The following is a 67,821-nucleotide window of genomic DNA, read 5'->3' on the forward strand; positions in this document are numbered from 1 at the left end:
AGTGTGATCATCGGTAAGTAAAAGAAATAGATGCTCCACAAAGAAAGGGAGTTTACATGGGTCCACAAGTCAAGATGCATGAGCTCGAGTGAGAGGCAGCTCCAAGCTCCCTAAGAAAATGATCGTTTGTTAGTTTTCATAAACACACCTTTGCGTGATTGTTGTATGATTGAAGATGTTCTTATTGGAATGAAGTTGGAGTTGGAAAATTGAGATTGACCCGTTGTTGCGGTTGTCAATGAAGCTGAAATCGAAAGATGTGTGTATATATTCTATCGATGTATCTTTGTAGTTTACTCGAGTTTGATAATGTTTGGTAGGTTGTAATTGTGTAGATGAAAGATAGAGAATGGATGGTGAGGATATTGGATCTTTAGATATGGTATAAGTTCGAGGGCATGTTAGTGGGTGTCATGTGTTTTAGTTATGGGTATTATGCGTCTTTTCGAAATATCTTTATATATATATGCTGTAAGAGAAATAGAATGAAATGAGAGTACTATTTGTGTTTCTTCGATTACTTGTTTTCTTTGTAGTTTTCTACGAGTTTGTTTCGGATCGATCGACTGAACTTTTACGGTTTATTCACATTAGAGAATCAGTATCAGTATCGAGCCTTCCAGTGGTGTTGGGTACTTGTGTGATCGATTTTGAGAAGGTCATGTGGGTTGTTGATGTGTTTGTGAGGGTGTGTGAGAGCAACGAGAGTATGGCAAAAGGCGACCTCATCATCAACTCCACAGAGGATAGTTTCGACATCTGTGCCTGTGTCGGAGGAGAAGGAGGCATGATCAGATGGAGGCGTTGAATGAAGATTTTTAGAGTCAAAGATTTGTGGAAGATTGTAGAAGAAGGGAGCTTTGAAGGAAGGGAGCTGAAGGCACATTTGGAAGCCAGATGATGCCAAAGCCACGTATTTTACGATTCACGGACGATTGATGAGCTCGATCTTTGCAGTAGAATTGTCCGAGGATTTACTCTCTCTTGTAAAGGAGGCTTGGGATCATATGCAAAGGGTGAATATCATGGAACTACCACGAATGAGTCGCTGTTCGAGAGGCAAGCGTTAAGACAAAAGTTTGAATTATTGCGAGATGAGAGAGGATAAGGAGCTAGTTGATGTTACAGAGTTATAGCTTTAGTACGTCAAATTAAAAGGCTCTAGGTTTGGAGTTGGAGGAATGAAGTGGTGTCAAGGTGATGAAGTTTGACATTGATGTATGATCATATCATACTTCTATTGAAGAAGCTAGAGATATAGATAAGATATCTTTGAATGATTGGTGGTAGCCTACAGACTTATAGATCGAGTTTAATGGATCTCTGGCGATCAAACTACGACAAGGTGTTATGTATCAAGGGTGAAGCATCAAGTAGTGGTGGTTCTCAAAGTCTTGATCCTCAAGAGAGTGGAAGCTTTTGTTTGTTGGAATTTCTAGAGGCGGAGGGTTTGTTGGGGTCGCGGCGAGAAATTTTTGATGTAGAGGAAGAGAAATTTGTATGGTTCTAGAGATGGTCGGATGATCGGAGACGTGGCGGTTTGATCCAGAACAACAATTTGGAAGAGGAGGTCAAAGACAATTTTATAGGGCTCCAACTGGGCAAAGGGGTGGAAGAAACTTTCAAGGTGTGCAGTGTTTTAATTGTGGGAAATATGGGCATACAAAGGCATATTGTTGGTACTTAAGTAGATCTCAAGATCAAAATACAGTTAATGAAGAAGATCAAGCATCCAATGAGAGTAGAATCTATTTAGTGGTACATTATGGTGAAAAGAAAAGATGAGCAAGATAATTTGGTAATTTTGAGTTGTTAGATAGTGGGTACTCGTCCTATGGCGGGGAAGAAAATCTTGTTTACACAACTTGAGTGAGTCTTTGAGTCCCATATAGTCAAATTGGGAGATGATCGAGGAAATGAAAGTATATGGAAGGTTCAATTGCGGTAACACTTCATAATGGAGCACAAAATTAATCCATGATGTGAATTGATGTGCCAAGACTCACATAATTTGTTAAGCTTGATGATCGGTTGGATATGAGTGGATATGTGATTAAATTTGGAAACAAGGGTGTGATGTACGGGGCGTGCAACAAGCGGTAGAGAAATTATTGAATGTGAGAAGAAACAATAATAATCTATATCCGTAGAATTTGCTAACAACTGAAGTTGCAAATGTAGTTGTGAAAAGAAGATGAGGTATCATTGCTTTTGGCATCATAGATTTGAGTCATCTCAATTTTCAAGGATTGCAAGCTCTCAAACAGCATGGCATGGTTATTGGGTTACCAAACTTAAAGCAGTTTAAGCACTGTAACGATTGTGTTTATGGGAAAATGACAAGAAAATCTTTTGACACAAAGAAGATCATGGAGAGCACAACATAAATTACATCTTGTTCATGCGGATGTATGTGGTCAATGCGAGAATGAGTCTTGTGGTGGAAGTAAATATTTTGTGGTGTTCATTGATGATTACTCACGCATGGTTTGGACTTACATGTTGAAGCATAAGCATGAAGTTTTTACATGTTTTCAGCAATTTCTAGGTTTGGTTGAAAGACAATCAAATTGCAAGTTGAGAATTCTTAGAGCAGATGAGGAGGAGGAATTTGTGTCAGAGAGTTTGATAAGTTTTTGCATCAATCTTTGGTATTAAACATGAGCTATGACTGCCATTCTCCTCAACAAAATGGGGTGGCGGAGAGAGAATAGAACATTAATTGAGGAGGCTGGGGTATGTTGGAGGCCAAAAATTTGCCTGACAGTATAGGTGGCCGATTACATGACGACTTATACATCAAAGACATTTCTCCTCACGAGGCAGTTCAACAAATGACACCTCATGAGTTTGGTTTTGAAATAAAACCAAAAGGTACATCATTTTAAAGGTTTTTGGGTGTGTAGCCTATACACGGATTGCTTCCGAAGTTGCAAAAAGCTAGATGATGAGAGCACGAGAAGACATCTTTATTGGCTATTGTTCGAATGCTAAAGCATATAAAATTTATATTCAGGACACGAACCAAAGTGGTTTATCAGCCGAGGATGTTCATTTTTGTTGAAGATGAAAGTTGGATTTGGGCGGTAAAAGGAAGATGCATCAACGAGAAGTGGTATTCAAAAAATCGGGAGGTCAAAATTCGGTTATAATTGAAGATTTAAATGCTGCGATCGAGGTTTACAGCAATGATACTATGCGAACGAGATCAGATGGGCGGTTCACAAAATATTCAAGCAAGAGATACAAGTGTAGAATGAATCTCCAATCCAAAGAGTGAAATCTCTAGAGACATATATGAAAGTTGGGTTTTGCTCACTGGGCGTATGCGATCCTACAACTTATAAAAGAGCGGAAAAATCAAAACAACGGCAAAAGGCTATGGCTATAGAAATTGATGCAGATTGGAGGAATGGAACATGGCAATTAAGCTGAACAACCACTGAGAAAAAGTGATTGGAGTTAAATGGATTTACAAAACAAAATACAAAAGCGAGATGGGACTCTTGATAAATACAAAAGCAAGGTTGGTGGCTAAAGGATAGCATTGAGGAATATGGAATTGATTATGAAGGCGTGTTTCTCTAGTCCTACGATTGGATCGTGATGAGAATGTTTTTAGCTATTCTTGCATATAGACAATGGCACGTTTTCAAGTTAGATGTAAAAATCGGCTTTTTCTGAGATGGCACTATTGAAGAAGAAGTCTATGTCTCGACGAAAGGGATTTGATTCGAGGCAAAGAGATGGTATATAAACTGATTAAAGCCTTGTATGGTTTTAAAAACAATCTCCAAGAGCTTGGTATGCAAAATTGGACTCATGGTTTTCGAGTCCGCGAATTTTTAGGAGAAGTCGAAAGCAGGAACATACTTTGTATAAAAGGTGTTAGCTAATGGTGGAATTCTATTGAGTGCGTGTGTATGGAGATGATCTAATTTATATGGGATCCTCTTTGAAGATGGTTGAACAATTTAAAATTTGGAGATGAAAAATATGTTTGGCATGAATGATTTGGGACTTATGAAATATTTCTTCAGGCTTTGAGATCAAACAAGATATGTATGGGATACATATGTCGCGGAAAAGTGTCTGAGCAGAAGAGGTATTGAGGCCTACAATATGCAAGGATGCAAGGTACTCTCTGTTCTTTTAAGTCCAGTACAAAAACAACAATTATTTACGCAGTCTCGAAGAAACAAATCCAACATATTATAGGTATTTAATTGGTAACTTTTTGTATTTAACTCACTCAAGACCTGACTTAATGTTTCCAGTATGCTTATTGTCAAGATTTATGTCTTGTCCTACAAAAATTCAATTTGCTGCTGCTAGAAATGTCCTCAGATATGTTGCAGGAACATTGGATTTTGGCATCAATAATATAGAGTCCAACTTTTTGCCTTAGAAGGTTTTACTGGAGTAGTGATTGGTGTGGTGATTTAAAGGATAGGAAAGAAAGTACGTCGAGGGATTTGTGTTTTAGTCTCACGGGTTACAGGAGCAATTTGTTGGACATCAAAGAAGCAAGATGTAGTGGCTTTATCCGAGTCTGGAGGAGAAATTTGAATATAGCCTATATGTGGAGCTTGTTGTCATGGTGTTTTGGATGAAGAACATGTTGGTTGATTTTTTGGTGTTCAAAGTGAAGAGGCTATACCTATATGGTGTGATAATAAGTCTTGTATTTCAATAGCAAAAATCCAACTCTTCATGGTAGATCTAAAACACATTGATGTAGAGAGTTTCATTACATCCGAGAAGTGGTTAACAACAAAGTGGTGAGTTTACATTATTGCAAGTCTCGATCGACAAGCTGATGTATTTACAAAGTGTGTAAGAGTGTACACAGTTCTATAAATTCGGGAGAATGTTTGGGTGTTTATAGTCTTCAATCAAGGGAGGAGCTTGTTGCATGATTGAAGATATTGCTTTGTTGGAATAGAAGTTGGAGTTGGAAAATTGGAGATTGATGTGTTGCGGTATCAATAAAGTGATGGCCGAAGATATGTGTATATATTACATTGATGTATCTTTGTAATTCTTTGGAGTTTGATAATGTTTGGTGAGTTGTAGTGTGAATGAAAGAGAGTGAGAGAAATGGATGGGTACGAGATGATTTGGATCTTTAGATATGGTATAAGTTCGAGGGCATGTTAGTGGAGTGTCATGTGTTTAGTTATGGGTATTATGGTCTTTTCATAAATATCTTTATATATATATGCCTGTAAGAAAGAAATAGAATGAAATGAGAGTACTATTTGTGTTTCTTCTGATTCTGTTTTCTTTGTGTTTTCTCTGAGTTTGTTTCGGATCGATCACTGAACTTTCTGGTTCATTCACATTAGAGAATCAACAGAGATCAAGCTTATTGATGTTGGGAAGCCCTTTAACCATATTTCGATGGTGCAACAACATCAATCCTCTTATATTTAAGTGGCCATAGCGCAAATGCCAATGAACAGAATCTATTAGCTGCTCGATTCCACCTATAACCAAACTGTGAGCTTCCATGTTCAAGACTTCCAAGGGAAACATTCTATTTTTGTTCATTTGCACACTTGCCAACTGCATCCCTGTGTTCTTGTCTTGAATAATGCAAGCTTCATTATCAAATAGAATGGAGTATCCATTTGATAGTAATTGGCCTACACTTAATAGGTTGTGCACAATATTGCTCTGCACATACTGCACATCATGTAGGATCTTGAGAGTGTTTAGAGTTGTCTTGATAGCCACAACCTCTCTTCCTTCGACTTGCACTTTTTTATTGTCACCAAGCCTCACCGTTTGCTTTTGTGTTTCATCCAACTCCTTGAACAAACTCTTCAAGCTTGTCATATGGTTTGAGAAACCACTATCGACAAGCCATATACTTTCTACTTCATCATTTGCACCATAGTTAGCGATAAAAAAATTACTTCATTCTCTTTCCCCACATTCGCGCTTTTTGTCTTTAAACCAGCAATTGGAATTCATGTGTCCATATTTTTTTATATATATGGCACTGAACATTGCTTCTATTAATTCGATGATTATTGAGAGATTGCCTTGACTCCATATTTTTTCCTCTTCCTCCGCTGCGATGCCTGTCTCTGAATGCACCTCTGCTATATCCTATGCTTGTATTCTTTTCCGCTTCCTTCGTAGTTGAAACTTCATCCTTCCCTTAAAATGCTTTCTCCTTGGATTTCTAGACGCACCTAATGATCCTGTTTGTGACTGCAAAAAGACCCACTCAGTTCATCAAGGGTGAGATCGGCAGGGTGCCTTGGACTTTGTGATCGTAGCTACTACGGATTGAATTTAGATGCCGCTCCGTGCACTTTGCGCACAGCTTCGCATGATTTTCCATCACCTCACGCTACGCATCTAGTTATGTATGACTAACACCCTTGATAGAAAATTATGCATGCACTACTTCGCGTTTGCTTTTCACTTTGTAAGGTCTCAAACTCCTTCCTCAATGTTTGGAGTTTCACAACCTTGGAATTATGTCTGGAGTATTATCCACGCCTCTTTGACATGGTAGCGCACTCAATCCGAGAGAAAAATTGTCTTGTGCGGCTCTCTGGATGAAGAAAAGTACCTTCGAATCACGCTTCCGGTTCTCCTTCAACCTACCTTCATCTTTATCTGATCGAGCATACCCTTGTTCAACTAGATCCCATAGTTCTCAGGATTTAAACAAGGTCATCATTTTTATGTTCTAATACTCATAGCATTCCACTTTAAAAATTGGCGAGATGGTCATGAACTACTCATGTTGTTGCCATTTATCGACATGGTTTCTCACAACCCATTTCGGATACCACAATGTTAGAGACAAGAATAGCAAAGGATTCTAAAAGTTTAAAAATTCTTATTATAACTTTGTATAATGACTATGCACCAAATATGGCTTTCATCACGGAAAAAGTCCACACAAAACAAGGGATGCTTACACACATTAATTATTACAAGGCAACAGTCTAACAACTTTAAACCAAGTTTCTAATAACATTAGACTAAGTCTCATAAGACCAACTTATTGACACAGACTCCGATATGAAAAAAAATACATGCTTATTCAAATAAACTCTTGTATGAAAACACATGATTTATGCATAAATGCAACATTATCAGCTTGATTTAAACCTCAATAGCTCCTAGCCTATGGGTGCCCAAGTGTTGAGATGTGATTGAAGGGTGGATTGTGGCAATTGAATGTAGCTTAGAGTGAATTGCTGGAGAGATATTAGCAGAGTTTGAGAGGTAATGAAGTGTTCTAATGACTGGAGGATAGTTTGGTCATTGTAGGTGTTTAAAAGTTTGTTAAAGCTGTTAGAAAATTCAGATTGGATGAATGGATGGCTGAGATGAGGTTTATCATAGTTTGTGGATTAAGTTATAGGCAAACTTGAATGGCTATGAGAAAGAAGATGAATGGCTGTGATTTGAAGATCTGAGATGATGGGTTAGTTTGAGGCAGAGAAAGGCTAAAGAAGCTCAGAGAACCAGATGCAGACACATTGGATGTGACACATTAAAGCTAGCCTAGTTATCTAGTTAGTTTCATTGCTTTTGTTTTTCAGAAAATATGAGAGTTCTTATGAATGTATGTTTTGTTCTTCATGGTGTTTTGTTTTTCTATGAATTTTCCCTCTCAATATATATGTTTTTTTGGCATGATGTCTTCTAATAAAATGTTTGTGGGTTCATTTGGGTCTTACAAGTGGTATCCGAGCTGTTGAAGAAGCTATCTGCAGTTTCAGTTTGGTTGTTCTGTTGTATAGTGTTGATATTTTCAAGCAGTGAGATGAGATGTGCTGTTTGGTGGTGCTGTGATGTTTTTAAAAAAATTGAAGGTTTGGTGATGTTCAAGTGTTTGTTAGTGAGGGAAGAAAATTGTTTTTTGTTGGTTTTAAGAAGTGAATACTGGTGAATTAAAGAAGTGAAGCAGTTGGAGTGCAAGTGTGTGTCTAATAGCTGCAAGTACTTCCTCAGCACCAGAGATAGCTACTTCTTCTTTACATGTGTTTAAAGGAGAAGGGTATGAACATTGGAGTCATCGGATGAAGACTTTTTTCAGGTCTCAAAATCTATGGAAGATTATTAAAGTGGGTGTAGACAAGGATGGATCTGAAGACAAGAAGATGGAGAATGAAAAAGATGATGCCAAGGCCTTGTTCTTAATTCAGCAAGCAGTAGATGAGATAATATTTCATAGAATTGTGAGATTTAATTCAGCCAAGGAAGCTTGGGATCATATTAAGAATGAAAATCAAGGGACTTCTAAAATGATAAGGTAGCAAACTTTGAGGCAAAAATTTGATTTGTTACAGATGAGGGAAGAAGAAACAATTTAGAATTATGTCACTAGAATTTTGGTGATTGTTAATCAAATTAGAGGCATGGGTACTGATCTAATAGATGTAGAAGTAGTTTCGAAGGTCATGAGGAGTTTGTCTTCCAGATTTGTACATGCAGTGACATCAATTGAGGAGGCAAGGGATGTGTCAAAGCTTACCTTAGATGATTTGAGTAGTTCATTACTAGCACATGAAGCCAGGTTTAATCAATTTACTGAGAAACAAGGTGATAAAGCATTTGTTATAAGAGGAGGAACAAGTGGTGGTAGGAATTTTGTGAGAGGAAGAGGTAGAAGCTATAGAGGAAGATTTTCAGGAGATGATGGTTCAAGAGGAAGTAGTGGTTAGAGATCATTTGCTCCAAGATAGCAGTATAGTGGTGATGGGCAGTCATGGCAAAGAGGCAGAGACTTTGCAAGACCATTTGGTAGATTTAGAAGAGGTCTAAGATCATTTGGTGGCCAAAGGTTTGGAAGAGGTGAGTTACAAAATGTACAATGTTTCAGGTGTAAGAAATTTGGACACTATCAATCACACTGTTGGTCTCAAGGAAACAATGTTGAGGAAGGATCTAGTTCTGCTAGCAATCAGACTACAAGTGGTAATGACAGTTTGTTTATGGTGTATAATGGAGAAGTTGGTGACAATTCTTCAGTTTGGTTGCTAGATAGTGGTATTTCAAATCATATGACAAGCAACAAGGCATTGTTTTCTCAGTTGGATGAAACTGTACAACAAAAAGTTAGACTTGGTGATGATTTAGAAGTGGAGGTTCTTGGTAAATGTTCTGTGGTTGTTCATGTTCATGGAGAAGTGAAATTAATTCATGGAGTTCAATTTGTTCCTTCATTGGCTTACAATTTACTTAGTGTGGGACATATAATTGAGAGTGGTTACAATGTTCATTTTAGCAAGGTTGGATGTCAGATCGTTAATGCAAGTACTGGGGTTTTATTGATGACTGTTCAGAAGAGGAATAATTTGTTTGCAGTGGAGTTTAGTAAGGATGAACAGACAAATTTGATCATGGGAAGAGAAGCAATGGCTGAGTTATGGCATAGTAGGTATGGACATTTGAATGTTCAGGATTTCCAATGTTTGTTTCAGTCTAACATGGTTCTGGGATTACCTGAAATCAAAAGCTTAATACATTGTGAAGATTGTGTTTACAATGAATTATCAAGATCACCATTTCAAGTAGGTAGATCATGGAAGGCAAATAAAAAGATTTCACTAATTCATGCGAGATGTGTGTGGACCTATGTAGGTAATCAAATGGTGAGGCAGAATTTTTGTTGTTTTGTTGATGATTATTATAGAATGAGTTGGTGTACATTTTAAAAATACAAGCATGAGGTCATTGATTGTTTTTAAGGTTCCTAGCATTTGTTGAGAGACAATCCGTGATAAACTAAAAATAGTTTAGGACATGATAGAGGGGGAGAGTATACCTCTAGAGAATTTAATGTGTTCTGTACACATATGAGTATCAAACATGAGTATACTGCTCCTTATTGCCCTCATCAAAATGGTGTTGCTGAGAGGAAGAATAGAACATTGGTAGAGAAAGCTAAATGTTTGTTGAGTGCAAGCAAATTACCAAAATCTTTTTGGGCAGAAGCAGTGCTAACAGCTACTTATCTAATATATCTCCAACTCAAGTAATGTGCAATCATAATCCATATGAGATTTAGTTTGAGAGGAAGCCAAGAATAAGTCATTTGAGAGATGTTTGGATGTAGCTCATGCTGCGGTGTACTTGCACAAAATTTGGAAATGGGACGGAGCGGTGAGAGGTATCTTTGTAGAGCTAGTGTCAAGATGCTAAAGCCTATAGAATTATGGTACCTAATTTTGAGAAGATTATAGTGAGTAGAGATGTTAAGTTTGTTGAGATTGAATTTTGGTAGTGGGACAGCATGAGAGTTTTCAGTTCAAAAGGTTGCAGTTTGTAGGAAATTAAATCAAATGCTTCCTTTCGGGTACCGTGGACATCAGATTTTATACAAACTGAAGTTGAGAATGGTGGGAGCGCGGTTCATCAAACAATTCTCACTGAAGACGAGTGAACAAGCGGTGAAAAGGGATAAGTGTAGCTGAATCTTCAGTTTAGAGGTTAGAACTTTGAAAGACACATATGAGAGTTGTAGCTTTGCCCTTAGCGTGACGGATCCAGGTTGTTATGAAAGAAGTGAAAAATTCAGCACATTTGGAAAAAGCTATGATCGAAGAAATTAGGGTCTATTGAAAAGAATTAAACATGGAAATTGTGTTCCTTACCATCGAGAAGAAAGGTGATTGGGGTGAAAATGGGTTTATAAAAGACCAAAGATAAACCTAATGGAGAAGTGGAGAAATACAAAGGCTAGGCTTGTTTGTGAAAGACTATACTCAAGAATTTGGAATTGATTATGAAGAAATATTCTCTCCGATGGTAAGGATTGATCATCGCCGAATGTTTTAAGCTCTGGCGACACATAGAAGATGGCCATTATTCCAACGATCGTAAAAAGTCTACTTTCTTAAATGGCAAAATTGAAGAAGAAGTGTATGTTTACTCAACCAAAAGCTTTGAGTGTTCAAGCGATGAAGAATGGTGTACATAAATTAAAAGAGAAGGCTTTGTGTGGTTGAAACAAGCTCCAAGGGCTAGGTATGGAAAGTCGGATAATTGGTTTTCGGTCAGATAGTTTTCGGAGAGTTATTTCAATTCACTTTGTACAAGAGCTCGAAAGGAATGAAGGTATGTTGTTAGTTGTGTATGTATGGATGATGTTTGATATGGTGTCTTCATTGCAAATAGTCAGTCAATTCAGAGAGAAGATGAAGAAAGAATTTGAAATGAATGATTTAGTTTGATGTATTATTTTCTGGGTTTTGAAATAAAACAAACTACAATGGGAATTCATGTATCTCAAAAGAAATATACTGAAGATGCATTAAAGCAATTTAAATGCAAGGATGTGAATCAATTTCATACCTATGAATTAAGGCACCAAGTTGCAATTGAATGAAGAATCCGAATGCAAATGCAACAGTCGACTGGAAAGCTTGTTGGTAAATAATTATATCTATCTCACTGGAAGCTTTGATATGAGTGTTTTTCGATGAATATGTTGTCTCGATATGACCAATCCTACAAAGATACGTTCGGGCAAAGAAAAACAAGTGTTGGTATTTAGCAGAACCAAAAGATTTGAATCAAGTATAAGCTGATTATAATGAATTGAAGTTAGAAAAGAGTTCTGAGCGATGATTGGGTGTGGAGATGTGCAAGATAGGAAAAGTACTTCAAGATTTGTTTTCAATTTGGGCTCAGGTGCAGTTTGTTGGTCATCAAAGAAGTAAGCTACTGTGGCATTGTCAACCACTGAAGCTGAATATAATGCCTTGTGCGCAGCTGGTAGTCATGGCATTTGGATGAAGAAAGTTCTACTTGATTGTGGAGTGAAGTGTGAAGAACCAATTCAATAATGGTGTGATAATAAGTCCTATATAGCAATAGCAAAAAAACTCACTGTACATGGCAGGACCAAGAATGTGGATGTAAAACTACACTATATTCGAGATTTGATGACAAACAAGGAAGTTCAAGTCAGCTATTGTAGTACAAATACACAAATGGCCGACATTTTTACAAAATGTCTGAATGTTCAGAAATACTTGCAATTTCGAGATAGTTTGGGTGTTAACAAGCTTCAATCAAGTGGAGAGATTGTTGAGATGCAATTGAAGGGTGGATTATGACAAATGAATGTAGCTTAGAGTGGATTGCTGGAGAGGTATGGAGTGTTCTGCAGAGTTTGAGAGGTTATGAAGTGTTTTGATGAATGGAGGGTAGTTTGGTCATTGTAGGTGTTTAAAAGTTCGTTAAAGTTGTTGGAGAATTCAGATTGGATGAATGGACGGTTGAGATGAGGTTTATCATAGTTTGTGGTTTAAGTTCTAGGCAAACTTGAATGGTTGTGAGAAAGAAGATGAATGGCTGTGCTTTGAAGATCTGAGATGATGGGTTAGTTTGAGGCAGAGAAAGGCTAAAGCGGCTCAGAGAACTAGATGCAGGCACATTAGGTGTGACTCAGCTAAGCTAGCCTAGTTATCTAGTTAGTTTCATTGCTTTTGTTTTTCAGAAAATATGAGAGTTCTTATGAATGTATGTTTTGTTCTTCATGGTGTTTTGCTTTTCTATGAATTTTCCCTCTCAATATATATTTTTTCTGGGTATGATGTCTATTGGGTGGGTCCCCTTTCATGTGGGAACACCCAGGTCTTTTTTGGTATTCTAGTGGTCAAACTATATATATATGTAAAACAAATGTCTAGTGGGTGTCACCTGTAAAAGAGAGGAGATAGCACTAAGTGAGTATGTATTCTTAGTGTGCCTAGAAATCACTTTACTCTTTTCTCGTAGTCGCAGTCAGGAGAGGCTTTTGATTTGAAGAAGGAAAGGCTCAATCATCTCTCATTCAAAAGCATCCAGAACTCTCTTTGATGGTGGGAAGACTAGTTATCATCTTGGTGATATTCTTCCACCTATTGTCTTCCCTAGTTTGTTTTGTAGCCGCCATGTTGAATTCTTTCTCTTGATTTGAGCTGATTTTTTGTGTCAGCTCACGTTGGAGAACAAAGTAGTTACTATTGTGGATGTTTTGTTGAAGAGTGATCTTGCATCTGTGAATATATTTCTGCAGTTTGAAGTGTGGTGAATTGGTTGTCATCTAGTAAGATCCATTTGTGTGGTTTATTTCATGTTTGTATTTGACAGGGGATTTATATTCCAACAGTGGTATCAGAGCTAATGGCTGAGAAGATGGATCTTGGTTCAAATAGAAAGATCAACTTAAATGGAACTAATTATAGTCTATGGAAAAATATAATGAAAGATCTTCTTTTTGTAAAGGCTATGCATCTCCCGGTTTTCGCCACACACAAGCCTGAATCTAAAAGTGATGAGGAGTGGGAATTGGAACATGAGCAGGTTTGTGGATTCATCAGGCAATTTGTTGATGAGAATGTCTACAACCATATACAGAATGAGACTCATGCAAGAACACTGTGGACCAAGCTTGAGAATTTGTATGCTTCCAAGACTGGTAACATCAAACTGTATTTGCTCAGAAGATTAATGCAGTTGAGATTCAAGGAAGGTAGCTCAGTACCTGATTTTTTGAATGAATTTCAAGGAATTATTAGTCAGTTATATGGGATGGGAATCAAATTTGAAGATGAGATCTTGGGGCTGTTGTTGCTTGCTATTCTTCCCGACAGTTGGGAGACTTTTAGCATTTCTCTTGCCAATTCTGTACCCAATGGAACTGTTTCTTTGGAGACTGTCAAGGCTGGTGTACTGAATGAGGAAATGAGGAGAAAATCCCAAGGTTGCTCTTCACAGTCGGTGGTTTTTGCTATAGAGAATAGGGGGAGGAGCAAGTTCAAGAATGAAAGAGATAGAGACAAAAGTAGAAGCAAGTCCAGGCCTAGATACAAGAACATGGAGTGTCATCATTGTGGAAAGAAAGGGCACATTAAGAAGTATTGTTTTCAACTCAAGAAAGAGAATAGAATTTGGGAGAAACAGGAAAAGAAAAATGACAAAGATGACAATGTTGCTGCTACTACACATCATGACCTGCTAATTATTTGTGATGCTAATGTGGTGAATGTGGCAAGTGATGATACTTGTTGGCTTGTTGATAGTGGCTCTGCTCTTCATGTTACTTCTAATAGGAGGTTTTTCACATCCTATACTCCTGGTGATTTTGGGACATTGAGAATAGGCAATGGCTCTTTGTCTCAAGTTGTTGGCATGGGAGATGTTGTTCTGCAGAATGCAAATGGATCTCTATTGAAACTCAAAGATGTGAGGCATGCCCTAGATATGCATTTGAGTATAATCTCTACAGGAAAGCTTGATGATGAGGGATATTGTAACACCTTTGAAAATGGTCAATGCAGACTTAATAAGGGACCAATGATTGTGGCTCATGGCAAAAAATGCAGAAGCAGTCTCTACATTATGCAAGCATCAATTCCTGTAGATTCAGTTTATATGGCACAAGATGACAAGTCTATGGAGTTGTGGCATCGAAGGCTTTGTCATATGAGTGAAAAAGGTCTCTATTGTTTGATTAAGAGGGATCTTCTTTCCAATGTGAGAAAAGAAAAATTAGATAGATGCATTCATTGTTTGGCTGGGAAGCAAACAAGAGTCTCTTTCAAGACCAATTCACCCTCAAGAAGAACTCAAGCATTGGAACTAGTACATACCGATGTATGTGGTCCAATGAAAGCAAGTTCTCTTGGTGGTGCAATGTATTTTGTCACATTTATTGATGACTTTTCTCGGAAGATATGGGTCTATGCCTTGAAGAGGAAGGACCAAGTCCTTGGTGTGTTCAAGGAATTTCATGCTCTAGTAGAAAGACAAACAGGAAAGAACTTGAAGTGCATCCGTAGTGATAATGGTGGCGAATATGTAGGTCCTTTTGATGAGTACTGTCGGACTCATGGGATCGGATTTTCATAAGAAAAACTACACCAAAGACTCCTCAATTGAACGGCGTGGTAGAGAGAATGAATAGGACACTCATGGAGAGGGTTAGATGCCTTCTGTCTGAGGCTAAGTTGCCTAGTATTTTTTGGTGTGAAGCAATATTCACTAATGTGCATGTCATCAACATGTCTCCACATGTATCCTTAGATGGTGATATTCCAGATAGAGTTTGGTATAATAAGGATGTATCCTACAATCACTTAGGTATTTTTGGATGCAGGACCTTTGTGCATGTTCCAAAGGATGAGAGATCCAAGTTGGAAGCTAAAACCAAACAATGTGTGTTTTTGGGATCACGGCCAAGAGCGAGTTTTGGATATAGATTGTATGATCCGATTGAGAAAAAGCTCATTAGAAGTCTAGACGTGGTGTTTGCAAAGAAATCGGACAATAGAAGACATTCGGAATGCGATAAAAGATTCTTCTCAATGTGATTATAAACTAGTTGATGTGGAGCCTGTCCCTTTGCAGCATGTTCCAGATGCAATTTCAAATGGAATTCCTGAACAAACTCCCAGCTTAGAAGAAGCAGAAGAAGCAGACATGCCAAATGTTCCTACTAATGGTGATGTTGGACAGCCAGAGGACAACATATCATCTAATGCAGATGCACATCGTAGATCCTCAAGGGAGAAACACCCATCTAACAGATATCCAGAACACAAATATGTCTTGTTGACAGATAGTGGTGAGCCTAGTTGCTATGAAGAGACTATGCAAGATGTGCACAAAACTAACTGGATTGAGGCTATGAAAGATGAGGTACAATCTCTCCATGACAACCATACCTTCGAGCTTGTGAAATTACCACAAGGAAAAAGGGCATTAAAAAATAAATGGGTTTTTAGAGTGAAACATGATGAGAACACTTCAAACCCAAGGTACAAAGCTAGGTTGGTTGTGAAGGGCTTTAGCCAAAGAAAGGGAATTGACTTTGAGGAGATATTCTCCCCTATAGTCAAGATGTCATCTATTAGAATTGTTCTTAGCTTGGCAGCAATCCTTGACTTGGAGATTGAGCAAATAGATGTGAGGACCGCATTTCTCCATGGTGATCTTGAGGAGGAAATTTATATGATACAACCAGAAGGTTTTGTTGTTAAAGGAAAAGAAGACTGTGTTTGCAAGTTGAAGAAAAGTCTTTATGGTTTGACGCAAGCTCCAAGGCAATGGTACAAGAAGTTTGAGTCCTTTATGGGGAAGCATGGCTACATAAAAACTACTTCAGATCACTGTGTGTTCATGAAGAAATTCTCAAGTGATGACTTTGTTATTTTGTTGATTTATGTCGATAACATGCTTATTATCGGTAATAATGCCTCAAGAATTACAAGTCTGAAAAGAGAGTTGACTAAATCCTTTGCTATGAAGGATTTAGGACCTGCAAGTCAAATTCTAGGCTTGAAGATTATTCGTGATAGGAAGACCAAAAGATTGTGGTTATCACAGGAGAAATATATTGAGAAAGTGCTTCAAAGATTCAACATGCACAAAGCCAAGCCTGTGAGTACCCCTCTGGGAGCACACTTCAAACTAAGTAATAAGCAGAGTCCAACAACAGAAGAAGATAAGAAGGCTATGGAAAAGATTCCTTATGCTTTAGCCACAGGAAGTCTAATGTATGCAATGATATGTACTAGGCCCGATATTGCTCACTATGTTGGAGTTATCAGCAGGTTTGTCTCAAATCCAGGGAAGGAACATTGGCATGCAGTTAAATGGCTGATGAGATATCTTCGTGGCACTAGTAATATGTGCTTATGTTTTGGAGCAAAACATACAAATTTAGTAGCCCTATCTGAGACTTAGATATGGCGAGGAGATGTTGATGGGAGAAGGTCTATCTCTGAGTTTACTTGATGACATATGCAGGTGGTTCTGTTTCTTGGCGATCAAGACTTCAGAAATGTGTGGCCTTGTCTACTACGAGCGAGTTTATTGCACTCATGACTAACAAAGAATTATTATGGGTGAAGAAGTTCATGCGGGAGCTTAATTTTTGTACAAGATAAGTATGTTCTATCTTTGTGATAATCAAAGTGCGATTCATCTTGGAAAAAATCCTGCATTTCATACAAGGTCAAAACACATAGATGTGAGATACCATTGGATACGAGATGCATTGGAAGCAAAGCAATTTGTTTTTGAAAAGATTCACACGGACTACAATGGTGCTGACATGATGACAAAAGAATTGCCATTTGGGAAGCTTGAAATGTGCCGTTCCATTGCAGGAATGGAACAAGTCCCACATCATCTGTGAGGGGGAGATGTGTTGGGTGGGTCCCCTTTCATGTGGGAACACCCAGGTCTTTTTTGGTATTCTAGTGGTCAAACTAAATATATATGTAAAACAAATGTCTAGTGGGTGTCAGCTGTAAAAAGAGAGTGAGATAGCACTGAGTGAGTATGTATTCTTAGCTGTGCCTAGAAATCACTTTACTCTTTTTTTTTTCTCAGAAGCTGCAGGCTGTGAAGGCTTTTGGATTTGAAGAAGGAAAGGCTCCTCAATCTTCTCTCATTCAAAAGCATATGGGAATCTCTTTGATGGTGGGAAGACTAGTTATCATCTTGGTGATATTCTTCCACCTATTGTCTTCCCTGGTTTGTTTTGTAGCTTCCATGTTGAATTCTTTCTCTTGATTTGAGCTGATTTTGTGTGAGCTCATTGTGAGAACAGTAGTTACTATTGTGGATGTTTTGTTGAAGAGTGATCTTGCATCTGTGAATATATTTCTGCAGTTTGAAGTGTGGTGAATTGGTTGTCATCTAGTAAGATCCATTTGTGTGGTTTATTTCATGTTTGTATTTGACGGGGGATTTATATTCCAACAATGTCTTCTAAGAAAATGTTTGTGGGTTCATTTGGGTCTTACAGTTATGCCGGATCAGGAGCATGACAACTCTTGTCAAGTTATTTCTCACCATTATCTACATGTTTGATGCTTTTAAAAAGCCTCTTCATGATTCACAACCATTAAGGGATCATGACTATAAATCACATTCTGCATTTTTTTTTAATTTGTAAACTTTTGATGAACTATATATATATATAGCAGAAGATCAAGAATGTTAGAAATAAAACTAGGTTTGTTAGACTTGATAAGTTCAACAAAATGTGTCCACATAATGTTAATGATAGTTCAATACAAATATCCCAAAGCATTTCTCTTTGCCATGATGAAATAACATCCATGACTTAAGTTTCATGCTCAACCATAAGTATATTGAATCATCATATGATACCATAATCCTCAACCAACATATATACAAGAGCTAGCTTTTGTTTTCTTGAAAATCATGCCCTTCTTCATCCATTAATTCACAATAATGGAATCTCATCACATTAAATGCAATGGATTTGAAACAAAAGCATATGATCACAATTTTAAAAAAAAAAAAGAAAAGAAAAAGAAAAACAGTTAGAATCCATGCACAAGTGCATAACTGTTAATAGAAGCATGGGAGAATGGTGATGATGATGCTGAGCATCTGTTAGAAACAATAGAGTTAAGCAAAGCTTTCTCCACATCTTCCGAAATTCTTCTTCTAAGAATCACAACAAGTTGTTCCATGAAAACAGCATCACAAGGGAGAATGATTGGCCTGTCACCAGGCAACCCAAACTCTTCTTCAGATAACCTGAAGAGTTCTTTGAAGACATTGCTGTTAAGATGAGCCAAAGGGACAACAAAACGCCGCCCGTCTTTTGTATAGACAACGAAATGGCCCTTGCTTGCCAATGAACCTTCGCTGGACTTCAGCCCGCTGTTAGTTCTTGACATCAATATCCTCCTCCTCCCTGATTGGGCCATCCTTCGCCATTTTCGAGCCATTTCAACGAGTCTCTTTGGGTTCACCATTGTTGAAGACAGATGATTGCAAATGAGTTCAATGCCGTTAACTTGAGGAATATGGATGATTTGGAAGGTGATATATATGCATGAAGAGCACAACATAAAGGTCCCATGGAGGTCTAAATTTGTTAGGGAAGGATGGGGGCAAGAACATGTGCATGGAGAGGATATGGACATAGTTTGAAAGTTGTATATTAAAAAGAAAGGATGCCTAGTCTGTTAATGCCAAGTCTAAATCAGGAATAGTGAGATCTGTATATCATATACACATGTAATCTGGATTAAACCCATGTACTTGTTGCAACGCTTGTTGAATATCTACCATTTTCGTAAGGATTTTTATTCTCTAAAAATTCACATAAATGAGGTTGCATGTCTCATTAATTTCTTAGTTTCAGAGATTATATAAAATTTTTGTATAGTGTAAGTACAGAGAGGCAATACTTGAATTCAATACTTTTGATTGTTTTTTTCTTTCTGAATTCAAAAGTGGATCATTTAGCTTTGTTAAGCGATCATAAATATTCATTAATAGCTTCAAGTATTCATTTTCTTTTCTGTTTTTTTAATTTCAGTTCCGTTGAGTTGAACGATCAAATTAAGTAGATATGCTTAATTCAGAGATCATGGCTCAAATGACTTTAAAAAAAAGGAAATCATGTTTTCGTTACTCTTTATAGATCGATGCTACTCATTCAATAATTTTCATGCTCATTAATTAATATTTAGCTGTGTATTGCCATGGATGCAAAAAATACTTTGAAGGACAAAATTTGGTTGAGAGAAGCAATGATCATGTCTAATCCAAGTTCCCCACACAAGTACATCATGCAACCACTAAATTAATGACTTTCTTCATGACATATATATGTATGTAGATAGATATTTAGCTCTAGATAACAATTAATTTTCTGAAATTCAATAATGAAGTAAAGATAAATTCAATCACCATTATAGGATTTCATATCCACAAACTTGTATAAACTTTAAACAATGAACTGAATATCAAACCTTAAAACTTAAACAATAGCAAGAAATCATGAACCCAAGACTTAAAATCATCACTAATATGTCTTTATAATAAATTTTATCGATTAATTAGGGGCTATACATTATGATCAATTTGTATTAAGCTGAATCATAGGTTATCCTTAGTGAATAAGAGATAAAGTACTTCAGGGCTTAAATAGGATTAACTACCCATACACTTAGATAGACCTTAAACCATGAAACAAAAAATTATATAATTAATTAGGATTAACTATTTACAAACTTTGATTAACATTGAGCTTTGAAAATGAGGATATAAACTTCACCACTTAAATAGGATTAACTATCTATAAACTTAGATAAACATTGACCTGATCATCAAAAGATAACTTTTCTTCACTAAAACAGGGTTATAACTATAAGCCACTGAATCCTGAACCCTAAAATTTAAACTAAAAACCTAAACCACACTTAACAATGTGATCTAACAATGTATGTGTAGAAAGGTAAGACTACAAAGGTGTGCTTCAAGAGAGAAATAAAAGCAGGAGAAGATCTGAGGACAGCTAAATAATGCATGGGGGTCCTGCATGGCAAGTTGCATGGACTACTGGTTCTGTATGCTATGAGCCCCAGCATATCATGTGCCTTATCTTCTTTTGTCCACTATGTATGGAATTTTTCTGTTGCAAACAAATTAATGGAGTGGCTGTAAAATGATCTAGTTAATAAATTAGCTGCATTTATTTCCTTCTTTTTTGTTGCCTGTCCTTCAATGATCAATGTCTACCAAGCTCCAAATTAATATGACTAGCTTTGCATGGATATTCATATAGAAATGTAAATCAAGAAAGATAAAGATGGTGGGTGACATTGTAAAATATGTTGCTTTCTCTCAGGGCCATTGTGTTTACTACTGCTTGTGGTGGTTTGGATGTTGGAGTGGGATCAAGTGAAGGACATAAATATCATGTATATGCATACATGGATTTGGATTAACAAGAGAGTTTAGAAGGAACCAATGGCCTATTTATGGAAATTCTTAATCTTTTTCAATACATATTATTTTTAAATCTTATACATATACATATATATATATAGAAGATAGAATTTCAGAGGTAAGAATTGTTGTTTAATCATATTTATGTTTACATTTTATATGATTTAGATTTTTTTTTTAATTAAGATATAATTATGTTTGAGAAGGAATGGAGTCATGGACTAATTATGGACATATGGAAGTTCTTAGTGATATATAATGCAAAACCGACAATTCTTCACGTGTGATGGATTAGGTGGCTATTTAAAAAAAATATATCTCAAATATTATATTCAATCAAAGGGGACTTGAAAATAAACATATAGATATAGTTAGGACAGTAGAAGAACATGGGAGATATTTAAGGCCATTATTTTTCTTGATTGATTTGGAATCAAGCAATGGAGAATCATGCAAACTTGAAATTTTAGTTGAAATTGTTTTAAAAACAAAAACTATTTTGAAATTATGAATCTCGACATATAATGCTCCTCTTCTTATCCTCAATAGCTTTTTTTTTTTATCTTTATCTTGTAAATAATTCTCATTCAGTCATTCCACCTTTGTAATAAATGAGATATTTCTGTTCAAACTTGATATTCATGCATTAAGATTATGATTTTAAGTGGCACCACTTTTAAAAATCTTTATTGCATCAAATCTTTGATCTTTTAGAGAGAAATAAAAATTCCATATTTATAGGTATTAAAAATGCAATATGCCTGATCATTTTAGGATACATTGCACTAATAAAACGTATCAATTAAACAAGTCATATAATAACTACTAAAAATGTATTTAAGAGATCAAATTTAAAAAATAATAATAAAAAAATGGACAGCCAACTTGATAAATTCCAAGAACAAAATGAGTAAAAAAAACAACAAAGTATAGAGATAAAAATGACTTGTTTTTAAAAAACAAATTTATAAGCGATTTTATGAATACTCAAATTAGATTAATAAAGATCGAGATATTTTATTTGGAGAAATATCTAAATGTACATATGAAACAACTTGCAAGGGATGAAGTTACCAAAAAAAGAAGCTTTTATGATGGAAGGCATCCACAGGTTTCTCTTGAATCAAAAGAGGAGGGCAAGCACTAATTTGATTGCTCCATAATTTAGTACCTTAAATTTTTCATAAAATCTAAATGTGATATGCTTTAAAACAGCTTGTGTGAATGCTTTAATAGCAAGATCATTCAAGCTAAAACTAAGGGTATAGTCACCTTGAATCAAATGATTAGTACACAATTGATGACTATAATTCATCAATAAATAAATAAAAGAGAGATTCTATGCAAAGATTTACAACTCAACACCGTCCAAGGATTCTTAGAAAGTTAGAGAAGTCAAGGCTGTTGGAGTGCTGAGCAACCTTCCCTGCAATGCCTTGAGAGCAATAGAGAAGAAGAAGAACAAAGTGAAAGAAGAACAGAGAAAATTAGTGACCAAAATGATAAACAGAGTGAGATAGTCGTTCTCTGAAAAGCTTAGTATACTTGGTCTTCATTACCCATTTTATATTATCACAGCACACACACCAAAATGTCAACAAATTAAACAAAGATCTTACTACTAACCCATTGGTCAGTCAACTAACTTAGCTCTAATCCCATTGGTTAACAACCTTAAAAACAGAGATACTATATAATATTACTTCCACTAACTGTTGTGGAATTACTTCAATGCCCCTGGTTCAACTGTCAAACCTTCTCTCCATTCCCAGCATGGTCCACGCTCAGTTATAGCCATCCCTGGGCATGGTTGCTCTCCTTGCACTGCTAGCCTCCATGCCGATGGCCATGTCTTCTTCAATCAACCATTACCATCAACACTTCCCCTTGATTGAAGCCTGCGCACTCCCATTAGTGCTCGAAAATCCTTGTGCTTCTCCACTGGTAACGGTTTAGTGAAAATATCCGCAAGTTGATCCTTTGTGTTGCAGTGCTTGAGTGTGATCAGCCCCTCAGTTACCAGACCTCTGATAAAATGAAATCTTACATCTATATGTTTGGTCCTTCCATGTAATGCTGGATTCTTTGCCACAGTGATCGTTGATTGGTTATCACACCATAGAACAGTGGATGCCGTTAAGCTCTTCCCACAGTCATTGAGAATTCTCTTGATCCACATCAGTTGGCATGCTGCAGAGGTTGCAGTCACGTACTCCGCTTCTGTTGTGGAGAGTGCCACGGTGTCTTGCTTCCTCGACCCCCAAGCAATTGCACTTGAGCCCAATCTGAAAAACATCCCTGATGTGCTCTTTCGATCACTCAAGGATCCATTCCAATCACTATCTGTAAAGCCTTCCAAACATGCATCATCCTCCTGTGAATAGAACAAGCCATAATCTGATGTTGCTGCCAAGTATCTGATAATTCTCTTTGCTGCAGTAAGGTGTTCATTTGTAGGGTTGCTCATAAACCTTGAGAGGAGATTGACTGCATAACAGATGTCTGGCTTGGTGTGTACAACGTAGAGGAGCTTTCGAATTATACTTCTATACACTCTCGGATCAATGTAGTCACCAACTTCTCCACTCAGCAGCTTGTCATTGACTCCCATGGGTGTATCAAATGGTTTACACTGCTTCATGTTGAGCTAAATTAGCAGACTCTCCACATATCTCCTCTGTGAAATATAGATACCATTGGACACTCGATGTACTTCCAAACCTAAAAAGAATTTCATCAAGCCCAGATCAGACATGTCAAAGGTCCTCATCATCTCTTCTTTAAATTGATTGATCAGAGCCTCCGAACCGCTTGTATACACAATGTCATCAACGTAGAGACTAATGAGTATACAATTGCCCTTCTAATCCTCCTTCTTATACAATGTATGCTCAGTTTCATTCCTCACATATCCATGTTGCTTGAAGTGAGCATCGATCTTCCCATACCATGCTCTCGGCGCTTGCTTGAGCCCATAGAGTGCCTTCCTTAACCGATACACCATATGCTCCTTCCCTTCTGCAACATACCCCTCAGGTTGAGCCACATAGACCTCTTCAATGATTTCTCCATTGAGAAACGCTGATTTAACATCAAAATGGTACACTGGATGTCGCGCTTGAGCATCAAGAGCTAGGATGAGTCTTACCGTTTCAAGCCTCGCCACCGGTGAAAAGACCTCCTCATAATCCAGGCCATGTTGTTGGACGTTTCCCTTGGCCACCAGCCTTGCTTTGTGCCTTAGAACTTCACCATCAGCACCATATTTCGTCTTGTAAACCCACTTCAGTCCAACGGCCTTCTTCCCAAGAGGCAGTTCAGTCAAGTCCCATGTATGGTTGCTCTGGATTGCAGTTAATTCTGCACTCATGGCCTCCTGTCATTCCCGTAGTCTTGCTGCTTCCTTGTAATTTAGTGGTTCAGATACATAAAGCGCAAAGTTACAATTATCATAGATATCGGTCAAAAATCTCATCTTTCTTGGTAGTGATTCATCAATAGACTGCTCCAGTGAATTTGAACTAACTGTGCCCTCACTAGATCCTGATTGACCTCCACTTGTTGCTGCTTCTTCATGTGTGCCTCCATCATCTCCATTGCTTGTGTGTTCATTCTCTTTGTCATCCGAATCTTCAATGGTCATCAGGGGTCCACCATTGTTAGACTTCCACTTCCAATGAGAACTTTCATGGAATATTACATCCCTGCTAATTGTCACTTTGGATGTAATGGAATTGTAGAGTTTATAGGCTTTTGATTCTGGACAGTATCCCACGAACACAAGTCTTTCGGACTTCTCATCCAATTTGTGTAGCTTTTGAGAGGGAGTGAGTGCAAAGGCAATACAACCAAAAGTTCTTAAATGACTTACATTGGGTGTTTCTCCATGCCATACCTCATAAGGTGTTTTGTCACTCACTGCTTGTGTTGGCGCCCTGTTGATCAAATACACCGATGTAGCGATCGTTTTCGACTCGAACTCGCTGGGAGCCCTCCACATTTCAGCAAACACCTTGCCATCTCGACCACCGTCCTGTTCTTGCGCTCTACTACACCATTTTGCTGAGGTGTGTAGGGTGCTGAGAACTCCCTCCTAATGCCGAGCTCATCACAGTACTCGTTGAAGACACGAGACGTGAATTCTCCTCCTCGGTCGCTCCTCAGCACCTTCAATTTCCTTCCAGTTTCCCTCTTGACAAGCATGTGAAACCTCCTAAAATGCTCAAAGGCTTCTCCCTTTGTTTTCAAAAAATAAACCCAACATTTCCTGCTAAAGTCATCGACAAGCAAGAGAAAGAACTTGTTACCTCCCAGAGAGTATACACTCATGGGGCCGCACAAGTCCATGTGGACAAGCTGCAAACAGGCTGAGGTTCTCCTTGACTTCACTACAAGAAAAGTCTTCCTTGCCTGCTTTCCAATAGCACAAATTTCACACTGAGGCCCGTCTTTCACTTCTGGCAATCCTACAGCCATTCCCTTTTGCACCAAAGACCCCAGGCTCCTATAATTTAGATGCCCGAACCGTTGATGCCAACGCTCAAATGAAGTCTGTTCATTCAGGGCCACATTAACTCTTCCAACTTTGGTGAGATCCAAAGGAAACATGTTATTGTTTCGCTTTGGTATCTCAATGAGCACCTCTCCCATTTTGTCATCCCGAATAACACATCTTCCTTCACTGAAGTTAACTGAATAACCTATTGTTAGGAGCTGTCCTACACTCAGTAAGTTGTGTGCGAGTCCTGGAACCAGCTGCACTCTATGGATGCATTTTGGCTTTCCATTCCTTGTACCCAGTGTGATAGTGCCCACCCCGACCACCTCCAACTCTTTGTCATTGCCCAGCCAGACTGAGTTTGTCTGAGACTCATTAAGACTCACAAACAGGCTTCTTTCTCCTGTCATGTGGTTAGAACACCCGCTGTCCACTAACCACACTTCATTTGACGACTTCACTATTGCACTACTAGCCATGAACAGATGCTCAGTTCCCTGTTCTTCTGCAACCATTGAAGCTCCTTTCTCGGCTTGCTTTCCCTTCTCTCGGCACTCAGCTTTTACATGCCCATACTTCTTACAATTAAAACATTGTATGTGACTCTTATTGTCTCCACTCCATCCTCCTGAACTCCTGCCTTTTCCTCTTCCCTTGATGAAGCCCCTCCCCCTTCCTCTAGTGGGACTCCACCCTGTGACAGCACTGGGATTTCCTTTCTCTTTAACACTTGAAGTAGAACTCTCAGTCTTCACAACCAGTGCCTTCTCTACTTTCTTTATCAATGATCTATTCACCCTGACTTCATGAGCTTGAAGGGAACCACCGAGTTCATCAAGGGTAAGCGTTGACATATCTCTAGACTCCTCCATCGCCACCGCCACGAAATCAAACTTGGGGGCCAGACTGCGCAGCACTTTGGACACCACCTTAGCCTTAGAGAGCTTGTGTCCGAGAGCCTTCACCTGATTCACAATCACAATAACTCTGGATAAGTAGGCTTGAATGCTCTCACTGTCCTCCATTTGGAGAGTCTCGAAACTCTGCCTCAACGCTTGCTTTCTCACGGTCATCATCTTCGAAGTACCCTGGTATACATTCTTCACAATCTCCCACGCGTCATGTGTTGTCTCTGCCTCTTCAATCCGATCTAGTATAGTTCCATCGACCGCCTATTGGATGAGACACAGGGCCTTCGCGTCCTTCTTCTTGGTCTCCCTTGCCTTTACTTCCTCTTCACCTTCTGGCATGCCCTTCTCAACGAGCTCCCAAAGCTCTTGAGACCGGAACACCGTCTTCATCCTCAAGCGCCACCGTCCGTAGTCTTCTCCTTTGAAGACGGGAACACAGGGTTGTGAAAGGCTCACCGAGGTCTCAGCCGCCATTGTCTCCGACCAGCGCTCTGATACCACACTGTTGGAATGCTGAGCAACCTTCCCTGCAATGCCTTGAGAGCAATAGAGAAGAAGAAGAACAAAGTGAAAGAAGAACAGAGAAGATTAGTGACCAAAATGATACACAGAGTGAGAGAGTCGTTCTCTGAAAAGCTTAGTATACTTGGTCTTCATTACCCATTTTATATTATCACAGCACACACACCAAAATGTCAACAAATTAAACAAAGATCTTACTACTAACCCATTGGTCAGTCAACTAACTTAGCTCTAATCCCATTGGTTAACAACCTTAAAAACAGAGATACTATATAATATTACTTCCACTAACTGTTGTGGAATTACTTCAATGCCCCTGGTTCAACTGTCAAACCTTCTCTCCATTCCCAGCATGGCTCACGCTCAGTTATAGCCATCCCTGGGCATGGTTGCTCTCCTTGCGCTGCTAGCCTCCATGCTGACGCCCATGTCTTCTTCAATCAAACATTACCATCAAGTCAAGGCAGCTAAGTTAGTCTTGTAAATCAACATGGACAGGTGGTAATAAATATCAGGTTTTAGACCCTTAATGGGAAATTCATTGTTGATAACAAAAAAAAATCCTATACTTAATGTAGGAGCTGAATTAACTGGGGTCCTTGTTGTTATGCAATTTCAACTCTTTATTACAACAAAAATAAACCTAAGGACTACCTAGATGAATGCCATAAGACAAGCAACTTCTTGGCAACATATTACACCTAACACAAGATAGCAATTGTTGGCCTAAGAGGGACTAAGCCCCCATGTACCACCTAAGTCTGGAAACAAGAACATGGGTAGGAAGCCATTGCTTAGGAAAAAAATCTAACTGCAATTGAGAAGCCAAATGGATAGTCTTCTGTAGTAGCCTATACCAATGATGTGAGCCCATTAGGTTCATTTTATTTGTTGATTTATTTGGCAATGATCCATATTAATTTATGGGATTTGGTAGGGTGATAATAATCACCAAGACCTTATTAGTACAACTGATCCTCAGGATTTAGAGGTACATTTCCCAGAGGTATGTTCTTCAACACATAAAAATCATTTTCCGACCAATTTGTTGGCTTGGTTCTATGGGCATGATAAGGTTGATTTGTTGATCAGAAGAAACAATGAGAATGAGGATCCTATATATAGCAGATAAAAATATTTCAGCTCAACCAATGTCACATGTATGTTTAAGGTAGGACAGTGTGAAAGTCCTTCAATGTTATACATCAATGCATTAAGAATTTTTTTTAACATTGTAGATAGTTGACATACTTGTTTACACCCTCCCCAAATCATCAACTACAGATAACGATCCTATTGCAAATGAAAATATTTCAGCTTAACCAATGTCACAGGTATATCTAATGTAATACAATGTGAAACTCCTTCAATGTTATGAATTAGTGAACTTAAGAATTTTTTTTTAACATTGTAGGTAGTTGACATACATGTTCAGACTCTTTCACCTCATCAATTATAGATGATGCTTGCCTGAGAATGAAAAATATTGGCCACAAGAAGAGGAACGAGGCAACCCCTATCAAAATGGCAAGCAAAAAAATAATTCCTAGCAAAAGCCCCTGTGTTGTGACATTAAGTGATGGAGAAAGATGTTGAAGAAAGGAGCAATCTAGGTGGTGCTAAAAATAAAAAAAAAGTTTGGTAATTGGGTTCCACCAGCTCTTGGTGGTTGTAGTGCACCCACTCTTGGTGGTTGTAATGGATTTGATGCATCTGGAAAACCTTCTTAAAGGATGTGCTTTTCCTTTTTTTTTTCTTTTAGTGGTTTTCAAAGGCTGCAAGAGACTAGCAGGGACCATGTGAAATTTAATTTTGAGTACTCAATGAACTTTGCTTGGCATGAATGTATTTTTTTATTGTATGTGTAGCAAGTTGCACATGTGACACGTTGTTCTTTGTAGAAAATATTGTAAATATGTTGCAAAGATTCTCTTGTATTTAAACACTTTGATATGCTAAATGAATTGTATTTATTTTGTTTTATCAAAATGTGAAAACTCATTCATATGTTTTCTTCCTACCTAAGATGCATAATTCACACAATAATACTAAAAAAATTACAATGTTTTCTTTCAGTCTGTGAAATTTCATTTTATTTTTGTCAAAAAGTGAATCAACAGGGATGTTCATTACACAAAGCTTGTTTATGGAATACACACAAAATACATAATGAATTAATAGGATATGTTTGCCAAAAATCTATACATTCATTATACATTCATAGCAGGAAGAAAATGTTTAAAAAATTGGTATTTTGCAGGTAAGTATCTGCACCACATGACCACATCCATCATGTTTCCGCAAATTTTGTGCAGTTTCATCATCATCATGGTTCTATTAGTCCCTTCAAATGCCTACAAGTAGCAATAGCACAAAAATGGCACTGATCTCCCCAAATGTTGAAGATATGTACCTACAAAAACCACAGGAAATTTTGGTCATATAAACTAGTGGCATATACACAACAAAAATAAGATAAACAAATAAGATTTTCAGATATAAAAGCTTAATATAATTTTGTCTAGCACTGAGAATTTACTTCACATCCTAATGCAGTAATCTCAGGTTTTTAGTTTATAACTTTTAATTTTCAAGCTTAATGAAGAAGAAAGTCAAATAAAAAGGTCTAAACTTGTTGAGAATAAACATAATTTCTGACTTCCCACGTGAAACAAGGCATTCATTACAAAAACTATAAATTAATTAAATTAAAACACTCAAACTCTAGATTGATCCATGATGTGAAGCTTTCATCCATGAATTCAAATTTCAGCAACATTAAACTAAGAAAAGATAATCAAATAAAACAAAAACATAAAAAAAGCTTCCTTATGCCGTATCTCCCATGTCAACAACTTTTGGTCTAATCGGGATCTCGATTGGTTTGAGCGGTGCGTGAGTCCGTTTCTCCCATGTCCGTTTCTCGATTGGTTTACCGGTCACGTGTGGTAAGCTTGGTATGTCGTTAGAGGGAGTAGGTAATCGGAGAGTGTTCGCAATTTAGAATTCTGTTAAGCAGCGTCTCTTGTATCCTTATCATGAGTGGCTTATTAAAATTATAAGAACCATGCCTAATGATGGTACATTTAGTCAATCTGCACCTCTGCCTTTCCTTGTCATATGAAAAAAATAAACAAAGGTTTCTGAAAAATTCACAAATGCTGACAAAAGTAACACCAAGAATTCAAAGTAGGGAAAATACATCAAAAAAGGCTGAACATTATTAGTTGCTTCGATCCTAAGCCCTTCTAATTACTGAACAAGAAATATCAAGAAGGACGAGGGTGAGACTAAGGATTTAAAGCCACATCTTACTCTTTGGAATCCTTCTTCTAGGAGAAGCCAGCCATGGTTACCATCTTCAAAGAAGCAACCTGGACATGAAGAAAGTGGTTTCGATCTCTCTCAGATAAAGGAGGAGAGTGGAAAGAATGGGCTAATGTGGAGGATGACGAGGCAAAAATAGTGTGACATGGCCCCTTGCATGACGTAGTATGTCTAAATGGGATTAAGGAATGCCAATTCATCCTCGATGTGTTCATTCCGTTGTCCATGTCAAATTTATTTAGCTGAAATCCCATGGGTACCCTCCCAGTAAAATGGCATCTGTTGACTAAAATGATAGAAATTAAAATTCAGTAGCCAAAGTGAAAAGGGTCATAGTACGGTGTGATGAGTGTACAACATGCATGCATTTTATAATAATTTGTACACTCATCCAGCATGTATTAAGATCATATTCTAAAATTCGATGCTAAATCTAGTGTGTTTCCCATTTACAGGCTTAGGGCCACACTTCAAGATGAGAGAGAGCTAAAAAAATCATTTCAGGCCTCAAACGATGAATTTGGAGCTCTCATGGCATCATTAGAACAAGGACAAAGCAAAGTGAGTGGCTTACGGGCAACTTACGGGCAACCTTACTTCTGTAAATCAATTCCAGAAGACCTTGCGGGCATGCTTATGCCCATAAAGGGGAATCTAGAACCAATTCAAAGTATATTAGAGGCAAAGCTTACACCAGTAAGGATGCCCGTAAGGACCAGCCAAAAGAGCTTGCGACCACAGCATACACCCGTATGGGTGGTCACAAGAAGCAAAACAGTGAAGCTTACAGTCCATTGCTTACGGCCGTAAGCTAGACTGCAACACATACAAAAGATCTTATAGATGTGACTTATGGCCGTAAGTGTTCCCGTAAGGCTCGAGACCATCTTCTCTAGCTCCCTTACAGCCTAACTCTTACGCCCGTAAGCAGTCCGGTATAAATAGAACTTATGAGGATTTTTAGGCTAGACTTTATTCTATCCTATTATTCTTTTTGGGAGACTCTTGGAGGGAAAGTTAGGGAAGGTAAGAAACGAATCTCTAGCACCTAAGGAGCGATTTGAAGAAGGATTTGGATCTACATTCAAGGAGATTGAAGATCGTAGATGTCAAGTTCATCTTGGCTGCGTGCGTGGAATCTTTTCAAGCACTTCTCCGGTGATTCTTCCTCATAGGTATTGAAAAGGGGGTTTTCATGACTCTCATATTTTCCTCCATTATTTGTATCTTGAATGCTTGCCCTCTATTAATGGAGGGCTAATTTGTAGATGTTTGGGTATAGTTGAACTCTAGGGTTTATTTTCTTGACTTTGGTTGTTAGATCTTTGAAGTTTTAATTAATTTCTCATTTGCAATCACATCTATTTGAGTCTAATTGCGTAATTGAATGCTTGATTGCTAACGAGACGAAAGCCCTAACTATCATACTTGGTATTACTACGTGACGAGAAGAAATTCCCACCTACCATAGACTTGTCGCAATTCGAGAGGATAGTGAGTACACCTCTGGTTAGGGTATCGAGAAGACTTTGTCTCCCACCATCCTTTCGAGTCGATTAGTGATAATTTCCGTAATCTTTGCAATCATGTGGAGTGGATTTTAGGAGTAATCGTAATTCTGCTCTGTATTCGGATTAGGGATAATCTCTCTTTTTGGAGGGAAAGTATCTACTTAAGAGATTATCATTATTCCATAATAAGGTTTCATAGTGTTAATGCGATTGTGTGGATGTCTGTATCAGCTCTGCACCTATTCAGTTATACTTCGACTAAGAAATCATGGTTTTGTATAATTTTGAAAACCTTTGGGTTCAAATAGGATTGCATATTTAGACAACCATTATTCTGTACCTCGTAACTCTGGACGGATACTATGCCCAAACATTGCTTTCTTTCTTGCCTTATCTCCTATTATTTCCCATATATTTTTTGTTTGTATTTGCTTGTGTTCACACACAACACTTGATTTTTCATGCTATTTTTTTGGGTTTAGAGTCAATTCTAATATTCACTTTCTTCACTGTTGACCGACACTCTACACTTACGCACATTTTATTACGAGATCGTCGCAATGTATTGCATCCCTATTACGGTGACTTAATAAAATTTTTATTGAAACTCAGATCAAAGATATGAAAGGATCTTATTGTAACCATCCTTAATTTTATTGAAAATATTTGAAAATTTTGATTAATAGATTCTCACAAAAGTTATATTTATATTTATTCCAGTAAATGATATATATGGCGCAATTCAATTTTTTTATATAAATAAATAATATAAATATATATAGCATGTAAAACTAAACTACATGAAATATATATCTCTTCCCACTCTTCCTTTTTGGTTTTATGAGATTAACTATTTTCTCTCTCTTTCCCTATTTACTTCGAAATAAAAAAGAAATACTGCCAAAGAAGAACAATTTACGAAGAAAAGGAATCATTTATGTAAAAATAATTCTATATATAAAAATTTATCACTAAAAACATCAACTTATTGTCTCTATATTAATAAGTAAAAGTTCAATACATGAGCTAAATTAAGTTACTCTAATCAAATCTTTGTCAATTTCAATTTCTTGGCCATTAAGAGACAAGTCTGACATTCATAGAGTATAGGCAATCAAATGCATTGTCATGATTATCATTATCATCTTACCCTAGTTCTCTCAAGTATCAACCATACATAAAAGTTTTTGCTCTAATGAACTTTAAATGCATTGGAAAAACAGCCAGCTTCTGTCAATCAATCCTAAAAATAACTTGCGTGAGTCTCATATAGCATCCAATTTTCAATGGGCTACAAATCACATTTTTGAACTTTTAACCGTAATGAAAGATATATTAATTTAAAATTATTTTTAATTATAAAACCCCCATCCAAAATTTTTAGATTTTGCCATAAAAACCTTACTAGCAATTTAGAAAATTAAATTAAATTTATTTTAAAAAAATCTTTTTATCATTACTTGTTTTATCACAAAACAAAATAAATAGATTTCATCTTAAAAAGTATTCGAACTCATGAGTATCAATATAATAGTTGAATTCATTCATTTAAAATGAGTGCCACAAATTTTCATATAAATAATTTCATTTATAAATTTTGATAACCACTACAACAATGATTGCTGTTGTTTTAGTTATATTTTATTTATTTTTAATATAATTGATAAGATATTGAATAAAATTGATTAAATAATTAAAAATATGTTCAAAATAACAAGATCTTTTCTAACTGGAGCCCATTGTGTTTTTATAGCAATGTATTTGATAATTGAATATAATACAGTTTATTTACAAAGTTTATTAACTAAAAACAGATGATATTGAAATGTCTAACTAGAGTTCAGGGGTGTTTGGATGCCAAGAGTGGATTGGGAGTGACATGAGGGGTAATGAAGGAGGAGTGAGAATGAAAAATGTGTTTGGTTGGTAAGGTTTGAAGAGTGTAATTTATTAGGAATGGGAAAAATAAAAAAAGTGAATATGATAAAATGATAATTATGACCCTTATCCATATAAATGATATTGTATATATAATAATGAGTTATTTTTAATTATATATATTTTTAAATTATGAAAAATAAATATTTAATTTTAGTATACTATAATTTCAATTTAATTTTTGGGATGAGATGTTAATATCATTAATTAGATATTAATTAATGGTGTTAAATATACTGAATTATTTTTAATCATAATTTTTAAAACATTGAAAAAATCTAACTAATTAATTATAAAAAATAACTATTTAAATTGATAGTACTATAATTTTGTTATAAGTATTATATTTAAATATTAATATTATTAATTAGCTAGTTATTAATGGTATTAACTATAATGAGATATTTTTAATCATATTTGTGTAACACATTCAAAAAATTTACCTAATTAATTATAAAAATAACTATTTAATTTTATAATACTATAATTTTGTTATAAGTATTATATTTAAATATTAATATTGTTAATTAGCTAGTAATTAATGGTATTAACTATAATGAGATATTTTTAATTATATTTGTGTAACACATTCAAAAAAATTTAACTAATTAATTATCAAAATAAATATTTATAATAACATTGAAAATAATAATAAGATAACTTTTTCTTGTCATCTCTTTCTTTTCTCTTGCCATATATGGCAATGGAAAAACCATGTTACTGTCAACAATATACATAAACACATATAATATAACCATGTTTTTTATCATCATGTTAATAACAAGAACATTGTATATATACCTAACAAAATAAGCTTTGATTTCTTGCCATATATATATTTGACAACATAAGGTTTGATTTCTTGCCATATATACCTAACAACATAAGCTTTGTTTTCTCATTGCTACATTCAATGATCAACAAACTTTAAAACACACATTGTTCTTGCAATACAATTCATAAAAACAAACTTTAAAATAAACATATTGTCCTTGCAATACAATCCATAAAAACAAAGTTTAAAACAAACATATTGTTCTTGCAATACAATCCATAAAAACTCCTTAATAGAAGACACTAAATTTTAAAACAAACATCACCCAACCAAAGTAAAACCAATGCATGAGGTCACATATTAGGTGCTCTAAATGAGAAGCTTCTTGTTGTCTGGTAACCCGAAGAAAATTTTCATTTGGTCGTCGTCTTTGGGCAAAACCTACAAGAATGAATATTAAATCTTTAATTATAAAGAGTTTTAAGACAAATCATGGAATAAAAAGGTTTTCTGAATCATCACTTTCTCAACACATATGCATGCTTGCACACAGTGCAGACAGCTTTTTGCAACTCTTGTGCTTGTTTTTTTAAATATCTATCTAGTTTCCATGTCACCATATATTCCTTAATTAACTCTTCAGAATCATCATGTTTATTTCATTCCCTAATTAATCATCTTAATTTCCAAGCTCATGATATTAATCAATTGGAATTGATGAATGGATAATACCATATATAGAATATATATGGCTCATATTCAATGTAAATCATTAATTTCTGAAGATTCCTATTAATTCACAAAGAAGAAATGCAGGAAAAAAAAATAGAATAATGAATTTATGATTTCTATCATATCATTAAAACCAACAGCATGTTATGTTTCTTGACATTTTAATTAAATGCAAGCATTTCTTGACAGTTTAATTAAATGCCAGCATCTTCACATTCATATCACATAATATCATCAATATGACTAAAACTTAAAGAACAATCAAAACATTAAGAATATGCCTCACAAATAAAGGAATATTTATTGTTGCAAAGATTTAGAACTGGTGAACACTTGATGTAATTTACAATTTAAACACTTAATTTTAAGTACCAAATTTTTTTCCTGGATAAGCAAACATCAAACACAGGCCATTTGCTTGATCAGAAATCAAGATTCTGGATTAAAACAAATCAAGAGAAAGATTAAAAAAAAGTATTAGATTTATGTCTTTTAAGCTATTGATCTCATGATTCTCATCATGCATTCACACTAATTTACCACCTAATCAATAAAATATGAACCATCAATTAATTTGCTAGATTATTATCAATGAATGATAATATATGACTTATGTATATACTTCTACTTCATGTTATCATCATAAAGCTCATATTTTCTAGCTTTTGAAAAATTCAAATCACACACACACACATATTCCTGCAAAGACTCACCACCAACTCTTTTTCATCTTTTTTTTCATTTCTTATAAACACTCACATATAGGGCTGGTAACAGGGCGGGGAATCCCCGATCCCCGCGGGGACCCGACCCGATGGGGACGGGGATTCCCCGGTTCATTCCCTCCGTGGGGGCGGGGACGGGGGCCAATCCCTCCCCGTTTGTTAAATGGGGCGGGGACAGGGATTGCTATCCCCGCCCCGCGGGGTCCCTGTCCCCGGTTAAAAATAATATATATATATATATATATATATATATTTAATTTAAATTATTTACAATTTTGCCATTTTTATAAATTATCTCATTAAATTTCGTTTTGCTTAAACATTTGAAGTATTTTGTTTTTGTAAATTTTGTTTTGTTGGTTTGTTGAGCTTTATTTTGAATGATTTTTATGTTTATCATGTGTGTTAGTGTGTATTAGTATTAGATTTTTTTTTTAAAATCAAACAAAACTTATAGGTATATGGGGATTCCCTCGGGGATGGGGACGGTGAGATAACCCCCTCACGGGGGACGGGGATGGGAGACCCCTCCCGTCCCCACCCCGCCCCTGCTACCACTCTACTCACATCCAGTAATCCATTTGAGTATATATATATACAGAATCAAAACAAACATAATAAAAATTATTCCAAAATTTCTCATATGAAAGAACCAAACTAGGCAATAATCTAATGAAAACCAAAGAAAATTAATCCTGCGGCTATGTTTGCATATCAAAACCAAACATCATTAGAATCATCTACAAATCAAGAGCTTAAACAAAAACCAACATATTTCTGAAACAATAGCATAGTAAATCATGGTAGAGAAGAACATACTTGAAGTAAGAGGTATCAATAAGAAGAATTGAAGTCCAAGGTCCCTCAATACCAGACCGATTTTGATGACACCTTCCGTGCAAGATTATAAATTCCATAATGAACAATATCCAAGGAAATGAAGGAGATAATAGTGAATGAAAACAAGATGTTGGATCAAAGCTTACAAGTGTATGATGAGGCAGAAGAGGCCGTTGACCTTTCCGTTCTCCTCCTCCGATCGAAACTGTGCGGTTTTCATAGAGAGTGAGAGAGATCGAAGATGGGAGTTCGGCGATGCTCGGAAGTTTGGAGAAGTTCAGGAGTTGGTGAGATTAAGAATCAATTATTTTAACCTAGAGTCATATAGGTCTTTTCCATATCCAGGATTAGGCAATCCACCCAATTGCATAGTGATTGAGACTCACTCACATGGGTGAGTCTCACTCCCTCCACAATCCCCCCTCACTCCCATCGATGTACGCCCAAACAAGGGATTGCATCTAATCCCCCCTCACTCCCACTCCACTCTTGGCATCCAAACACCCCCTCAGTGTTCACATGGATGTGACAATGGTCTGTGGCTGTTTATTATAAATCAATTGGTGCTCAATGCATTGGTACCGATGATAATAAACCCATAGACTGGAAGATTTGGGTCAGAAACAATGATGATTATAAAGAATTAAAGATCTTATTTTGATTTAATTAGTTTAACCTCCAACTAAGTGTAATTTCCTCTAATTTCAGTTAAAACATTTGAGAATGAGCATTTAGCCATTTACAAGTAAATCAATAATTTCAAAAACTATAATTATAATTTCAAGTTTTTCTAATGCCTGGCTTGCTAATTTTTCTGTTCTTTAATATTTAATTTTTTAAAACAATAAAATGAAGGCACTCAAAGAAAATTAATTGAGTATAATTTTTTTATATAAATATATTTTATTATTTAAAAAATATATTAACAATTTTCATGTACTTATCCCGAAAATATTTTCAAAAATTCTAAACTAAAACTCCATGTCGAGTGCATCTTTGATGCGCCTTGTCTATTTTATAAAAAAAATTATAAAATTAATCAAATGCATCCGAATACATTTATAATTTAAAAGATTTGATTAAATTTAACTTTAAATAGTCTTATTTCTTTTTATCAGATAAATAAACCAAGTAAATCACTAGATTGATTCCAGGTAAATAGTGTTTCAATTCTTATATTTAAGATGAGTCCTCAAAAATTTTCTTATATAATATCTTATTGTCATTCTTTACCTAACTATTCCCACAATATTTTTTTCATATTATTTAAATTATATTTATTAGTTATTATATTAATATACTTATCAAAATATCGGACAAAATTTATTAAACTATTATAAGTAACTTTAAACCTAAGAAGTTTTCAAGGTGACGGTGCTAGAGTTTAGGTTTTCATTCCTGAAAATTACAAATAAATATTAAAAAAAATGTCACAATGTATCAATGTAAGATATAATAATAGGGACGCAAGTATACGTGCCGATCGCATAATAATAATGTGAGTAAAACAGAGTGTCGGTTCTCAGGGAAGAAAGTGAATACTAGTAGTAGCCCTAATTATGAAAAGAGTAATGCTATATCGTGTGAATAACTTGGCCGAATTCTTGACACGACTGAGGTGGCAGCCAGGTGTCATCTATTATTATCTCTCCTAATCAGCAATTTTTTTTTTTTTAAAAAAAAACAAATCAAACCTACATCCTCTTTTCTCTCTTCGTCTTCACACCGTCGCCATCACACACACCCCTACCGAACTCGTCACCCACAGTCGCTGCCGCCACCGACTCCGACGAACCCCCATAACTAGTCGCCGGCAAAAAAATATGGCCACCCAGCCATCCCGTCTTTGCTCTCACCCACAAACGAACTTGTCGCTCTCACCCACAAACGAACTTGTCGCTGCCATTACCAACGCCGACGAACTCCATCACTAGTCCGCAAACAAACTTTATTGCTCACGCCATCCCATATGTTTCTACAAGTTTTTTTTTCCATTGAGAATTATTTTTCTTTTGTCTCTAATTCACAAATTGATAGAGAACATGCTGAACTAACAAGGACAAATATAACCTTGTTGAGGAAAGAGGCTCTTACTTCTTTCATTGAAGTGCTCTTTTCTTTAAATCACGATTCTTAAATTCAATAGATAATTATTAATGAAATTATGTAAATCATACATCATCTACAAACAAATCCCAGAATTTATTGAAAATTCATTCAAAATACTGATGTCAACGGAGGAACGAGTGGACCCAATTGCAAGCAATATCATCAGAACAATTTCTATCTCCATCCCCAAGAGGATGGTCTACATTATTTTACCCCACTGTAAACACTTTGACATCAACTTTCGGTGTGAGTGAGTATGTCTTTGAGAGAGATCAGAGAGAGTGACAGGGTGTGTTGGCTGGTGAAGATGCAGACGCAGACGAAGAAGAGGAAGAAGAATATGGGATGGCGCGTGCGATGGAGTTTGTTCGCGGCGGCTAGTGATGGAGTTTGTCGGTGTCGGTGACGGCAGCAACAGGTTCGTTTGCGGGTGAGAATGAAGACAGGATGGCTGGGTGCTCATTCGTCGGTGTCGGTAACGGCAGCAATATGTTCGTTTGCGGGATGGCATGGATGAGTGACCATATTTTTTTTGTGGTGACTGGTGATGGTGGTTCGTCGGAGTCGGTGGAGGCAGCGACGGCAGGTGACAAGTTTGGTAGGGGGTGTGAGATGGCGGCGATGTGAAGACGAAGAGAGAAAAGAGGATGTAGGGTTTGATTTGTTTTTTTTTTAAAAAAAAAATATTAATTAGGAGAGATAATAATGGATGACACCTGGTTGCCACCTCATTCGTGTCATGAATTCGGCCAAGTTATTCGCACGATATAGCATTACTCTTATGAAAATTAACTTAATTGATCGAATGATGTGTGTGTGAACAAAAAAGAAAGAAACAAGAAATATGGAAATAAAACAAACAAGAAGTCAGGGGAAGAGGAGATGTCCGGCCATAGTATCCATCTAGGGTTATGAAGTACAGGACGAAAGTTATCTAAGTATGCAATTTTATTCGAACCGAGAGATTTCCTAAATTATACTAAACCCTTCTTGTGAAGGTAAATAGTAACTAAATCAATACAGTGTTGATACAGTCACCCTACAATGGCATCAACACTCTATAAATCATTAAACATCACTGCAAGCTAATGATGATCTCTTAAGTAAATAATCTCTCTTGTGAAGAGAGATTATCCTAATCCAAATACAGAGTAGAAATGTGATTTCTCCTAAAATCTACTCCACATGATTGCAAAGAGCAAGGAAATAATCACTAACCCACTCGGGAGGATTGAAGGAGACAGGGTCTCTAAAGTACCCTAACTAGAGGTTTACTTACAATCCTCTCGAATTACGGCATGTCTATATTAGGTGGGAATTTCTTCTCGTCACCAAGCACATCAAACATATGAAAACTACAGGGCTCTTGCCACAATAGTAATCATTTAATAAAAACACGCAATTAGATACAAAAACATGAATTGCAATTAATGAAATAAAATAACACAAGCATCCACAACCATTGTCAAAGTATAAACCCTATATTTCAACTATGCCGGGTAAATTTTTCATGTGGTCATCGTGTTATGCCCGATTTTCATTCTGGTCATTATGTTTTAATTTATATTTTTTTGGCCATTAGGTATTGATTTGTTTTCACTGGGAGGTCAATTGGGGGTTTCCGGCCAATTTTCATTAACGTGGAAGCCGGAAATGCCACGTCACATTATTTTAATGTGTTCTTCCATTCCAGTTGGAGAGAACACATCAACCTGATGCTGACTCGGCTTACTTGATCCAAGTCAGCATCCCCATCAGCGTCTCAATCGTCTTCCTCGCCTCCAAGTTCCTCGTACTTCTAAGCCTCACCCTCCCATGCTCCTATGACGGCTTCTTCGGCCTCCCTCACTCGCCGGCTACTCGTTTCCTTCAAGGCCTCTTCACCCACTGCCCCGCCGACAATATCCCCTTTGATTTCATCTCCAACAAAAGCTGTGAGACCACCCCTTGCTGTTTTTATGTGAAGTTCATTGACACACCTCTTGCGTGTGTGTACCATAAGTGCATGGGTTGTCGAAGTAATAAAGTACCCCGATGAGTAGGTAATCGTATTTACAGGGAATAGTTGTTAGGAAGCAAGTAGTGATGCTATTTAGCTATCAATTGAATCAATTCGTGAGTTAAGTGAATAATATCAGTGCAAATAAAATAAAGAAAAGAGAAAGGAAATGCAATAGGGATAAGGAGAGGTAATTGAGAGATGGGGTACCCAGACATTGCTCACCCTAGGACTATTGTTTCAAGTGCAAGATTAATTATTATGCCTCCTAACTGATATTTATTGAGTCGTGAAAATCCAAAGACACATCGTCCCAAACCTAAGGTCAACCGTGACTAACCCTACACTATGCCCTTGCGGAAAGGGATACTCTCGACGCCTCACACTATGTAAGGTTGCTTAAAGCTCTAGGGACTCCAAGTGATAAACCTTATTCCCTGATGTAGATCTAACCTTTTGGTCCAAGCAAAAGACCCCTAGTCACAATTAAGCCCCAGCACTAAGGATTACTTCAACACTTCATTATGTTGCTCGCGCAACTAAGCCCCAGTGGAGTTTGTCTCTTAGCACTTTACTCTATCATGATCGCAAAGAACTCTTAAAATGTGGAGGTAGGATAAACCACATTGGAAGGAAAAGGGGACATTGCGCTACCTCTTGACTCACCCTTTCGACCCTCCCCAACCTTGCTTTGTCTAATTCTAATGGAGTGTCACTCATCCACAAGGATTACCAAGATAGATTCTTAACCCTAGTGTCACTCTAAGGGAAAATTGAATCAATAAGCATTCAATGTTGAAACTCAATTAGAACATTAATTAAAGAAACATAATAGTAGTCAATGAAACAAAATCATCCTAGGGTTTACAAGTCCAAGCACCTACTAGGGGTTTAGCTCTCCATGGAGTAATACAAAAGCAAATATGAAATCAAAAGGAAATGCATGCAATCCATAGATAAAACAACCTTATAGTCCATATCGATGGTCTTGTGGAGCCGGCTCGTCTTCTCCAAAGGTTCCTTTGTCAAGCCTAGGGCATACCTCGTCGAATTGTGCCGACGAAAGCTCCCTCAATAGCTTTCTTCAGAAGGAACTCGATGTCGAAGACCGTAGAACTGCTCTAAAAACCTAGCAAAAGCATCTCCAAACCCTAGCCGCAAATGCCTCCAAAGATCTGCAAATGATAGGGAAAGATCCTTAAAAATAACTCAAAGCGCTGTATTTATAGGGGCTGGAACAGGGCATCCACATGGGTGTGTGGAATTTCCACACGGCCGTGTGGATTTCCAGGAATTGGTTTTCTGTGAGCTATAAATAGTAATTGCTACAGTACTTTTGTTACAGTGATTTGCTACAGTGAACCATTATAGTACTTCACCGAAATTCTCCCAAATCCACTCTTTTCATCAAGGACACATGAATGGGCACACATCCATGCGGTAGATCGCGTCGCGTCGCGTCTTCAATGAAACCACATTGATGGAGCTCTTGTTAATGTTGCACGAGTCGGGATATATGAGTGTGACTTTCTTTGTGTCCCTCCACCTTGTGTATTCACTTGAGCACAATGGAGATTGGCACACACTCACATATCTTTGAGCACAACTTGTGTCTTCACATTTGTTCAATCCAAGAACTTCATCAATAAATGCATCCACGATCTACTTTTGCTTCCTTTCTTCCAAATTATCTCCACAACCCTAAATGCACAAAAGAACACAAATACACATGCATAAGTGATAAAATCTGATAAAAGTGATATTCAATGTAAGAAAAAAATACTTCATATTACTTATACACAAGCATTTATCATTCATTACAGATAACAACCCTAGGTTGCTGGAGACGCACAAGGTCGAGCTTTCCAGATCGATCTCTAATAGAAGGCTGTCACTTTCCAGCCTTGGCTTCGAGTCACAAAGCTCGTCACCTCGTGATCCGTCCTGCGACGCCAATGAAAGACGTTTGATCACCTATCATCTCCATCGTCCATATCTAAACTTCTAGACAATGAAGCGCAGCTGGGTATCTACGAGGGTTGTTCCTCGTTTGTGGATTTTACTACCATTCCTGAGGATCATCTTCATGGTGAGTATGAAATTCTTCAGCTTTGGTATTCTTGTTTGATTTCTTAGTTTTAGTGAGTGTTAATCAATAACTTGTAACTATAAATCATGAAAAAATCAGGTAATTGTACTGATTCTTTAGTTGGAAAAGATTATGGGATTGTTGATAAGGATGTGGATGTATTTGAGCTTAGAGAAGTGGAAGTGATTAAGAAGTTAGAGAAAGCATTATAGGAGAAGCAGAATGCATATGCTGCTCTTTGTCTTGAATTGGAGAAAGAAGTGTTGCTGCCAGTTCTGCAGATGAGGCCATGACTATGATATTGAGGTTGCAGGAGGAGAAAACAACTATAGAGATGGAGGATCGGCAATATCGTAGAATGAGTGAAGAGAAATCGACACATCAATCAGAAATGTCTCTTTTGAGGATGGCTGTGGATCTGATGGGGACGTTGACTTGGACCAAGTAAACTGAGTCAGCATTGGGTTGATGTGTTCTCTCTAGCTGGGATGGAGAACACACTAAAACAATGTGACGTAGCATTTCTGCCTGCCACATCAGTTAAAATTGGCCGAAAACCCCCAAGTGACCTCTCGGTGAAAACAAATCACTATCTAATGACAAAAAAGATACAAATTAAAACATAATGACCAAAATGACAAATGGGCATAACACGGTGACCACATGAAAATTTCCCCAATTATGCCCAAGCATCTAACAAATTAGCTCTCCATAGAGGGAGAGTTTTCAATCCAAATACAATACACAATGAATACGATAGAATGTATTAAACCCCCCTTCTCAATCATGCCAGAGAAGGATGACCGGAGAACTCTACAAGAATTTTCATGCAAGCAGCCAAGGTGAGCTTGACGACTACGATCTCTAATCTTCTTAAATGTGGATCCAAATCTCCCTTGGAATAGTCCCTTGAGCCCTAGAGATTTTTCCCCTTACTTCCCTAATTTCACCTCCAAGAATGGCCCAAAAGAAAAGCAAAGAATGCCCTAAAAATCCTCATAAGTTCTATTTATACCAGTCTACTTACAGGCATAAGGACGTGGTCGTAAGGAAGCTAGAGAAGATGGTCGTGAGCCTTACGGGAACACTTATAGCCGTAAGTCACGTCCGTAAGGTTTTCTATTTGTGTTACGGTCCAGCTTGCCACTGTAAGCTCTAGACGGTAAACTTTACTGTGCTACTTCTTACGACTGCCCTTTACGAGCGTAAGCTTTGGTCATAAGCTCCTCTGGATGGTCCTTACGAGTGTAAGCCTTGCTCGTAAGGTCCTCTGATTTGACTCTGAATCCTTCTTACGGGCATAAGCATACCCGTAAGGTTCTCTAGAAAGTACTTACAGCTGTAAGGTAGGTTGTAAATTACTCGTAAGCCATCCAATTTACATTGTCCTTAATCAAATAATGCCGAGGGAGCTCCAACTTCTTCGTTTAAGGTTTGGAATTCTTCTTTTGTCTCTCTCTCATCTTGAAGTGCTGCCCTAAGCCTAAGAATGTAAAATACACTAGATTTAGCATCAAATCCCACAATATAATTCTAATACAAGCCAAATAATTAAGTGTACAAAATGATATGAAATGCATGAACATTGTACACTCATCATATAATAATGATTTGGTTCTTACATTTTTTTTTCTTCAAGATTTTAATATGATTAAATGAAAGTATGGGTAGAGATGGGCAAGGGTTGTTAACTTGCACGAGTTGGATCGGCCTTTGGCCCACCCGTAAGCGGCCCAACCTACAATGCCGACCCTCTAGTTCATCAATATTTAATATGATCAAATAACGATATAGGTAGAGGTGGGTATGGGTCGATTCCAGGGAATAAAGGACCCAAAAAATCAAACACAATTCGTTATCAACCATACTACACTTTATTTGTGTTTTGTTTGTAAATAAATAAATAAATAACACAAAAATGGGTCTATGGGGTCATTTCTCTTTTTTTTTTTTTAAGGGGAGAGTGGTAGAAAGAAGGTCTTGGGGTTCAATCCCTTAAGACACATTGTTTTAAAAAATAATAATAATAATTCAACCTAACAGGTTAGTGGCTCACGGTTTAGGAATATCCCAACCAATAACATAGCTCGCTAAAATTCGGGACTATTATAGGTTACCAACCCAATCCACTGGATAGACTGACCTAGAGGGTTTTGCAGAGTCGAACCGGGCCAAATGTTGTCCTTTGCCTTTTCTGAGGCATGGGATACGATAATGCATGTAATAAATTCATTCAAATTTATTTATTTATTTTTTAACTAAGTGGACGAGCATCATCAAGGTCGTGCACAAACGAGAGTTAATATCTCAATCATTTATGCCCTTATCTTGTGTGAGCTAATGTTTAAACTCACATGTTTAGTAAAGGCACGAGCATCCTACCCAAGGGAGACTTAGTGCCAATAGACATCATAAGTATTTGATTGAAATTTGTAAAAATAAAATCAAATTGAATGATATATATATACATTATTAAAAAGATTGTTAGTAGTAGTGTAACACAAAAATTCAGTAAAAAAATAAATGGAAATAATCACATAAGTAAAAAGTAGCATCATGAAAATCTTTTCCGATTCTATAATCAAATACCCTACTTTGAGCAAAATAGGAGCGCGGCACATTAAAAACGTGTATAGAGAGTGTGTTAAGGTGTGCTCCCTCAACATATATATTTGTACCTTTATTCTATATAAGTTAAAATTTAAGTCGACCTTCTTAGTAGGATACGAATGTTTTATGTAAGAAATTTGGTGTCAATAGGCCAATAGATTGTTGGCTATCAAATATACCCTCATGACAAATTATTTTCTTAAAAGAATGGTTTTCTATTTGCTAAAAAGACAGATATTTTCCACATTTTTGATATTTTGTTAGATGAGAAAACCAATGTTTACATGTATTTTTATAGTTAAGGTCAATTGGATGTTTTATTCTTTCTTTCAAAAAAGTATTTATGATGTTATTATTTTTATTATATTATTTATGGAAGTGAAACTTAAGTGAAAGGATATTGGCAAAACAGTATTTTGAGAAAAATAAATTTAAATTTTTCCAAAACACACACACACATATATAAATACATATATATTATTTTAGAAAATAGTTGTAGAAATGTTTGTTTCCTAACTCACATGTAACAATGTTTTTCTTGTAATTTTTTAAATGTTTTGCTTTTTGCTAATGAATTGCTAATACCCAAAAAAACAAAAGTCCGTTTTATATTCGTTGCAAATAACTTTTGGACGACAAATCAATTAATGAAAATTTTAAATTTAATGATTCTACTTTTTAAACTGTTTGGTTATTACATATTTTCAAAATTTTAAAATGCATATATATATATATATATATCTTGTTTGTGTTTAATGATGAGTAATAGAATGAGAATTTATACAATTTTTTTTTTTTATCTTGTATATATATGTTATATATATTTTTAAGAATAATTTGTATTTAAAATATTATAATTTATAAACTAATATAATTATTTAATTAAGTTTATCAATTTTGTTATTAAAATTTTAGTGTTTTATGTTAATATTTAAGGTACATACTATGTCCAAGGACTTTCTATTTCTATGTATATATATATATATATATATTAAAATTGCAGTTATAACAACCTAAGGAATTTACTATCATAAAATATTCTTCACTTAAGTTTACTTTTGTGACAAAATTGAGAATATGTTTACAACTTAGAAATTTTTGATTAATTTTGATTTTAAATATTTTTATTTGTTTAACTCATAAAATAAATTTATTTCATCTAAAAGATGTTCCATTTGGCATTTGGTGTCCTTCATGTGAAAGTTATTTTCCTAACTAATAATAATTAGTTTTGAATCATATATATATATATATATATATATATAAGAAACTTTCATATAAATATATATTATACCCAAATGTTTATAACTAATCAGCAGGCGATATTTATTCCCAAATTTAAATTATACTATATTATATTTCGTATGATTATAAAGATATTCAACAGTCAACAATTGAAATTATCTAATGGTATTAAACAAGAGTGCTAATCATTCTCCCAACAATACTATTCTTGTACTGTGTACACTCGGATTCAATATTATCCATCAGTATTATTCATGGACCGGGGTGTGGGTGTCCTGTAAGAGAAACAGTAGTTTCACCCATCCAAAATTACAGCGCATAGGAATTTTCTAAGAGATCCGTAACCCACCATAATTGATGCATCTCCGCACTTATATGTCCCTTTGAAATTCCTTAAATAGGGGTATTTGTCGCCTATTCTTCAATATATATATATATATATTCAAAAAAAAAATTTATTATAAAATAGGAATATTTTACAAGTTAGAAAGACGTAGCTAGAGCAGCTCATTAGTTTCCCGATTAAAATTTTTTTTAAAAGTTACGAGGATGTTCAAAAAATTAGTAGAATTTTTGGGATATATGGAAACCAAAAGGATTTGGACATCATATCATATAGAAATGAAAGGCATGAAACGTCAAAGAAGTTTGATTTCTTCATCTATATCTATTTAAACCTCTATAAACCACTCGATCATTAAATTAATATTTTTTATGATTTAAAGATTTCTTTATATTTTCTAATGATCTAAAACTCATATTTATATGATTATTATATTTTCCGCATTTAAGTATAACATTTTACTTAATTTTAAAAGGATAAATTCTATATAAATGACATTATGTCTTCACTCGTTATATTTAATTTTTAAACATTTAGGAAATAATATAAAAAATTCAATGTGCATATTTCCATCCATGGAAAACCTAAATTTTTAAGCCATTTCACATTTAAAATATTATTTTATTCATTGAGCCTTTGAGATGTCTGTAATCATAGAAAGAAAAAACTAACTTTTTAATAGGTATACTGTATACAGAAAGAAAATTAAAAAAACATAGAAAAAATATAAATATAAATATAAATAAAAAAAACTCGGTTAGGATGATCCATATTCATTGTTCATCAGTTCCACAAAGATAAATATAAACATAAGAAAGTAGAATAGAACAACAAGTTTAACAAATAAACTGAGCTGAAGAAACTAATGACCAAAGATCTACAAGATGACGCTGAAATTAAGGTTGAAAAACAACGAATTACTACTATAACAAATAAAACAACTACAAACACCGGCAAGACATGAGATCACTGCAAGTATAAGGCCGAGCCCTGGCTTGTAATTCTTCCGATCTGGGTACCGATTCCAAGGCATAGAGACTGTCTCTGGAGCAGCAGAAGTTGTAAAGGTTTCTACAAATGCCTTTGCTGAATGGATGAACCCTTTCTGGAACTCCCCTGGATTTATCGACTTTTCTGTAAGTACTGCAGTTTATATTAGTTGTATGGGATTGTAAATGTTTGTACCTTAAGTATAATATGCGTCGCCGCCTTACAAGCTCATATGTTGTCTGATTTGTCAAGACGAGATAGCTGCAAAGAGGAATTGGAAAAGAACAAGAACAAGAAAATCATTAATTGTATGATGAGAATAAATTTCCGGAAATAAACAGCCAAACCAGGCAAAATCAATGATTTTATGAATCATAGTAACATCACTGGAGAAAAAAACTTTCAAATATCGTGACACTATTGTTAATGGGATCTTACGTGTGGAAAAACAGTAGTAGCAGTAGAAAGATGAGGCATAATATCAACAGCGCCAAGAGTAATATTGCAATACAATCCTGCCACCTGAGAACAAATGGGATGAGAACCTTTTATCAGAATATCCCAACATCAGAAAGAATAAACAGCTTTCATATTCATATTATTTCTATTTCAGATGTGTGTTCTGTTTTGTTATTGAATTTTAGTTTCATCAAGTGATAAGAAGAGTATGAAATAACAGATTCAGAATGTGGAACCATACCAAGCCTTTTCAGTTCTGGAATGCAAGAAGCTGATGTACAATATGCCAGTCCAAATGCACAAGATTGATTCTTCAAAAATGTACCACCTGCATTACATTTGCAAAGATCACAAATCTCACTCTTGAAAAGGAAACCAACTACAAACATTTGCATACACAAGGGCAAAGATAGAACTGTATGTATACATAGTACTGTGAACTGATGCAGCATAGCAATTCACTGTTTGAACATTTCTATCTGTTCAATGAAGCGGATATTATGAAGCAAATTGATAAAATTAAGAATTTCTAATGTAATTTAATGATAAAGAACCCAACTATAATGAGCATCATAACTTTATTTGAGGTAATCAAAATTTTTCTAGAGAGACTAAAATGACGAGGTGAAGAATATTTAGCCTAACCTGCCAACATAGGATATTTGAAAAATGATAGTAGCATATATATTCATTCTTCCCACTGAAAAATTTTTACCACATACATAAAACTAAAGATCTGCCAGTGTTGCAGAGAATATGAAACTCATTGAAGAACTCTATTACAAACCCAATTGTGGATAAGCCATAAATTCGAACCCTCGACCTCAACCTTTGACTTGGGAGGAGAATGAAATACCAACTCTTCTATGGTAGAAGTGGTTCTATTGGAAAGCAAACAAACAAACAAACAAAAAAGGACAATTGCGAAATTGTGGACAGAAAGTGTTTATCAGTGATCAGATGCTGTGGAGAGCTCTTCATGGGCTGGAGAATGAGATCAATTGGCGCCTTTCACAACTCCTCATGGATAATTACCATAATCATATTGATAATCTTCAAATTGTCTTCATCCCTTTGGAAAAGGATTTCAAATAATTCAACTTTCCTTATTCCATCAAGGGAGGAAACACCTCACTGGCTTATGCAAGTTGTGCAAAAGTTTGGCCTTTCTATTAGTTACTTTTGCTGTTTTTAGCTTTTTGTTCATTCTTGTATCTTTTCTGGTTTAAGGTTCTGTTTTCCTTTTTTGTACTCTTTGTTTTAGTTTATCAATAAAATAGCTACGTTGTAAATTATATTTGCAGAAGGACACATTCCTTGTGCTTTGAAATGAATTGAGATGCTCCAGATACACACACACCAGGCACATTCATTGTGCTTCAAAATGCACCAGATTCTTTTAACATAAACCAAGGTTTAATACATACTTATTACTTAATAGCCACTCAATTGTGTGTGGCTATCTTTTTCCAATTCAAGACAATTTCGGTATCCTCAATGTTGTTAAAGGAGGATAAAGAATCAGTTGACAATTTGGGCTCATGATTGTCTAAGCAATAGCTAGTTAGACACCTTACTACTGATTATCCACTCAAAACCCTAAACAGATGCTCTGCCGGTGATTATTCAATCAGCATTTCCCCAGCTTCTAACAAAATCAACCCAATGCGATCTGCAGAAAATGAACCAAATCAAACTTTATGTAGCATCAAAACATGCATTTGTTACATTTAAATTATTAATCTGCTAATGCCTAGCATACTTGTTAATGATCTGCCACTTTGAGGCTTTCCAAGGCTAGAGCCAGTTTGATTGACTCTCATTTGAGTCTTTATAAAATTTTTCAGCACTATTTACAAAACCACAAAACAATAGATTTATCATGACTCACTAGATCACAATGCAGTGCACCCAGGTTCCTAGATAGTCTAGTTTTCCAAAACCTACTAATTGCCCATGCATCTTATCAAACCAGGCAAGTCTCAATTGAGTGTAGGTATCATATCTCTAAAATGGTTAAACATAATACAACTGTGTTCCATTGAAACATAACCGTAGCAGAGAGATACAAACTCCTACATATACTGTAGATATTTGTCCTGGGCTCACAATTAGTAAAATACAAGTTCTCAAAATTCAACAAAGTGCCACCATCAAAGGAGCGCAGACAGGATCCCTAAAACCCAGCAAACGATAACTAAATGGATAGCATCGGTATCCCACAAGAAAGATGAATACCAAACAAGTAGTTTTGGATAATAGTAAAGCTCACCATCGGCAGCCGATTCCCTTATGTCCAATACATGCCCCAGCCACAAACAGCGATGATCGAACTGAAAGTACACATTATCACAATCATGACAATGCTTTGTGCGCGGAGGCTGCAAAAGGGATTTAACAAATTTTAAGGGTGACTAAGACATGGGCCACAGAAATCTTTCAAACCAATGTAATATGACACCTACAAAACATTTTGCAAAGTTACGTAAGATGGATAAATACTTCACTCATCCTGACTCAATCGTACCAAGCAATTGATAGGCAAAATAAGCAGTTATTACCAGCAGACAATGATAAATAGCAAGCCCACAAGACAAAAATCAAAGGATATAAGAAAGTATTCAAGTACACATCTTTCGATGTACATCACAAACAACCAGTTGCTGCCCAAGGTTTGATCCTCTTGAGTAATACTTGGAAGTATAAAACTACAGAATACAATTTCTTGAATTTCTATAGAATGGACAAATGTTTCATTAACATGAACATGTTTAAAGCAGGATTGTACCTTCTAGTTTCAAATTTTAAATTTTTAAAACTGATGTTCACAAATAACAAACCTCCATCGAAAGAATACAAAGAATGATGATGCATGAGTGCATGGCCAAAAAGTTGCTTTACTTGGCTTCCAATGTAACTCTAGTAAAAAGCATCAATTTTGAAAAACCAGTTTGATGAGCTGGTATATCATAACTTTCTCACAAAATTTGACAATAGCAGCATTTTTCATGTCATCTTGAAACCAAAACAAAATCTCAACACTTATAAATTGTTCTACATAAATTTATTTGGACTTGGAACATGAATATATTTGAAATCAAGTATATTTATAAATAAAGATACAGGATATTGTGGCCTAAACTGCATGTTATTCAATTAATTGATTGTATGCTAAGCATCCATAAGATGACATAAGCATATGGAATGTGGAACATGGCAAAGAAATGAAATTGAGTAAATTCATACATAAGCGAAAAGTATAAGATTTGATAGCCAATAATTGCATTCTAATCGATTAATTAGTTGTATAATAATTTGAATTGAATGTCAAATGGCATAAATCATTTAAAAATGAAGATCTAAGACTACAAAATGGATATAGTAGTAAATGCATAATTATTGGAAAATTAAGAAGTATTCTAGAACCTAGGATTTAGCACAATTGCACTGGGGCAATGGCATAGTTTTTAATGCAGAAACAAGAATTAAAGTATCTGAACATCGTAAATGGAGAAACAATATTGATATAGAGCAATAAACAAAAGAAAATTAAGAATATCAAATAGTACCTGAATAATATTACAGTATGTGCAGGTCCAGTTCCTGACACAATGAAGTAAAATGTTGTCATACATTTGAAGCATCAGAATGACAATTACACCATTATCAAAGAATCTTTTTTTTTTTAATATTAAAAAGTCATACTAAAAATCAGGAAAATTTGATACTGTGGGCTTTTTCACGTCAAAAGAAGTGAAGTTGAATATCACAAATGAAGGTATTCAAGAATACTTTAGCCTTGAAGTTGAAATTTTCAAGCAAACTAAATTTCACAAATAATGTGCATGATTTAATCTAATATAGTAATTTATAGTTTTGATATCCAAGAATATTTACAATAAAATAAGCTTAAGGTTCTAAGAAGAGTCTTCTAATTAACATATCAATAATTACTTATAACGGAGCATGATTTGGAATACAGAATGCTCAACAAATAGATTAAACTACAGTTAGTGTCGAGCAAATCCACTAAAATTGATGCCAAAATCCAAGCTGAAAACTGGAAAAACATTTGTGGATAAGAAAAGAGCTCATCAAAAAATCTAGAAGGCAAATGCATAGATCATGAGACTGAACATCATGATGGCACAGTACATAGTCTTAAGCTCAGAAAGCTAATGTGCACCCACTCTTAATTCACTTGGGAAATAATAATTGTGTTTCACATATGTGGAATGGAATACAATTTTAGTAAAAAAATGTTGCTACCCCTCTTAACCAGTAGGAATGAGTTACAATTTCTAGTATAGGAGCACTACTACCTCCTCAATTCAATCATATGTTGTCAGGATAAAATTGTGAAATCATTAAAGCCAACAACAGTTTTATGATCAAAAACAGCTTTGATGAGATTTTCACTTAAGTGACTGCAGGTACTCATGCATTCAATCAGATAACATTAGTACTAACAACACATTACAGATTTATCCTTTCATTTGCCTTTCCAAGCAAACACCAATCCTCAATGCTAGCAGTAAAACATCTAAATAACTACAAACATCATTCCAGTCACTGATCATCCAAGGCAATTTTACCAGTGTCCATTTGGACAGGTCTGCATTCAACATGTGTCACATCACAGCAAATTTCCCCATCACAATGGAAAAATTATATATCTCCAATATCTCCTAGAACAACCTAAAAAATAAGCATAGCATAATTGAACAAGGAATTTATGACAAATCTATTATACAATGGCTTTTAATCTATATAAATATATAGATAGAATTTCCACCTGCTGGATGATCCAGGGGGATACAAATCCATGACAATTTTCAACCATTCTGAAGGGTACTTTCCAAAATGGCTGCGATCTGTGGAAGGAATCAAATTTCCATTTCTTGAAGTAGACTGTCTTTGCTTGATCATTAGAAAAATACAGAAGTAAGATGCAAGAAAGAACAATAAATAAGATTGCATTTCCAAACAGATAACAGGAAACCTTACTTGGGAATCAGCAATGAGCTCGTAAAGGAAGCAGTTGTCTCATACTCGGACCTCATTGCATCAATAACATACCTATTATCATGATACGACACAGGAAGATAAATAAATAGCTTAGCATTCTTTTATTTAAATAGAATGACCAAAGTGAAATTCAAGGCCAAAGAGAGCAAGTGTCACTACCCTGGTGATGAACCCGATGTGAAGAAGTATTGAACTAATGTAGCAGCAAACAGCCCCAAGTATAATATAGTATACCTAAAACAATAAGGAAGAGGTAAAATAAAGGCAAATTCAATTGAATAAATATGTAAACTCTATGAAAAGATATTCACACCGAATATTGATCTAAGCTCAGAACATAATAAAAGTCAACCAGAAAATGAAAAGTATTGCATTGCCATTTAGTCAACCAAAAGAACAGCATACTCATAAAGGGAATTTTGCACACAAAAACCTACAGAAGTGCATGATTACATATATAATTGAATTTCAACAGTCTACTAAGTACTACTATCGGTATGCATTCCAATATGATTTTCATGGAATATATATGCACTATGCACTTTCACAGAGAGTACATACTCAAATTACCAAAAGTAAACATGCTGAAGAGACTATGGAAAGTGATTTTCCACAAGAACTGGAGTCTGTTTACAATTTGAAAGTCGCTCATGAAAGATGAAGTAGATAAGGTAGCACCTAATCCATTATATATTACAGAATCAATACATATTGACAATAAAGAAACTTTTCAAACTATAAATTACTCGCAGATTTATGTTCAACATGTAAAAGAGTCTGCTGAACCTAGTTATTCACACACTACATGCAAGGTAAGTTACAAATTCTATGAGTCCAAAGTATTGAAAAAGAAGAAAACCTTTATGACCATCAACTGAACGTAAATTCTTATGCAGATTTAACTGCAAGATATCCATAACATGAAAATTCAGCCTTCAACAAAGGGGGTTATCTTAGTAGCATATGCATTTCAAACACAAAAATTACACAGATCAAATATGTTCCAACTAAATGATGGAACCTATAAACTAATAGCAGAATATGATGCATGTTGTGATATTGTATGAACAGACACCGAACTGAATGAAGTTGGTGCAAGAAGATATGAGGATGATAATTTTCCTTTTAAGGGAGTGCAGCTAAAATGGAGAAAAGCACATTAAGAAACACAACAAAAAGGTGGTACAGCTTTTTGATAAGTCAATATAGCATCACTAGAAAAAAGGCTTACCAAAAAATTCAGTAGAATAAAGGAAAATATTTGACTAGTATCAGAAGTGATTTAGGATATTAGGTTTTGGTTTTAGGCATTGTCCTAATTAAGAGAGGGCAAGGAATCATACATCCCTGCACACATTGTAAAAAGGGAAAAGAAGAAGATCTAAAGAAGAAGAACACTCAAAGTATGTGCAATTCAATAGTGTCTCATGGTCATAGTTTAGTCAAGCTACATAAAGTTTTAACTATTAGAAACAAATATTGTGAATAAGTTACACATTAGAAAGTAAGTATTATTTTCACCATAAAATATTAGAACCACACTTTACGAGTGAATTATCATTTATACTGGCATACAAGACTAGACATCACAATATCTAATCATCAACAATAAATTGCAAAAAATTGTTTCTTCAAGCCAAATTGAGAGAATGTTGATACCTTTATTCTAACAAAATCAGATGGAACTATGAAAGAGATTTTTGGTCATTGACGCGGCTTCTTGAGTTTGTAGCCACATAAAAAAAAAAAATTTCTAATTTCAAGGATGCATAAAGAAAATGTTATAGACAACACGGTGAGTTTGTTTCACTCTCAAACTTATACTTGCAAACAGATCCAACTTATTAAGAAGTTTTATTAAAGATAAAGGAGAGAATAAATAAAAACAGTACCCAATACATCAAATATATTGTAAGCTTTTATGCTCACATGAAAGACCTGTCAAAGCAGTTTTGAGGCCTAACTTTTCAGCAGAATCTAAGGAAAATCAGGTATTTGTTGATCAACTGGGTGGCCTCTTCTACTCTACACTTGGTTGGCAACCTTTATTTTCTTTAAGGTACTCACTGTTTCTTACATAAACAAAGAACCCAATATCATAGTGACCTCAGTATTCTTTAGCAGGATTGGGGAAGATTCACATCCTACATTATAAACAGAATTAATTTATACCTTACAAGATCAACTGGGTGTCAGTTGAAGTACAAAAGTAGTATCTCTGTGTGAATGGTAAGTCTGCTACATCTAACCTTCTCATACCTAATGCTAGAAGGAACCTATATGGATCAGATTTTGTTTATTTTAAATTTCAAAAAAAGAAACCATTATCGGCTATAACCTAAACTTGGCAATCAAAGTTAATTTGTACATTTCCAAGATAATTCAATGACATGCACACATACAAAAGTTGAAATCTCAAACTAGCACCTTGGTTGAGAATTTTCTTCTGTAGAAAAGGTGATGCCAATAGTTCAAGTCCTACTTTTTAATTATAACTTAGGCTAGGGCCATCAAAAAAGAAAAGGAGAACATTGAGTATGCAGCAACAAACCCCACAGAATTGCCATTAATAATTAGTGTCATCCAAGATCATATACTTCATGTATCTTTGGTGATCTTCCTATTTTCGTCTCAATGAAGCCTCCTCATAAGAATATTATAAAGGGACAGTGCATTACAAACCCTAACCTTTAAGCTCCATTTACATCCAACCGCTATGAATTACTCATTTAATCTGGTTCCCACAATTTCGTTCTAACATCAATTTAAACCTTCAATTTAACAATAATTTTCATCTATTCCACCTAAATTGGGTATCCTAAGAATTTTCTCCCAATAACACAATACAATGAGCTTCAGGATTAAACTCAGGTTCATTCAGCTATTATTGAGATATATTCCATGACACCTTCAGATCCAGCAACTAAAATATTTATATACGTTATTTAACATTAAGTAAACTGAGAAGAACATATCTAAAAGCATTACAAGTTCAATATAACTTCTCCAACAAAATTATACAGTCTACAATATAATTGTCTAGATTCTTAATAGTTTTCAATCAATTAAACTATTCAACCTAAGAGAGAGTATAATCAGAGAAAAGCCTGGCTCCTCTAAAAGTTGATTCCGAGCAAGAGAATCACATATACAAAGTGCAGCTGGAATTGAAGTAGAAGAACAATGTCACCAAAATAGAAAGGATATGAAAATTGAACGAAAAGCAAAGAGCAAGGAAGAACAAAAAGTACCAAGACTCCTCCTTTGTCTTCTGTATCAAATCGGCATCCAAGAGGAACAAGACCCCCACGAACACAACATGGAGGAGCACCAGCGCGGCTTTCAATCCCCAAGACGATCTTCTCCCTTTCAACAAAAAGGGCACGAAATCAGAGAACATCAAGCATTACAAATCGAGGGAGAAAACCTCGGATTTTGGAGAGAGATTGCAGTACCAGGATCGCAGAGGCAAGGGAACCGCCGGGAACAGTGATCGCAGAGCTTCTCCCAGGCTTCGCGCGCCGCCATCATCGGCCGGAGACGAACGGGTTCTCTGATTGGAGTGCTGGCGCTCTTAAAGGGCATATGATGGGAGATGGAACAGCATATCGCTCTTCCGATCGATACGCTGAACCGCAGGATCAATGTACCTTTTTGTTCTTATTATATAATTTATATGGTCCTAATTATCTGTCATTTGTAATTTGTATTTAAGTTTTATAAAAATAAATAAAAATATTATTAAAATTTTAAAAATTTAAAAGAAAATTATAATAGGATAATTTTACTTTTATATTTTTTTATTATATACTAAAGTTTTTAAATAAACTTTATTTAATAAGCTGATAAAATTGGAAAAATCATAATTAATGTTTATAGAATGAGCGATGTTATTTTTAGCAAATAGATTTATCGGATAGATTTTTTGAATAATGTAGATGCCAATTTATCATCCACATCCTCATCCATTTCATTATTTTTTTTATTATAAACTTCAAATTTAAACCTTAAAAATCCTTAAATTCTTAAAAGAAAAATCTAAAAGCTTACTCTAAATAATAAATATTAAACCCTAAACCCTAAATCCAAAACCCAGAAATCTCTGATGTTTAAACTCCTAAAACCTAGAAATCACAAACTCTTGTAGGGGATTTGCGATTTTCAGTTTAGGGTTTAGAAATGGAGTTTTAGGTTTATCATTTACAAGTTTATTTTTTATAATGTTTAAATTTAGGATTTAAATAATAAAGATAAATTATTTAAAAAAAATAAAGAAAGAATAACATGGCATTTACGATATTTGAGAAATTTACTCGGTAAATTACTCTTATAGAATTTTTAAAAATGATAACTAATTTAAAAAAAAAATCCAAACTGATAGTTAATTTGGACCGGGGACAGTGTTATGGGTAATATGTATATAATTAATTGTAGGTTAATGAGTCTAATTTACAGCAAAAAAAATTATTTTCAATCATAAAAAAAGATTTCAAGAAATTTATTTAATAATGAAATATATTTAAATTGTTATCCCTCTTAAATATCACAATTAAATTATTTAGTTTATTTAAATATTTAATATGAAGTTCAGTTGAAGTATAATTGGAACTAAAAATTATCACACACTTTATTTGATTTCCTTTGACATCTAAAAAATGTTATATCAATAAGCAAACAATTGATTATTATGATGGTTTTAAATAGATGAGAAGACCGCATACAAAATGAGCCCTATTAAATATATATATATATATATATATATATATAATTATAATGGTTTGTTATTATTTTCATTGCTAATATATGTTATAGAATAAGTCACCATGAAAATAATGTGACCTTTACATACATAACAATGAATTCCTTATGAATTAATATGAAATTTATTTAAATTAGAGTATATATATACATATAATTTTCAATTTAAATTTATTTAAATTGAGGGAAAATTATTGTTCACCCCTCGTAATTTTTCAAACTTCTCAAAAACCCCCTCCTACTTTTTACATCACCCTCTGACAGAGACTCGCTAGTGTTTAACTTTCCCATTACCCCTCACCGCTCACTCCAAATGGGTCCCATGTGATGAAATCCCAGTTTTTGGCCTAAAAACGGTGAGTCAAAGCGAAAAGCGCCCAAATCACATCATTGCTCAACCTCGAGGGTTTTCTGCTTGTTTCCGATGCATAAGTGCGTAGAGTCAGCATTACATCTTGTTATTCTCCTTATTTCTCCTCATTTGAGTTGTTCGACCATCCTGACTTTGCTATAATACTGTGAGAATCTCTTCAAATGCTTATCAACCTGACCCATTCAAAGAGGAGTTTATTATGGCGACTTCATTCATGGTAGATCGGGTGAAGTTTATCATACCCAAATATATAATCGGTTTCTCCCAATGCAAAACGAAGTTGATTTCACGTGATCGGGTCAAGTGCACTTCATCTTCAAATCGAGTCAGATTCGATTTTTATTGATGAGGCGAAAGCATGTGCCATAGTCATCTCCGTTTGAAAAACGAGCTCATTTCATTGTAAAAGCTTCTTCCTCGCTTATAGGTTATCTTTTGTATATTTTTAAATAATGTTTAACTATTTAGCTATTATCCGCTTAAATATATTACTAATATGTTTAATAATTGTCATATCCGCTTAATACTTGTCATCTCCGCTTAACATTATCTTTACATGTATAACTTTTCATATTAATGTTTAAATTCTCAAAGTCTACAAGCAGAAAACGCGCTGATCTTTTCGCTCGATCCGAATTGTCGGCAGTGGCACGTGGCGTGTGTAAGGTTATGGTATCTCGCGACAAAGAATTAATGATTTCAGATTAATTCTACGCATGAATATAAATATCCGAACACCCGCTCGCTGTAATCACCAATGTCGGTCCACCCATGCGCTTTGATCTCTGATATGAAGAGTCGACCGCCGCAGGACTTTCACACCATAAATAACCGTGAAGAAACCCTTCCCATGAGACAACCACTGCCGCCGTCCTCATCATCCTCCTCCTCCTCCCTCCTCCTCTTTCTCCTCTTCCCATGGACAACCACTTGATCCCCGAAAGGATGTTTCGTGAACCTCCTTCCTTATCTCGAGAATCACTAGCCGTAATCACGCTAACGTTAAACTATCTCGCTTTGCCGAAATGCCTCGCATAATCGCCTCAACGCGAGGATTCTCCAATGCGGTGACGACGGCAAGCAAATTAAGCGAGCTTTTCGACTCTGGGTAAGAAAAGAAAAGTTTTCACGCATTACGCGATTGGCATGAGGATTCTTAGAGGAGGAGGTCGAAACATCCCTTTAAGATTTCGGGTTGATATTTATCACTTCGAGACTTTTTCATACTCGCTTAAGAACATTAAACGCTACAACTATGTCGCTCGCGTTTAACTAATAAGATTCTTCGCTTAAGTCCGACCATGCACACATTGATTAATAGTCGCTTTTCATGAACGTGTGCTTTGTTTAACCTTTTTAACCGTCAGACGCAGTGTGTTCAAGTCGATGCGCACGTTATGCAACCACTGCGAGCATTCGAACGTACTAAACACTTGTTTCGTTATACGAGGGTTGAGTCGTGAGTGTCCAAAGTCCTTGTAAATATTGTAAATGTTTTGTAAATGTTTTGTAAAATGTTTTGTAAATGTCAGAAATCTAATGTTTTATTTCGAATGTGAACTTCTCGAATTTAAGCAGAGACCTAGTAAAAACAATGTGGGAAACAAAAAGAACGCCATTATAAACAATAAAAAGCTAAACAATACTCAAGTTACTCTTTTGAAAACACGACAACGTATGTTTAAGAAAATATGTAAAGATGTTTAAACAGCGACCCAAGAGGTACCCAGTATCTTCAACGCCATGTACGTTGAAAAAGCATTCAATTTAAACAATAACATATATTTTAAACGATTAAGTCACTATATTTAAACGTTTCACGTATTATTTACATGATATAGACTTTTATTTAAAACCGTAATCGTTATGTTAAACACTATATGTATCTGTTTAAACATAGCTTGATCAGTTAAGATGGATACTCATGTCGAGCGATGACATATGTCTTCATCGCGACAGGTGACATATATTTTTCCTTTTTGCCCTCCGATGGAGGAAAACATCGGCTAATCACATCATCGCCTAGTCTAACCTCTATGCATCTTTGGTCTTTCATCACTGACGATATATATATATGCACTTTTTGTTTTCGCCTATCCGATCGGTTTGTTGTTTGCATCTTCTTCTTCTTCTTCTTCTTCGCCATTTTTGTTCTTCATTTTCATTGGTTTTTACGACGATTTGCTTTTCGGCCATATATTATGGAGAGTTTTTGTGGTATTGCTAGATTCAACGGGAGGGAAGAGTGCTAATGTTCACCACTGTCACTGCGGGAGTTGGTGCTAATGAGGATATGCGGCGATGGGGTCTCAAGTTTCTCTTTGTCGTGTTAAGTTCATCACACCGATGGATATGCACGGTTTGCCCAATAGAAAACGATGTTGACTTCACGGATGCGCGGCTGCGGCACTCCATCTTCAAATGTGTCGTAGTTGATCTCATCGTCGAGCATCAAAAATGTGCCATCGTCGGGTCCTAACGAAAACGTAGTTTTACCTATCAGAAGTTCCTTCTCTTTTAATCGTTCCAGCTTGTCTCGTCATCAGTACGCTAAATATGTCCGTCTACTAGTTAACATATCGTACTATAGTCAGTGTACGCCGCTATTAGTTAACCGCTATGATTTATTTAACGTTTAAATATTGTCATTATCACTTAAACATTATATTCTCCTGCTTAACATATTGATCTTTCATCGATCGGGGCAGCGGTGAATTCGTTACCGAGTGTCTACCATCCCCATGGTGACTCGGATCGCATGAGATGCCTTCCTTCCTCGCCGATCAATTTCTGGCGTTGACGCTGGATATTGACAACGTTTCGATGTTGTCGAACATTTTAGGATGCATTTCGAAATCATTAAAAGTGAATTTTGACTTCAAATTCATAAAGAACGAAAACATCTGGTGATCGTGGAATGCGCCGATAGTTGTCATTACCTTCAGCGCATCAAAAGAGTATGAAAAAATACTTTGTAATCAAGACAATCAACCCGCCACACTGCTGGTGGCATAGGTTCGGCGTCCATCCAAGCGTCCAAAAATTGGTTACGCACAGTGATCGTAAGCTCAAGGACTCGCCCCTCGCATAGACCCATGTCCGTGGCGACATGTTATGAGCATGGTGTCCATATACTGCTACAAGGTGCTTGGTTAAAAGAGCATGCCCGGCGGTCCTCAATGGCGTCGATATCTCCAGCCCATCGCTTGCTTTGGTATGTGGATAAGGTGGCCGAGACAACCGCCAGTGCTATGCGATCGCGGAAAGAGACGTCGACTGTTTAAACGTGCATTCTTTTCGCATTGTGTGATTCAAGAGTTTTGCAGTCAATGCGTTGTCATGGTACACACCTCCTCGAAAACATTCCATCGGGGCCCACAGTGAGATGGAACAATGGCTTTTTCACGCCGCTTTCTAAGTAGTGACAACGAGACCGATGCCAATTGACTTGGGTTCATATCTAAGTTAGACGATGCCTTATACGAGGATGGAGATTATCATGAGATAATTATCTTCGCGGTGGTCGATAGTCCGTGGTCTGCGGAGAGCGACTTCGTGAGTCTTCCTTCGCCGCCACATGTATATTGCTCGACATTTGGAGGCCACCTGAAAGCCAATGTCGACTTTGGGAAGGCATTGAGGAGAGTGTCGTCTATATGTCGCATTGCTGGGCATCCACTGCCAAAGATTTTCCGCTATACCGCGGAATGAACCGCAGCCACATCAACTCCAAGCTCATCACCGTTGATTAATAACCTGATATGGAATATTGGTCGAATTATTCTGTTCGTAGGTGATCGTGGGGTGAGATGTGGTTCAAACGTCGCGAGTCGTTCATGCTATCATGAAGCACGCTATTTTATCGTGATTTAAATGGTCACCCATAAGGTTCGGAATGTTGTTTACACTTTAGTGTCACCTTTAAACATTTCTCAATCTTTGTTTAATATTTATCTGACTTTAAATTATTAATCCTTTTCGTTAAATATTACAATAATGTTAAAACATGCTATGAATTATTTGAATTATCATCGCCTTTTGTTTAACCTTTTGCCAGTTCAAGTTGATGCGCAAGTTATGTAAATCAAGGAACAAATGGGATATACTTATGCCTTATACATCAAGAGGTAGATATCATTGTTGAGGACGAATCTGTGTTGGTCGTCATGTCGGGATGATCATACGTAAGGATCGACTAAGTTATGTGAATCTCATAGATCCGCCATCGTAACTTGTTCGGCTCTAAGGTGGCAAGTTTATGTGCCTTGTAAAACGTTGCGCCAATAATGCGCATGTATTAACAACGTATATCGATTTATTAGCTGGTACCACCGGCCGACAACAAATCAAGGCAAGTGAAGCTATATGTTCCCATACCCGACGTATTACGTTCTTTATCGGGAATCGGAGCTGCTTATGACAGCCCGGGGGCTTAGATGAAAGAGGATCGAGTCGTTAGCTGATGTCCGCGAAGTTACATTGAGTCCGCCATGGATCCTGGTCACAATCGACATCTTGAATAAAATCGTCATTATTAGGCATTGAATAAGCTTCGTATGATGTTGGAATCAGGTATTGATGGGCAATCTCTGTATTTAAACCTTACTTTTTAACCAATTGAATGTATTTAAACAGAGATATTGTTATTTTACCATACACAGTAGTTTGAAATATTTCAACCGATGTTTAAACGATATATGGTATATTTAAACAATGAAATCGGAAATGTATAACAACAACAACAACAATAACAACAATAATAACAATAACAATAACAACAACAATAACAACAATAACAATAACAACAACAACAACAACAACAATAACACACACAATAACACAATAACAATAACAATAACAATAACAATAACAATAATAACAATAACAATAACAATTATGTTTAAATTAAATAATAATGAAATGCTGAATGAACGCTGCCGCTATATTTAAACTGTTTCTCGGACGCCAGTTTCCCTCCCCTTCTTGAGGGTAACATACCATCTGGAAGAGTTTCTAAAGAGAAACATTAAAATGATCGTGAATTTGAATATTTAAACTTTACTTTTCGATGAATGATTTATTTAAACAAGATGTTATTTTTAAACTGATACATCAATTAAATATTTCAATCATGTTTAAATGATATATGATATTTAAACAATGAAAGTTGAAATGTACACAATTAGAACGAAAATTAAAACAATGAAATGTTTGAAACCTAATGGAATTTAACTCGCTTACAATTCAAACAAACAAAATTTACATTTTAGATATACAAGTCATGTTCTTCTAAAACAAAATTCAAATTAATTTGTCCGTGTTACATCAAAACAAAATTGATATTGAGATATATGTGACATGTTCTTCAAAACAAAATTTAACCCGCTTGTGACGTACCTCTGTTATGGGACACCTGCCGCCTCCCTCCTTAAGTATGCGTAACATACATTAACTGGAGTAAGGAACGTCTCGCTGGTATGTAACTTCTCACCCTAAAGTATCTGCCGATAAACCGAGATGATGACGCAATCACGCCTGTTTCGGGGGTTTCAAGTTTCGACGAAGTGTGTATTGTTGTCGGCGATCGTTAACTCCATATTCGACACAATTGTCGAATGATTCCTAGCGTAGATATGAAGTTGAGATAGAATAATGATTAAATATCAAACGTATATTAATCTGGACATAATGTTAATCTTACTATGTTCAACGCTATTCTTATCGGAGTTTGGTACGTAAATAATGCTCAGATTTCTTTTTATCACCGGTCTGTGACGACGGCTATGGAGGGCTATTCATGTATTATTCGGAGGATGATAATTTGAATTCGCGTGTCATGCGTACTTGGGTAATTATACCATAATTGTTTCATGTGGGCCGTCCGCTGACATAAGCGTTTAGCGGTTTGAGGGGAGGAGCGCTGTAAGGATATGGTTTTGCTCAGTACTTTTGTATTATGAATATGAAAGCATCCATCACATCACGATGACCATCTCCTTCCCTCGATGGTGTTATTTGTCGCGTGGTGTCATGGGTCATTCTTCCACAATACAACGGGTGTTAAACGATAATGTATATAATAAGACCATATTGTGAATATTTAAATGATATCAATTGTTACAGGTTGATATTATATATTCAACGTTAAGTAGACAAAGTAATGATAACATAAAGGTACTAAACACTATTAGAAAATCGCAAACACTATAATCAAAATCTTTAACAAACAAATATCATAAAAATCTTTAAACCATTTCCGGCCCATGTAGCAGCTGAGCAAGATCCTCATCAACTCCCGCGCTGTATTTGTTAAGACGCGCTGTGCCAACCCATTTCTTCTTCTTCGAATAAAGCTTCTCGAGCTGCCCCGTCCCATTTTCGACCGCCTCGATCATCTCTCTCGTTCTTGGTCGGGTCTTCAAAGATCATCTTCCTTCGACGTGGGGACGATGGCGACAAAGATCAACTCCAGACACATCCTCATGGTTGTTCTTGTTGTGGGATTGTGTCTGCTTCGATGCGGGGACGGCGACAAAGATCAACCGCATAACATCCTTACATGGTTCTGTGTGGGTGGGATTGTGTCCCCGCTTGACGCGGTATTGGCCGCCGCCACGGCCACGGCCACGGTAACGATTCAACGATCTTCCTCAACCGTGCCATGACAACATCATCATTGGGAGAACACTTAACTTTTTTGATCTTCAGGGATTGTGTCCATCTTTGATGCCGCACTCTGGCAACATGGTTCCACCGGTCGAGGATTCATCAAGAAGAGAGTTAACGATCTTCCCCAACCGCGGGAACGGCCACATCATCTACGATGTCCTCCACCGTCATGGCCATGTCATCAACGGCGACAGACTCAGTAACAGCATCAGCCGCCGATGGTGTTTGCTATTGTTTCATCGTCACCTACGGAGACAAGAGGCGATTGTTCCTCTTTCTTCAAGTCTCTTCAATGTGGCCGCCTTTGAACGACCTCCGACGATGTCGTCCGTCAAATTCCACGCCTCGTTCGTCCCGGTGCTTCAGTTCTTGGAGGATGGACGCGTTGTGAACGCCCTTCCAAGGTTTCAACATTTAGCGAGCAAGCCGAGGAAACTCGTCATCAATATCCGGCATGCCCGTGACAAGAGTCATGCGTGACATCTTCGCTAATGTCGCCGGCAGGCCGCTTCTTGCGTGAGGCCGCCATGCCCGAGGTACGCCACAATCGGGGACCGGGCTGCTGTCGCGCGGCAGGGAGGTTGTCGCAATCGCGGGTAGTGAGGCCCGGCCATCGAGCGAATGCGTGCATGGTGGGCCGGAAGCAGGGAGAATCTGCCCGCACAGGCACGATGTAGGCCTCAGCCTCATCCCCGCCTTCGAAAGCAAGCGGTTCCCGGAGCACATAGCATCCGGTCCGCTCGCGCCCCAACAAATTTTCTTTCAAAGATTCGCTGGAATCCACAGTCTCGTGAGAAACTAACATATGTAAACCAAACAATTTCAAATGAAATCATTCTATTTTAAACTATAAAAACTATATTTAAACAGTAGTGTTTATATATTTAAACGTTATAGAATATAATTAAACTGGAGAACAAAAATATTTAAACCAAAGATGAATAATAGTTAAACGGTAAATACTAAAGTTAACGCTAAATAAAAATGTTTAAACATTAAAGACTTACGTTAAACATCGTCCATGATTTATTACCTCTTTTCCATCGAGCGACGACAAGTCGGTTTCTCACCGCCGCTTGCTCGGTAAGCACTTTCACCGTAGCACAGATATCCTTGGATCTTGGCTGAAACGGACTCTTCCCCTGCTCCGGCCACCTCTAGAAACCGTGACGTGCACGACCGAGCAACCCCTTAACGTACCCCTGTGCTGGTCTTCTTCCTAGCAAGCATCTATCTTGCACTCGAGCGGGTCGCTTGTGGAACATCCTCCATAAGCCACTTGTAGCGTCGCCTCGCGCCCACGCGATCGCCCATGGTCGGTAGATCATCGACATAATCAACGCATCCTAGCTCGGAACCGAGCATGACGTATTGGAAGAGAGGATCTAGACATCCATGAGGTACACCATCAGAGTTTGACAAAATTATCTTCTTCTCCCCTCCGTCGAATCAAGTCGCACTGCAGAGTGCTTGATGGAGTCTCTGCTGCTCTCGTAGGTTTTTGATAGATACCTTCCTCTCGAACGCCGATCGGTTTCTTCTCTCGAAAGACCACGCGCCGCACATCGCAACGCTGCACTCAAGAACGAGGGCCACATCTTGAGGTCTCGAAACTCAGCAGGCTTTCGATCCTCGAATTTATCGTGCCACCATCGCATCTTTGCAAAAGAGAATCAAGAAGGGCCTTCTCTTGGTATATAGCTCACCAAATGAACGCCGCAGAACGGTGTCCGTCAATAATCTCCTCATGTCGAGGGTCATGTTATTTTTCAATTCAGCTAAAGTCTCCACTACCGGTGTCAAATAGCATCGCCCATTAACTAGGGTTGACCGCCATAATCACCAGCGCGACAATAACAACACATTCAACATGCAGATTCACAAAAAGTTTAAGCGCAAATTTAGGTTTTAAACGGTAACCTCTCGCTTATTAAACACGAGATATCAAATGTTAAACAGTGAGACTCCATCTTATTAAAATGTAGACTGAGAATACTTAAACAACATGACAACAAAACTTAAACTCTGAACATCTCATTTCTTAAACGTCAACCTCATTTGTAAAACTCAAGAACCATATCAAATGAAAGTGGAAATGTACATTATAACATATTACATAAATCATAACAATCGAAAAACTTTTTCGATAGTGTATACGCATGATGCAAACAAAAACAAAACCCCAGCCGAAATTCCCGGCAGACTAACAAAACCCCGATGAGAAATCCCCTCGCAGTACTTCAATATCTTCCAACAAAAATAGAACACAAAAACAAAACTCAATCTTTTGTAAATGTAACAGCTAATATAAAAACCATACTCAATACCTTAGATTGCAAACCCGATGAAATGCCAACTAGGCGCTGGGAGTTTCTCCCTTGAGATACCGTGGAAAGGAAAAAGTCAAGAATACGAGAGGCTTCGCTTCTAGAGACAACTTTGAGATGTTTCTGAAATGGAAGAGTCAAGACGCGAGCTGAGAAAAAGCAAGTAAACGGCCCATGAAATTGCCTCCTGGTTACCCCACGAAAACCACCCCACTTCCTCTCAACGCCGAGATGGTTGCAGACCACGACTCCTATGCAAGGGCATTTTCGTCTCATAAAATTTGAAACTCAC

The 67,821-nt window shown here is 36.3% G+C and overlaps 2 protein-coding genes across 2 annotated transcripts; both read right to left on the minus strand.

Moving 5' to 3' along the window:
* Nucleotides 1–18,326: 18,326 nt before the first annotated feature.
* Nucleotides 18,327–18,767, minus strand: LOC120256453 (auxin-responsive protein SAUR64-like). The gene has a single exon (XM_039264128.1). The coding sequence runs from the start codon at nucleotides 18,765–18,767 to the stop codon at nucleotides 18,327–18,329; it is 441 nt and encodes a 146-aa protein (XP_039120062.1).
* A 28,903-nt stretch (nucleotides 18,768–47,670) lies between these two features.
* Nucleotides 47,671–57,025, minus strand: LOC120256454 (protein S-acyltransferase 10). The gene is made up of 12 exons (XM_039264129.1): nucleotides 56,858–57,025; nucleotides 56,654–56,768; nucleotides 53,562–53,636; nucleotides 53,382–53,453; nucleotides 53,170–53,289; nucleotides 51,944–51,977; nucleotides 50,647–50,755; nucleotides 48,802–48,853; nucleotides 48,616–48,702; nucleotides 48,354–48,437; nucleotides 48,111–48,176; nucleotides 47,671–48,041 (listed from the first exon to the last, which is right to left on the minus strand). Exons 1-12 carry the CDS (start codon nucleotides 56,985–56,987, stop codon nucleotides 47,867–47,869), a joined length of 1,119 nt encoding a protein of 372 aa, XP_039120063.1. The 5' UTR covers nucleotides 56,988–57,025; the 3' UTR covers nucleotides 47,671–47,866.
* Nucleotides 57,026–67,821: the final 10,796 nt, after the last annotated feature.

The sequence above is a fragment of the Dioscorea cayenensis genome, unplaced genomic scaffold (genome assembly GCF_009730915.1).
Source record: "Dioscorea cayenensis subsp. rotundata cultivar TDr96_F1 unplaced genomic scaffold, TDr96_F1_v2_PseudoChromosome.rev07_lg8_w22 25.fasta BLBR01001452.1, whole genome shotgun sequence".
NCBI classification, from domain to species: Eukaryota; Viridiplantae; Streptophyta; class Magnoliopsida; order Dioscoreales; family Dioscoreaceae; genus Dioscorea; species Dioscorea cayenensis.

Coding starts and splice junctions, on each gene's coding strand:
- LOC120256453 (XM_039264128.1), bottom strand. CDS start 18,767: ATGGTGAACCCAAAGAGACTCGTTGAAATGGCTCGAAAATGGCGAAGG.
- LOC120256454 (XM_039264129.1), bottom strand. CDS start 56,987: ATGCCCTTTAAGAGCGCCAGCACTCCAATCAGAGAACCCGTTCGTCTC. Junction 56,769..56,857: donor CCCTTGCCTCTGCGATCCTG/GTACTGCAATCT, acceptor TTTTGTTGAAAG/GGAGAAGATCGTCTTGGGGA. Junction 48,854..50,646: donor AAGGGAATCGGCTGCCGATG/GTGAGCTTTACT, acceptor TTCATTGAACAG/ATAGAAATGTTCAAACAGTG.